Below are 72,089 nucleotides of genomic sequence, written 5' to 3'. Positions count from 1 at the left end.
GTTAAGCATAAGGAAAAACAAATAAAGAAGCTAATCTCCTTATGCCTCTAGATACCACCATACCAAATGAAAAACGTGACATATAGGATTTGGGAAACAGATTGAATGTGTGGTATAATAGGCATGCCGTATATATTTCACAACATACAAATCAGCAACTAAATACATCAGGAGTTATATCTCTGGGTCAAACTTTGTGTAAGAGATAACCCATCACTGATCAACAATTATCAAGGTGAAGAACCTTACACATTATGGCAGGTGAGAAAAGTTCCTGTTGTGACAATCACATCCCAAACCACAGACAACTGTACTGTAGCCGTTGACCTTGCCAATTTCAGGATCCTGAAAATTTTACAAAGTCTGGTTCTAATAGTGCCTCATAAATGGGCCTTAAAAACTGACTCATTCCACTTGTAGGACTTTTAATTATACATTCACTTCATTTATTATATTAAAAGACAGCTGGGCTTTGCTGCACATAATGTTCAGGATGTTTCTCACTGTGATCTCTCATTCTTGCTCTCTTCTGTTCCATTGCATTTTAGAGGTCAGGCTCAGATATTTGAATGGAATCTCTTGAGCCAGTCAAAGTATTTCTAACCTAATGAAGGATATTATGACCTTTTCTGTTCAATGATCGTACAGTAAAACAATTTTTAACATGTCAACATCTGTCATCTGGAAGTAGATCATGATGCAATGGGCTGCTAGCAATGTACATATTACTTATTCAGAACTGGACACTGCCCTATATCAAGAACCTAACATGAATAACAGTGTGATGCAAATAAACATGTTGCCAATCTAAAATAAACAAGGACACAATGAGACAATGAAAGGTGAGCATGAGCAAATAAATTAAAAAAACATTCCTATTCAAATAACGAAACCAAAATGAGCTGCATTAGATAACTGTAAAATTGATGTGCTTAACAGACTTCAAAGAAATAACCACTGGATATTCATGAAATAGGTCAGGAGGTGCACTGTTCACTTTCTGTCTAGACACTCCCATTTCTTGGCAAGATCAAGGAGAAACATTGATCTCCAGGGCCTGTTGCTCAAGACAGTTGTAAGCAATAGCAATGCTGATTGGCTAGCACCCATTACATCAGGACCTGACTTTGCCAAGTCTTCAGAGCACTTTTACAGCTTTTTAAAATATGTAGTGTAATAAACAAACAAACAAGATGCCGGATGAGCATTACATTAAATAATAGTACATTTACAGTACTTTTAAAAAGCAAAGGCAAAACAACTTCCTTGAGATAAGGAGAGTGAAAATCTGCCATTCACAGTGTCATTATGTTTCTTAGAATCCCATTGCCACTCCTATCCTGTTACCATTCCATATTAGGCTTCAAAAGCTCTCTTCCCTGCCCCCACTTCCCTGCTAGTCTGAACGTTCATGTGTTTTTTTCTATGTATTTTTTCCAAATGTATCCATTAGTATTTGTTTTTATCAATGTCTTTGGGCATATTTCAAAATGTTATTCATATACATTTCTGTGCATGTGTATAATTTATTTTGTCTGCTATTGAAAACAAAGGACTACACCATAGTATAGAAGTTGGCAACGATCATCTCTACAGACAACTGGGCCATGTTACCTGGTAGTTGGAGGGCATTTTGCCACTAACTTTTTACATGATTTCCAGAAGTTATTTCCTCTTTACTTTCCACTGATATTTGACCGTACAGCATTTTTACCATATTCTCTTAAAGTTCCTTATGGGACACTTAAGGTTAACTGAGTTGATCTCTTCCCCCATCTCCCCTAAGTGACATTATAATTTTAAACTACCAAGGGCACATGGAGTATATGAAGGCCCTCTCCGCAGTGGAAAACAGCACATGCCCAGTTGGTGTTCATGATATGAGACCATAACTGAAGTGCTGCTACGTATGGTTTCAGTGTCGTAACAGGGAAATGTCAAGCTCCAGTCTTCTGCCATTGAATTGGAAGAAGCCAGAGGTCTTTTAGAGAAAGAAAACATCCAAGATGGCCTTACCCTCTGTCTTCACACTTGGGACAAAAAAATACAGAAATGCTTAATAATTCATTGCTTACTTGCACATGACATCAAATATCATGACAGTTTGTTACCTACCACATAGATGGTGTGCAAATCAGCCAGCCAGCAATTCTCATCTGATATTTGAAGAATCCCAACCATTTGAAAGTGGGAAATGTGCTTTGTGATGATGTCAGGAGGACTATTACTCATGAAGAGAGAATAACAGTATGGTCAGTCTTCTGAGTTCTGTTTATTCATATCTTTGGATCATTTGCCAGAATTCTGTTGTGTGTAAAGAACAGCATTTTAGCTTGGTTGCCTGACTGTTAAAGGAAAGGGAAATGTTTTGAATAAACATTACATCAGTAACAGCAGTTTTAGTGATGTTTTTGCCAGTGTCTGCCTAGTGGTGGCATCTACTTTATCCTAAATTTCTTGCACAGTGATATCAGGAGGAAGTACAGAGAGCTACTAGCTCAGTGAGAACAGCATTCTGGCTATTAGATTCTGGGAAGTGTGCTCCAAAACCCAAATCTTTTGCAATCTCTATGATTTCCCATTAATGCGCTGTATACAGCTGGCTATGGAACCTCTTCACAGACCATCTATGCAAAACAACAGTGGTTGAAATGCACTGTCTCTCTCTGTAGATGTTATGCAAAAAGTACTAAAAGCTGTGGAACTAGTTGCATATAAATATTTATCTGTCTGATTCTTACTATCCAAGATAGTCAAGGCAAAGTTAGCCAAGAATGCAAATTCCTGCCCCATATCTGAGTTTTACACAGCTAAGAAATATCTTGCCCTGCTGAATTCCTCTAATTCTCCGCCTGTTCTGGCAGAGTGAAAGTGGGCTGCTATACTGGGATGTCGTGAAATTGCAGCTAATTCCATAATTATTTACCTTCTTCAAGTCATGTTTGTATACTTTCTTCTCCCTGCCATAGTTGCAGAAAGACACATATGGGATTTTTCTGCCTCATATCCTCAAATAATCAGACTGGCTCTGGGGACTATACCTATGTCCGTAGGTTAAGCCTCTGCCAAAAGCAACAAGCTTATTGGTTGCTGTTATCACAGGGTTAGGTCACAAAGCAGACCAAAGTTCTGCAGGAAACATTACAGCTGAAATACGTATTATCAGGAAGTTCTCAAACAAGCCAAGCATGAATCCAAATATTTGCTGGGAATTAAAGAAAGCAGCCTTTGTTTCAGCTTTAGCTAACAGAAAATAAATGGCATCTGTTAATAACCACCAATATTTATTGTTTCAATATGCCTCCAAACTTTCCAAAACATTGCTTAACTTGGACAATGAACCCAGCAGTGGCTGCACTAATCTCTGTTGTTTCTGTTTTCTCTTTTTGTCAGGGCAGTTCCATGTTCTGTATAATTCTATGCTTATTTTTTGAATCTCAGGTTTGAATGGGTGAAAGTTAGAATTCCATGAGTAGGGTGGTTGTTTGTCTTACTTTGCAGAGGACAATCCTCTACTAGAAATGGCTCAGGTCTCTGCAGGATGGTTTCTCCTTTTCAAGGCACTTCCAGCCCAAGTAAGATAAGGAGCCTTAAAAAGAGATGAGAGGATCTTGAAGCTGACCATCAAGCGGGAGAGCCATAGCAGGCACACAGCAAATCTGCCTAAAGTCTTCCTTGCTATGGTGAGATGTACTGTATTTTAATTTGCATTGTTTCTATATTTGCATTTCTGCATAGAGTTTTAAAGCAAACTATATCATCCTTGTCATCTTCCTCCTCCTTTTTTTCCCATTCTCCTCCTGTGATGCCCCCCTGTCTAGGAATGGCTGGAACCAGAGAGCAGGGCACAAGAACAAAGAGATCACCTCAGAGGAGTCTGGACCATCACAGCAGATTCTGATGCTTACTCACGCACGATGCTCAGCACGTTAGAGCAGATGTGTCTTGCCCCTGACCCAGCAAGGCCCATTGCCACAAATGAGAAACAAAATGGAGGCAGGGGTCTTTCGAAGTGGGATCCTTAAGTAATCTGTGCTCGGGAAGGTACCTAATTTAAGTGACATCTGCCAGTGGCCATGCACTAATATAGGAATATAGCAATATAGGAAACTGCCTTATTAAATCAGTACCCTGGTCTCTTTAATCCTAGGTCAGTATTGTTTTAAATGACCTCCATAGCTCTCGTGGATTTAAATAAGGGTTTTTCTCAGTGTCACCTAAAGCAGAGCACACCTTTTAAAGCCTTGCTTTCTGAGTAATTCTGGGAGTTATAATCCAAAAAAGTAAGTTTTCCAGATTTGAAATACTAGGATTGGATTTAATGACTTTCTGTAGAAAGATTGTGTGTTTTGCCATTGGGCTATGGGTCTTCTGTAAACGCTGCCTGTGATATCCAAACATTCTATCTAAACACAAAGGCTGCATTTTGATTTTTAATGTCTGAGACTAGCAGGAAGTCAGCTTGTGTGTTGTGTTTGTGCAACAACCCCACATCTGAAAAGAACAATATCCCATGGACATGCAGTGAGGAATCTGGGGTCCTTCCACTGTTGTTGGACTCTCAAGGTTGCTGGACCCATTTCTGATCACTGGCCATTTCAGATAGGACATGGAGTCTAAGAGCTGTGGAGGTGCTTTGGTTCCCCACCCCTGACATAGAGGATTCTAACTAATATCAAGGAATGGAGACTTTCAAGCTTATTAATCTGTATTCAAGTTCTCTTGTGCTGCTGATAGGGGCATGCAGTATCATTGTCAATCTCCATTATGCTGTCAGATGCAAAAACAGAACCGGTCTTAAGGCAACCTGTTATTTTCTTTTTTCATAGCATTTCCAGCTTTCTTATACCTTAGGGCTACATACTGTGCTACCATTCATCACAATGAGTAATAACTTGTTTCATAAATGGTGCCACTGAAATCAATAAGCATAGTAAGACTGGAAATTAATGGTAGGAGACTCTGACCAGTAGTACTCTGGCCTTCAATTTATTGTTGACTATACCACCTTGCAAAACATTCATGAAAGAGCAAGGCTAACTTTCACAGAGAATAGATAAGCGACAAAAGAATAAAAAAAGTCAATTCCAAAAGAATGTATTGTGAACAAAGTTTGGCTGTACTCACTCTGTATTTCAAAGTAGTGCAAAATCATAGGGCGCATATTTGAATTTCTTGTGGAAGGAGGTAATCTGGGGTTTACTGGCTTTTTGTAACACCTGCATTTACAAATCTCCTGACTGGGTGCAAGTTGAGGCACAGCTTCAAGACAATCACAGTGCCAAAGTCCACTGCTTTGACATCACATTTCTTTGTAGAAAGGAGATATACCAAAACATGCTTCACTTATGGTCAAACTAGTTTATAATCTTGGCACATGTTTAGAAATGGTGCTCCTTCAAGTGACAAAGAGGTCTACCATAGCACTTGATTTCCCTCACTTGTATATCCTGCATTTAGCTGTACATTGTTTCCTGATTTGTAACTGGAAGATGAGCATGAGTAACCTTTGCAAGAGGAATAGCCTGGCTCACAGAAATTTCATAGCATTCATGCAACAATATTGCTCCCAGGTCTATTTCTTATCAGTAAGGAGAGTGAAGTAATGCCTCAGGCAACAAATGCTGAGGGAAGCAGCAGTACCTGTTGAGTCCCCTGCCCATTCCCTTCTATAAAAGGGCTGAGCTGTGTGTGGCTCACAACTTATCCAATTCCTCTAAACTGGTCTGCTGGGCTTAGGGCTGGCCAAGGATGCTATTCTCCTGTTTGGTTCCGAAGACACATACCAGCAGGCTTCTTCTGTATTAGGAATGGAGGAAGGGCCACCGACTTGTTTTTCATATCAGGCAGTAAACTGGCTTTGGTTTATCTTAACTGTTCCTGGGTCAAAACATCCTGAACCAACATCATCCAGCAATTAGCTGATTCTGAACAATTTCTTCCAAGAGAGCAGAACATGAAAAGTTTTTATATTTTAATATTTGATCCCCCATAAGAACACTGAAGTATACAGAACATTTATTCATCCAAGACTCAGTGCTGCAGTACTCCAGGGCAAATCTTTGAGAATTTATTTACAGCACATGTGAGATAGGAATCTTTGAAATTCTGACTCATGTACTTCTGTACAGATTTTTATTATGATCTGCAATGTCATATTATTCATCCTCTTCTCATCAGTTTACCAGAGTATTTAAATGAAAGACTGGTAATACACTTTTTACTAGCCAGGTTTCCTTATGTTATTCGGCAGGTGGCTAATTATTTCTTTGTGTTTTAAAATGCATTAAAGCTCAACTGCTTCTCAATATGTTATGCCCACCCAATGTCAGAAATGTGTGGTTTGATTTTTTTTTTTTTAATGGAAAATTCACAGAGTGATGGGCAGCTCTTTGTCCATATAGATGGGCAACAAAAACTGGTTATCTATTCTGAAGTGAAAACTTAAAGCAGAGAAAGGGACTTGCAGCCAACTATTACCCAATGCAGATCATTTTCTGTTTGTGTTTGTGCTCTACTTCAACGGTAATCATTTGAAAGCATCATACCTTTTTTTTTCTAAGCAGACCTGAATTTGGAAGGTGTTCCTGGACACAGTTCTTCTTATTCTTCTGACAACAGCGTGACTGAGCAACCCCTCAACAGTTTGGCCATCCATTGTAGATATTGTTATTCTGTGAGCACACAGGTCCCAAAGGAGCAGGACATTTTTATACATTTGCATATAACTGTGGCAAATACATGTAGCCACCAGCTCCAAGTTTGTAGCTGCTGATCTAAATGTATTCCAGTGAGAAACTGATTTTTCAAAGTCGATGGCAATTTCGAAGTCGTGTGTGTTTTGCATCTCTTCTTGTACAATGATTCATTTCCTGGTCCATTTAACAGCAATGAGAAAACAGTATTCTCAGGTTTTTAGATACACTGTGCAGATTGAGGTGGGGGAGGTTGGTTGGGTGTTGGGTGATTGATTTTATTAGTATAATAAATAACAGAAAAAGCATGGTCATTTTCATTCGCTAATATTTCTTCCTAAGATGACAACCTAGTTGATTACAGACCTCTGCTATAGCAAAACAGAAGCAATGTCATTTCATATGATAAATTCCTAAACCTAATCAGCCAGATAGTGCACTGGGAGGATTTTACTGTTACAGAATTTAGTGGTCAACTGAATTGTCACTTTCTTAAAATATCCTTTAAAACCCCATATGTTAAGTCAGTGATGGTATGCTAAATGTTTAGCACTACTCAGCATCAAAACTAAGTTCTATACTTCAGCCCTGAATTGTTCAAGGACAACACTAGCAACTGTCCTTCAGTAAGCTCAAATGCCCTGCAATAGAAAAATCTTGATTGAACAGCATTGCTATCTTCCTTGGGTGTTGAATTCCGTATAAAGCATGTTTTCCAAAAATGTAATATCTGTGGTGTACAGTTCATATTCCATATTTAAGAAATGCTCTATAGTCACAGGGATAAGTAGATTGATGGGTTCTAAATATCTGTTTCTTTGTTAGGAGGATATTCTGCTTAACCAATTCACAACCATTTAGCTTGATGAAGGCATGTTGTTGTCCTCTGGATGTTTTGGACTACAACCAGGGCCATAACCATGGAGGAGCAAATGGGGCTTTTCCCCAAGACATCACAATTTAGAGGGGACTGCAATTTAGAAGTGAGTCTGCTAGTGAGCAGAATATAAGTGGCAACACCTTCCAGCCCTACTCATTTCCCTTTTTTGAAAACATAAGCTTTCTTTTTCTTCTACAGGGACATTACATTCTCTTCCTCCTCCCTTTTCTGCCTCAAAGCAGAATGGATAGAAGACAGTGCCTCTTGCCCCACATAGCTAAATGGCTAGTTGTAGGTCTGTTTACAACTCTCATAATCCCTGACAATTGGCCATGTTTCTAGTGGTAGTGGCTCAAACCATCTGCAAAACACCAAATTGTTAATGGTCTCTTCTCTTCCCCTCCTTTGTGTTTACCTCATCCTTATTTTAACAGATTAGATATATAACAGACTTCAGAGGTAGTCTGTGGTCCAAGCAGAGGATATACTTTACCCAGAATTTTGGGTTGAGCATCCGGTTAGCTCAGAACCTGGACCACCTGTTTGGAACCTGAGAGAGGAAGGTGTAGTATATATATAAATAAGGCAGATTTTTTAGGCCAATCAGAATGTCAGAATACACTGCAGCAAGTTCATGAACCGCACTTACATTTAGAAGATATCCAGCTACGTGTGGGAGCTGCAAAAAAACAACAACAATCTGTTTCTGAATAGGTGGACCAATGATAACAGAAGTTCTTTCACAGAATTTGGAATTAAAAAAAATAATACAGCATCCAAAATCCTAAACCAGCATAGCTGTACTCTGAAAAAGGTAACTGGTTTCTCTCTGCTAGTTATTCATTAGCAATGCAACATGGGATAGAATCTCAGCACATACTTCCGATCAGTAACGAGGCCAATTTGACAACTGTGATTGGTGAAGATACATGTAAACAATACATGAAAAGGAACAACTAACACTGAATTATAACAACAGCCCAGGGTTTGGTGCCTGCCTCTCTTGATCTTCTAGCTTGTTATTTCTTTCTGCTTCAATGCAGACCTTCTTTGCCCTAGAATCTTTTCCAGTCTCCTTCTGCTTGGCAATCTGCCTCAAAGCTTAATAAATGCATTTGTCTTATTCAATGGATCTATGAATACTTGGCGGCTGTAAAAAAAAAAGGCCAGTCTTAACCCTTCTCACATTCCCAGTTGTCCAAGACAAACATTCCAAAAAAGGAGGAGTGCAATAGCTAAGTTAACATAAATGTATTCTGAGCTTCATTCAACTAGGTTCCTCCTCCTCCTCCTCTTTCTGCATTTTTTCCACAAGCGTGATAAATCAGTTGCAATCTCCTTTGTAGAAAAAGAGCAATGATTACTAGCACTAGGAGCGACCCAATAAGAGGCAATCCTAGTATGGAGCTGCAATGTAGAGCATGTGGCCATGTAATCATCTTCCCATAGTGTGAAAAGGTAAAGCAACACGCAGTTTTATTATATTAATTTGTTTTTTGTGTGTTTGATTGGATGGCCACTTGATCATTCCAAATAAACCAGAAATGCAGCACTGGAACAGAGGTTGAAAGAGGGTAGAGATCTGCATAAAATGTGTATATGTTAATTTATGTACATAGAAAAGTTTATACATAATTAACACCAATTTGGTAAGGTGCAGGATGTTAGAAGGGAGCACAGCAGAACATCACAGGGGAATAGAGGAGAAAGCCTATTGCCACAAACCCTTTCCCAAGGAGAAGAGTCCACTAAATCTCCTCTGATGGAAGAAACTCTTGAAGAGAATGTGCTGGAGAAGGAATGGGAATCCCTTGGGGTTATATGTTGTGCTCTTTCAGCGCTAAGTAATAAAGGGCTGGGGGTAGCAGGGCTGAAAAAGGGCATACGATGCTCTGTTCAGAAGAGCTCTCAGTTTACTGTCCAGCTACTCCTGTTTAATACACAACTTCAAGTTTACTGTTTTCCCTTTTTGGACTTTTTTATTTTTAATGCAAACTTAGACTTGAAAACCTTCAAAAAAAAAAAAACAGAAAACATTTTCAGGCAGAGGACCATCCTCTGTAACATAGGACATGTGGCTACCCTAGGAGAGCAGGCCTTCATGTATCACATCAGATGAGTGACAAAAGTGATGTCTCACTTCACACCAAGTTAAAAGTAGTACAAAATTCTGTTTACTTTAGAATTCCCCTGAAGTTGTTTTTTTAAAAAAAAAAATACAATGCCATCTGCTTGCTTTACGAAGTAAACTGTGCTGTATGTTGTATAACACTTTAAATGCTGGTGAAAAAGTTAATGTGTTGAGATATTGTTCTCATCATCCTGAGAGACAGAAACGAATGTGCTGTAAGTTTGGAGATCAGTGCTTCTTCTATGAAAAGCTTTTGTTTTGGGTCAGTGGCATGGCTATGTATGAACAACAAAGATACTCACAAGAAGCCAATGGCTACCATAGCTAGGTCTGGCAGGACTATGATCTTAACCCACCTTTGAAACTGGAGCAGGCAAATCTGGGTACTATTTTCCTTCAGCTCAGAAAAGTATGCTGGAAAAATGACAAAGAGTGTTTACGATTACTAACAACTGCATGCTATAATCCCTCATTAAGTTAAAGCTACAATATAAAGTAGTTATGCATACTATTACTTGAAAGAAAATCAATTATAAGCAACTAGCTATCTGGAACTACTGTAGTTACTTCCGGAATGTGGGAGCAATATGGTAAATCTCTTGTTACACTCAAACTTCCCCATTCACTACAATATCTTTCTGCATCTCAGTTCCTCATAGAAAATATAGATGTGGTAGTTAGCTAGTTAGTTTATATAACTATATGCTCCCTTTGCACAACAGAGAGTGCCAGCTCAGAGAAAATTAGTACAGTCCTAGTTTATTGGGTTGTTAAATAGACAAAGAAGATTACTGAAGAGTGTTATCCTTTTGAACATATTGTATATAGTACTATGTTTAAATAATGACAGAATTAAAAACAGGCAATTGCTGAATCTTTTCCAGTTCTTTCACACAATTATCTCTAGATCTGATTTTGCTGCAGTGTAATAAGAACCCACCTGGATTCTTCTGTCTATCTACAAATGTATTTTCCCCTCAAAATGCAAGACAAAACAAGAACATAACCTGGCAGATTCAGATGAATTTATTTTGCTTGGGCTAGACAAACAACTCTATTCTTTTATTATAATTGCAAACACAGTTTTGTATGGTTCAAGGGGTGAAATCAATGTTCAAGTCTTTTATCATTTCCTTATTCTTTATTGAACATTGACAGTGCATTGTAACCACTTGCCAAAATAAAATGAAATAAAATTATAGTTAATTATAATTAAATTGATCTTCACTCCCTCTACTTCTTTGAATTGAACATGGCATACAATTTGGGAGACTAGGTAAGATTTCAGTTCATTTATAAAGCTTATGTGTGACTTTGAACGCATCATATATGTTAAGCCTAGCCCACCTCCTAGGGTTGTTGTGAAAATAAAGTAGAGCATAGGGACTGATCCTTGTATACTGTTTTGAATTCTTTAAAAGGAAGGCATACATATTCTATAATAATAGGAGACAATGTGTGCCCCAGGACATCTGTCTCCTCCATCAACCTGGAAATATGAAACTTGAGCACCTGAAACTAGACATTGATATTAAGGCAATACTAGGGTGAATATCTCCATCTTATTTTATCTTCTCAATGGATTACTTAATTTTAGTTAATGAATAATCTAATGAAAATTTAGTTAATAAAAATATGCAGAAGAGTTGGTCTCTGGACCAATTTGAGTGAGCAGCTCCACCAGGTAAACCCAAGCACCTTGGAATTTGGTTGAATAAGCAATAGAATCATAGCTACCCAAAAAACAGATATGGCCCAGAGCAGCTTTCTGAAGATTATGGAACAAAATCTTTAAACTGTTTTTTTTTTAATTTATTATTTTTAAACTACTAGAAATGGGGTAGGGAATACAAAAGGTAAAAGGGAGTGCAGGGGATGGGAAGAGGGTTTTGAGGATAGGAGAACACAGAGTATACAATCATCCACTCTATTCATATTAAGTATGCATGCCTCTGATCCATTCATTTTCCAGTACAAAAAATCTTTGTATTCTTTATATATATATCTGTATACTATTTGATTATCCTCTAAATATCAGCTTATATTCATATTTTAATTTAAGTCTAAGTTATTCCAACTCTATCAAGAAGTCGAGACCAATTATAAAATACATCCCCTCTTTCATTTTCCTTTTGTCTTGGACATATCAGCCTGTCTGGAAAGCTGTCCATTTCTGGCACTTCCCATATTTTCTTAGTACCTTTCTCTTGTTTCTGTGCCTCTATTTTCTTCCCATTTTGGGGAGATAAGATTAAATCCAGGACAGTAGTATGGCTTTTGAAATCACCTTTTCTGACTAGTATAACTGGGTATCCCACGTGGTAACTTCTAATCCCATCTATGTTTCCTACCATGTTACCTGGCATCTCTCTCAATACAAACTGTTCTGGAGTTTCAATTTCATTCAGTTGCTGTTTAGCCTCTGATGGTTTCCCCTTCATCAGGCCTTCTATCTGTCTAAGTTTCTGATTTATCTGCTGAAATCCTATTATTGTCATTCGCATGGTAACCAGCCATTCTTTGTCTGGCAACATTCCCACTAGGTATGTCCTCCCCCTCCTTGCCCAGAAATTATAACAGTATTCTCAGAATCCACACAGTCCAGCCAAAGTAGGGTCCAAAGTAAGCATCAAACAGGGGGCCAGTCTCTTCTAAAAAGAAAAGCCGTCGTAGACCTGTAATAACTCCAGATCGAATTTTCTTTGGTCCTCTGTCTGTTCTGTTGAGTTCCTCTCGCTGATGAGCTGATAATTTACTGTCCGTTTCGCAGGGCTTATTCTTCCTTCCAAAACCAAAGACGCTTCTGTTATCAAAGTCCCATTAGACTGGCTTCTCCCACTCAAAAGCCCGTGCCTCCTGCTCCTTTATTTTCAAAGTCCACTCAGCTAGTAAGGAAAGTCCAGATTGCACAGCATTGACAAGATTTCAGTCCCTGTTGAGTGATATTTCCTCTGGGATTCTTTTCCAGAAACACAAAATTTTTCTCACAGTGAAATGACCTTGGGCCAGCTTGCTAATTATACACTTGCTATTTATCGGACAGTTCGCTTTGAGAAAAAAAAAACAAGCTGGCATGCCGGTTCGCCGCTTCCTCTCTCCTTTTGGTCAAATATTTGACATTAGTTTCTTCAATATATTAATGAGGTTATTCATAAATCAAAGGCTTACTTTGCTGTTGTTCTGTTCTCCTTCCTTGGGAAGTTGGGGATGGAGTTTTCTCACAGCTTTCTGTCATAAGATATGGCCTCCCGTCTCCGGTCTGTGCATGGGTGAATTTTCAGAGGGAAGAAAGACCCGGTTGCTGCCAAATCTTCTATCTTCTGGGGTCACCATCTGCTTGGGGGTACCTCTCCTGGCCCCCCTTCTGTTCCCCCCTTTCTAGAGGGATGGCAGGCTGGGTGGTTCCAGTTTTTCCCCAGAGCTGTTCACCGGGTACTGCTGGCTTCACTGCAGTCAAGCTCCGCCTCCCCTCTTTAAACTGGTTTTTGACTGCTCACTATATAGTGCTATGTATTCTTGGCTCTACTGTACAGTGTAGAATTGTGGACTTTCAAAACAGGCAACTTTTTTTAAAAGACAGAAGCATTTAAAGTGTGGATTTGTCACAAAATGAATGAGAAAAGAAGTGCAAAAAAAAGAGAGAACAAATCATAGGTTAAATGTGGCACATCACTATTTACCTATGATTTGTTCTACTGTATTCAGGGTCAAAATTGTCATTATGGTGTTTAGCTTCCGGAGGGACAGGAACAATAAGAATAAGAAGGAAAATCTGTTTGTGGCTTACAACACAATTTCTGCCACTACATAGGAAACATCCCCAGTCGTCATCAAAAAAGAATGGCACAGTCATCTCTTTAAAAAGCCTATAGGCAGCTCCAATGGAACTTCCTTCTGCAGGGCACTCCTCAACTTTTCAGTTAAGAGGGAAAGGGAAAGGCGGAAAAAAAGATCTTATAGTGGGCAGAAGGAAAGGCTGAGCACTGGGAAGGAGAAATAAAAAGAGAAACTTCCAGGCATCTAATACCAATAAAACCAAGTATTTCTGATAATAAAAGTAATAAACAAATAATAATTACATGCCATCAAGTTAATTCCAGCTTACAGTGACCATTTCCAGGGTTTTCTAGGTATAGTATCTGGAAGTGGTTTGCCATTGCCGTTTTTTGCAGGCACAGTAAGGAATCAAACTCCTATGTCACCTCACTGAGTTAGTCAGCCTGCTCAGAAATAAAAACAGAGAAATCAAGTGGGATTCACCATTTTTAACATATTCCAAACTCAGCAAGTTTGAGCTGCTTCTCTCAGTGGGCACTCTCTAAGGAACCTGTCCAGGTCAGACCTTTACAAAGCTTCGTGTTGTTTGGACAAAATCAGTTTCTGGGAGTCTAGATTGCTAAACTATAGGATAATGAGGATGCTCATCAATACAGATCTTTTTGATAGTGTAATCATTCATAGATTTTGTTGTTAATATCAGTAGGCTTGGCTCTTTTCCCGGAGTGTAATAATTGTTGTGAAAACAACACTTGTAAATAAGATCAAACAGTTGAATGATGTGGATAAAATTAGATATTCTTGAGTATTTTTATGCATGTCATATGTGTCTGCATTTAGTAGATGAAAGTGTACCTGATATCCTGCTGTTTCTATGTTCTACTGATAAGAAGCATACAAGTCTGGAATGGATTTCCTGCTCAAAGGAGGCACTCACAGCTGCTTGAAACAAATCTCAGTTTGCTGTTGTGACAGACTGTATGCTGTCATCATATCTGTATCACCACAATTCCACATCCAGCCTGCATTACGTGTTTATATGGTAGATATTACTTTTTTACCCTGGATTTCCCAAATATTCAAGCTATTTTGTTTTGTACTTTACTATAGTAAATCTTTATTCCAATTTTCTTCTATGAAGTAGGTCTTGGAAAAAAAAAATTTTTTTTTAAACTGTCTCCCAGCCAGCATGGGAGCTGTAGTAAAAAGAAATAGTTTTCCATGCTCTGGGCTTGTCTAAATATATACCGTGGGCTTTGGGAAATGAGCAAGGTCTGTTGGATTTACAGGATTTATCACTGACAAGAACTGCCTTCTAAACTTTATGACTGTGCAGCTCTGCTTCTCTATGATGCAGAAATGACTGGTTTATGACAAAAATTGGTGCCATCCAGTATAAATAAGATGCTTCAGTGACTGTGCATATAACAAGAGATCTGGAAATAATAAGTAGCAGGTGCTGAGTAAAGATTTAATTTATATCCAAGATCCACACCCAGTGATTTAGTCACTCTACCACACTATCTGGTTACCAACTAAACTCTGCATAAGCTGTTGCAGATGGGTGTGATCACCACTACCTTGGCACATGGTAAACCTGGTGCTTTTATTAGTATGTCAACTTGCATCTGTTAACTTTGGTGGACCGGGCAAACTGTATTACATACAAACAAAAATACCTATTAATCTGAAAGGCTTTATCAGGACATAGTCTGCCCCTCATTTTATGTAACCAGAGGGGGGGGGGGGAGAGAGAGAGATTTTTAAAATATGGCTAATTCCATGTATGCAGCTGTGTTAGCAGTCATAATGGAGGCCCATATACAGTATAGCTGTTCCTTCCTAGGAAAAGACAACAAACTTAACCAAAGTTTGGAAAGGAAGGAAAGAAGGAAAGCCTGATAATAGAAATCTACATAACATCAAGTAGTATTTAGAAAAGAGACAGAAAATCTGGGTCTGCTCACTGATCTTTTTCTGTATCACCACAGCGTACCAACAAGATACTCTCCCCCCCCCCATTCGGTAGTATTGGTAAAGACTGCCCTTCAAAATAGATGGTCAATCATGCCTAAAGTGTTTGAAAATTCCAGGGGGGTACAAAATGCAGCAGCCAGATTGCTGACTGGGGCTGGTTACAGTGATCATGTGACACCCACCTACCCACCACAATCTGCCAATCTATTTCCAGACATTTGAAGTGCTGGTTTTAACCTATAAAGCCCTGAATGGCTTTGGTTCCAAGCCATCTAAAGCAGTGGTCCCCAACCTTTTCCAAACCATGGACTGGTGGGGGGGCAGGGTCTGTGGGGAGGAACACGGTCCGTGCGCAGGGGTGTGCTCACACCCATGCACAGATAGGTGGGGCATGCTCATGGGTTGGCAGGGTGTTCTCGCACACATGTGCAGATGGGTGGGGGCATGCACAGATGGGTGGGCCACCTGTGTGTACATGTGCGGGTAGGCGGGCATCTGTGCAGGGGGGCAGGCTGTGTGTGCATGTGTGCAGGAGTGCATGGGGGCGGGAGATGCGTCTCCATCACCTGGTCCTGATAACTGGATTTGTGGTTCTAAATACATTTTAGTTGGGAGTAAGTACCATCATTTTATTGTCAAAAATTGTGGTATACTTCCAAGTTTTGTAACTTTTTACAAAGCCCTGGTAAAAATTATACAGCAGGCATCTGCTATCGTGTACAGGAGCAGGCTGCTGCCCCTCACTATACAGTGTTGCCCTCCCCCCAAAATAAATTAAGAAGAACGCAAGAATTGTGTAGCAAACATTCCCATGCTATGCTTGGAGATTTTGTGAGGTCTGCTTGCCCTCATCAGATATTATTTTTCAGGTTGTCATTTGGTGTCCCTTTGATCTGAGAGGTTCAAACTCATCAGCTCAGACTTTAGCCCTACCGACTCATTCTATGGCAGCCCCTGAATGACATATCCTGGCAGTCCTCCGTGACATGTGGCAATTTCCACATCAATCCGTGTCAGGTGGTTGCCACTGTAACTTTCCTACAGTATTGGGCACGTCTGAGACGTAAAACATTTGCAATGTAAAATAGCCTTATAAGACATTTGAAACGGGACAAGATAGTTAGAACCAGTGGAATGTTGAACATGAATGTGGGCTCTGGGACAGGAGAGGTTCTTGAAGTCATCAATAATGTAATTCTGTTATTACTACTAATTTGTTGTGATTCTCCTTGAATTGAGTGCAGGGTAGATAGATGATGTTCTGTCATTAATTCGTCTACCATTATTCTTACCTTGAAATTAAGATATATTTTTTTCCAGATATTAGATGCCAAGTGTTGAAACACAGTACGTAACACCACAATCCTGTTTGACTAGGGAACTGAGCGCAACTAAAATGAAGCATACCCTTCAAAAAAGACAGAGAAAGAAGATAAAACATTTTTCTTTCTTTCAACCTGTACCTAAAAGTTAGGGTCACTGAATAGGTTCAGGCAAAATTATTCCTTTGTGTAATGCGTAATTATCTAATGGAATTCACACCATATCATGTGATGTTCCCATTATAACTTGCATAAGTTCAGTGATCTACACTATCAAATTGTGCCTTTACTAAATTACCTATCCATTATTACTTTTAATTGTATTTAAATAATTACTGTGATTTCTTTTACTTTGCAAAATGAATAGGAACAATACTGTTATGATTAATTGCTTGTTGAAGGTGGCAAAAGTTTAATATGCTTGCTTCATTTATCAACAAACTAGTTATTATGTTCACATTAGGTGTATATTGCCAGACAATAGAAAGAATTATTAATCTTCCAGAACAGTGCAGTACTTTTCTTTCACAAGATAGGTTTGGAAAATTATACTGTTTCCTATTGTAATAGCATACACTATTTATTGGTTGCGGGGGAGGGGGTTACTGAGGACCACAGTTTTGACAAACAATTATATTCCTTAAAGTAGCCATTTGTGCATTACCCCCCCCCAAAAAAAACATTGCTCTTCACCAAGAAAGAAAGAAAGAAAGAAAGAAAGAAAGAAAGAAAGAAAGAAAGAAAGAAAGAAAGAAAGAAAGAAAGAAAGAAAGAAAGAAAGAAAGAAAGAAAGAAAGAAAGAAAGAAAAGAAAAATGAGGACTCAGTTTTCTATAAAGGTGCATATAAAACTTTAGAAATAAATACTATAATTTACAGAGAAGAATAGTACATTATATTACACTAGGGAAAACAATGACCTGCCAATCTGGGCACCTGTTCAGTCTGTTATTATTGCTGGATAACTTCAGATTCCCTATTCTCCCTTTTCATGGCCACAGCCTAAATCAAATAATTACCAGTCCCGGGTAGAGTAGTAGTAGTTGTTGTTATTTAGTTGTTAAATCATGTCCGACTCTTCGTGGCCCCATGGACCAGAGCACGCCAGGCCCTCCTGTCTTCCACTGCCTCCCGGAGTTGGGTCAAATTCATGTTGGTAGCTTTGATGACACTCTCCAACCATCTTGTCCTCTGTCGTCCCCTTCTCCTCTTGCCTTCACATTTTCCCAACATCAAGGTCTTTTCCAGGGAGTTGTCTCTTCTCATGAGATGGCCAAAGTATTGGAGCCTCAGCTTCAGGATCTGTCCTTCCAGTGAACACTCAGTGTTGATTTCCTTCAGAATGGACAGGTTTGTTCTCCTTGCAGTCCAGGGGACTCTCAAGAGTCTCCTCCAGCACCACAATTCAAAAGCATCAATTCTTCGGCGGTCAGCCTTCTATATGGTCCAGCTGTCACTTTCATACATCGCTGCTGGTAAAACTGTAGCTTTGACTATGCGGACCTTTATCAGCAAGGTGATGTCTCTGCTTTTTAAGATGCTATCTAGGTTTGTCATCAGTTTCCTCCCAAGAAGCAGGCGTCTTTTAATTTTGTGGCTGATGTCACCATCTGCTGTGATCATGGAGCCCAAGAAGATAAAATCTGTCACTGCCTCCATATCTTCCCCTTCTATTTGCCAGGAGGTGATGGGACCAGTGGCCATGATCTTAGTTTTTTTGATGTTGAGCTTCAGACAGTTTTTTGCACTCTCCTCTTTCACCCTCATTAAAAGGTTCCTTAATTCCTCCCCACTTTCTGCTATCAGAGTGGTATCATCTGCATATCTGAGTTTGTTGATATTTCTTCCAGCAATCTTAATTCTGGCTTGGGATTCATGCAGTCCAGCCTTTCGCATCAGGTATTCTGCATATAAGTTAAATAAGCAGGGGGACAATATACAGCCTTGTCGTACTCCTTTCCCAATTTTGAACCAATCAGTTCCATATCAAGTTCTAACTGTTGCTTCCTGTCTCACATATAGATCTCTCAGGAGGTAGATAAGGTGGTCAGGCACTCTCATATCTTTAAGAATTTGCCATAGTTTGTCATGGTCCACACATTCAAAAGCTTTTGCGTAGTCAATGAAGCAGAAGTAGATGTTTTTTTGGAACTCTCTGGCTTTCTCCATAATCCAGCACATTGGTCTATATAATTTCCTGTTTGTAACAAATATTCCCAAAAGAACAAACAAAACAAAACAAAGTGATACAAACAAAAGTTTTTAGTTTAAAGAAGGTTAAGTATGAAGTCATTGCCTTAGCTTTCACAGTTCTATAATCAGAACTGTGGAGCACAATTCAATTTATTATCAAATTCTTTCTTTTAAAACCCTCCCATTTAAAAATGTGAAATACTGTGCTTCTTTATCCATGATTCAAAATTACAAGAAGTGGCCCAGTACTGCTACATAATATTGTGCCTGCATTGCCAGCAGGAAGCTACATACCAAAAGGCAACCTGAATGTTGGCAATACCAATGGTAGCAGTCAAAATGGTCTACAGGAAACGCTCTTGTGCTGACTACCATTCACAAAATGAAACCAAGAAAAAGAAAATCTCATGAGCTGATTACTTTTTCCATCAGTTTACTACTTCTCACCCAAACACAAAGCGATTGTCAGTCCTGTTTTTGACAAGTGTGAATGGTAGTGAATGTCAGGGCAGACGGCCACAGGACAAAGCCTCAAATACAATGAGTTTCTAGCACCCACCCACCCACCATTCACTGCTGCCACCAGTGCTGTTTTTAATACTTGTTTTTTTTTAATTATTTCAAGCTGGGATAGCACTACTTCAATAGGGCAAATAGGGGGAAAATAACAGATTGAACTGCAAGGTTTCGCTGCAGCCCAAAACCCATGAAGCTGGCATCAATCACTTGATAAACCTCATAGAAACAATTTACTCCAACACAGGGGAACACACATGCCAAAATGATTCAAAATAAATTCCATCCACAACTGAGTTAAAATGAATAACTCCCTCAAGGCTCTTCAGAATACATTGGTTTCAGAACAAAAATACCCCATACTTCCCGACTAAAAAGTGTGCTCTCAGCTGTATATTGTGTAAGGAGATATTTTAAAATATATTTCAAGTGTGCTAAACCCAACCCGAACACAGAAGTATTTTGACGTGTAACTGCACCCTTAGCTAAGACTCAGCAGTTGGTAAGCTATGTAGGAAGAGTGCAGTCAATAGCTTGCAAGGACCCATGGTTTGTTTGAATTATTGTGCTCTTCCTTCTCAACCTTTTAGATTTTAGCTGTAACATTATGTTAAAACTCTTTTGGCAGAAGCAGATACAAGAAAAAAAAGGTTGATTACGTCAGAGTTCTTTTTTTTTAACATTTGTAATATGCTCAGTTATGTACACAGTAGAAAAGAAGGCATTAGCTACATAATCCCCTGCTTCTCTTTGTCTTCAGTAAAATCTAGATTTTGCATGAAGCTCTCTGATAGGAAAGCCATGACTAAGCATGGAGTAATTTGTATTTCTTTGTTAGCTTTTCAATGGCCTATTGCTCTTTAATGCTTTCCTCCACCTCTGTGCTCTCCAATATGATGTCATTCTAAATGACATAATGAAATCCATCACTGTGGATATTTTCCATGGTCAAAGGAACATTATCCTTTTTTTAAAAATTGTGTTAATTTTAAAACTGTAATACCAAAGCAGAGACATCACCTTGTCAACAAAGGACTCCATAGTCAAAGCTATGGTTTTTCCTGTAGTGATGTACGGAAGTGAGAGCTGGACCATAAAGAAAGCTGACCGCCGAAGAATTGATGCTTTTGAATTGTGGTGCTGGAGGAGGATCTTGAGAGTCCCCTGGACTGCAAGGAGAACAAACCTGTCCATTCTAAAGGAAATCAACCCTGAGTGCTCACTGGAAGGACAGATCCTAAAGCTGAGGCTCCAATACTTTGGCCATCTCATGAGAAAAGAAGACTCCCTGGAAAAACCCTGATGTTGGGAAAGTGTGAAGGCAAGAGGAGAAGGGGACGACAGAGGATGAGATGGTTGGACAGTGTCATTGAAGCTACCAACATGAATTTTATCCATCTCTGGGAGGCAGTGGAAGACAGGAGGGCCTGGTGTGCTCTGGTCCATGGGATCATGAAGAGATGGACACGACTTAACAACAACAACAAATACCAGCAGAGAAATAGTATGTGTCTCTTTAAGAAAAAAAAATCATACGATGAAACTTATTCAATTTTTACTGGATTTTGTGCTCTTTTGAGAATAAACTAACAAGTGGGTTTTAAAATACTATGACAGAAAGTGTGCAATCCTATTCAGAAAATGTTTCTCCTTTGCAGTGGGGTTTAGGGGCTGTTTCCAAGGAACAGGAGCAGCTGAAACATAGGAAACGACTGGTCTGATTGTCTTGTGAAAGCAGTTTCAATTAAGAGCAACAGTCACAATGCTCATCTGCAATATTATCCATATTCTGGCCCACAATAGTGATGTCTGTCTATTTTATTCTCTGCAGTTTCTTCAGTAATCCAATTTCATACTCTTTGTTAACTGCAGCTTTGGATGCATGATTGAAATTAGCTGCCAGCTTGTAGGCCCACAGGAGTTCTTGCTAAAGACATTTTCAAATGTTAAATGTAGGCTAATTGGAGATGCCATTCTTTAATTTAGCAGACTGAAGCAACTAACACATCCAATGAGATAAAAAGTGGCACTGGGCCACTTTTTATCTCATGAATACTGAGCCCCTATGTGATATCATAAAAAACTATAATTATTCAAGTTCTCCTAATAGTGAATCAACCCTGAGTACACACTGGAAGGACAGATCCTGAAGCTGAGGCTCCAGCACTTTGGCTATCTCATGAAAAGAGAAGACTCCCTGGAAAAGACCCTGATGTTGGGAAAATGTGAAGGCAAGAGGAGAAGGGACGACAGAGGACGAGATGGATGGACAGTGTCATTGAAACTACCAACATGAATTTGACCAAACTCCAGGAGGCAGTGGAAGACAGGAGGGCCTGGTGTGCTCTGGTCCATGGGGCCACGAAGAGTCAGACATGACTTAATGACTAAACAACAACAAATAGTGAATAATTCAAATCTTAAGAGATCCTGGTAGTTTGGGGGGCTATAGCTGTTTCCAGTTTGCATCCCCATTGTTAGGTTTCATTATCTTCCTAGTTTTGCAGCAGAAAATAAATGCGCTAAGTTAAAAGAAAGTATTCAAATTATAGAATTTAGATTAAATGCTGGACAAGCAAAATTAATCAGTGGAAGCACCTCCTCCTTAATTGGAAATATATACCAGTTGTTCTTAATCATTGTTACTCGGATGCTTTTGTATTGCAACTCCCAGAAACCCCAGTCAGCACAGCTGGTGGTGAAGGCTTCTGGGAGTTGCAGTCCAAAACTCCTGAGTAACTCAAGGTTAAGAACCAGTGATATATACCATCTGCTTTATAAAACCTGGGTAGTTTCTCCATGCTGTGTAAAGGCAAGCCTATCAATAAGCTCCTTTTAAATGAACAAGCAAGTGCTTACGACAAAATCCAATAGAAGAGCATTCAGGGCAGCTCTTGCCCATGGTAGCTGGTGAGGCAAAATATACAGCAACTAACAGTGGGCAGAGCTAGGGGCTGTCCTCCCCCATGCTGTGCACACAGAGAAATAGTCACATAAACACACTTAGGCAAACAAACTGCTATGCATACAATCATACAGAGGCCTTCTGTCTCTGTCAAACAGGCAGACGGGTGTTTGATGGCTGGCATAACCTAAGTCTGATGTTAGGCAGTGCCCAAATCAGTCTAGGGGCTAAATCAGCATTGGAACACTGCTTTCAGCTTCACCTAGAAATACACAACAAACCATATATTTTTCTTTTTGTCGCTCCCACTGATTCCAGATTGACACAGATCCTTTTCTCATGTGTCTGGAGCAATCTGAAAATTGGTTCTCCGTGTTTTCAGGGTTCTACCAAAGGGTAGTCTATGTAAATATGGCCCTGATGTAATATACAGTGGTGCCTCGCTTAACGAGTGCACCGTATAGCGATGTTTCCGTATAGCGATCCCTTTTTCGGGATCGCTATACGGAAACATCCCCGATCGTCGCAATGGGGAAAACCCGCATTGCGAAGATCGGGTATTGCAGCGGCCATTTTGGAGCCGCCGAACAGCTGATCAGCGGTTCCAAAATGGCCGCCGGAAGCCCGGAAATGGCTGCCGGCAGCCGTTTTCGCGCCCTGCCCTCGCTTAGCGAAGGCGCGAAAATGGCTGCGGGCACCTGGAATCCTCGCTGAACGGGTAAGTAACAAAGGTATTGGAACGCATTAAACGAAGTTTAATGCGTTCCAATACATTTCCCCTACCCGTTTAGCGACGATTTCGCATAGCGAGGGTTAATCCGGAACGGATTAACCTCGCTATGCGGGGCACCACTGTACTTTCTAAAATATACTTCAGCGAGCTTTTAAAAATCCCAAGAAAGTACACCGATTATCACTAAGAACTATAGCATTCCATACATGGAATCAACCGTTTTCACTGAGACTTCAAACACAAGTGAGTTCTACACATTCCCACCCAAACCACGCCCCCAAGCTGGGAATGTGGCATGTTCCCATTCAGGATTCCAATCATCCACTCAAGTACTCTTCCAAGATACCCCATTCTATTTTCTCCTTTCCCTTGCTTTTCTGTTTTTTTGTTGTCCCTCTCTCCTACTAACTGTTATTGTTGTATTCCAGAATCCAGAACCAAGTGTTTCAAGAAGTTGGGATATCTGATATCCAAAGAATTGTGCAGGAAGATTAAAAAAAACTTGACTCAACATACACTGTCCTGGAATTCTTCCCCTAGGAGATCCTGTTTGGAAGTCGTAGTACATCATAGAGAATGACCACAAATAGGTGATAAGTACTTAGGACATTGGTGACATTTTTGTTAGCCCTCACATAAGATCATGTATACATAGGAGAATGAGCAGTGTCTGCCACAGGTTCCTGATGAGGTCACTGGAATGAGTGCGGTTCTGTTGATGGCTGAGCACCAACTAGACCTTGATGACTTCGTGTTTATCGAGTATATTCAGTGATCCAAGCAAAAGTGACACCCCTGAAGGCACTGTTTTAAACAAGGGCAATGATACTTATTTTAACTGCTGTTTCTAGCAGAGGTGCCAGCCTCACCTCCCAGTTTAAAACAATAGCTCCTTCCAGATGAATTTTTTCTAGAATTGGAGGGAGCTTCCTCTCTTAATCTATCAAATAATATCATAGAATCATCATCAAACTGTGTATTTAAAAGGGATCCCAAGGGATCATCTAGTCCAACTCCATGTAAATGAAGGAAATCACAACTAAAGCATCATTGACAAATAACAATACAGTCTCTGTTCAGAAGAGAGTCCACCATCTTATGAGGTAGCCCATTCTACTGTTGAATAGCTCTTATTATTATGAAACAGAAATACTTCCTAGTGTCTAGCTGGAATATATTTTTTAGAAGATGATTTGAGATAGTATGATAAATTGAAATACACTTACAAGCCACTAGTAGATACTTTGTGCTTTTAACTGGTTTTAGAATTCACATGTTTTTGTTTCATAATGGCTTAATGCCTATAGATTTTATTGTATATTATTTTGCATATTCCACATTAAGTTTTGTTTAGAGGCTCTTCAATGGCTTTTGACTGAACAGTAGGATTTAAAAAAAGGATGAATGAAGAGACTAGTGCGACTGTGTTTGAAGATGCTATGGAGACAACTTCATGTTTATCAGTCACAAACTGGGGAAGTTCTACCATGTCTCTTTGCCTTTTCACAAGCCTTGGGGAAATTATAGCTGCTTCTTATAAGCGTGCAAAGAGATATACTTCACAACTAGCAACTCTCCACCTTTGCTCATTTCTCATTCTATACCAAACAGGATGCTTGAGAATTTTGTGAAGAGCCATTACAGTCACAAAACTATCAGCGTAACGCTCTGGGCATACTAGTGCAATCACACTGTGTTAGCATTCAGTGGAAGGTGGAGGAGGAAGGTGTGCCTGATCTTCTAGTTGCTTTTTCCCCTGTAAAGAATATGCAGGGAGTTTATCTAGAAAAGAGGGATTGTCCTTGGTAAATAAAGACTGTAATGTACTCATTTCATTCGTCTTGACTAGAGGGGGGGAGTGTTAGCTGGTTGATGGACTTGCCTCAGAAGGAGTGATTATACTGCTTCTCATTTGTTGCCCTTTATAGTCCACAATGATATCAATTCAAAAAGGAAATATCTATGGTAATATAAAATGTACACTAGCATAGCTGTGTACACGTTTTTTTTTCAGCAGGAGAGACTGTAAAGTTATGACTTGATTATTCCAATATGTCAACAGATCTGTGCAACATTTTTTGTCAAACTCTGACAGGGTTTGTCCAGACTCTGGCATGAATGATGGAAGCTACACTTTTTGATGGGGGTGGGGAAGAAGAAGGGGAAGCAAAGTTTGTCATCTTATTTTTTAAAAAGAACTAATCGTCTCATTCACTACTAAGTGGTGTGACAGTCCATTGGTTGTTGTCATTGCTTGATTCATAAAATCTATCTGTTGTACTGTCCAATATCATTGCCATAAAATACAGGAAAAGTGCTCACTTCCATAACATGGCCAATTCTGATTTTGCACCCTGAGAATGCTTAGAAAAATACAAAAGGTAATTCAAAACAGTATCAGCTTTGCCACTCAGGACACATAAGAGAATGGTGTAAAACATACATAATTATTGGAAACAGTACTATAATCTTTGAAAATAACTAGAAAGCATTAGTCATCACATCCAAGATAACTTTTAAAGTATTTGTCATATTACTAATAATGTTATTTGTACCCAGTTATTTTCATATGCTGGAAATCAGACTTTGAAAAGTTAATTTTTTTCATTACAGATCAGAATTTTGGCCATAAAGTTCTCAGAGTTCAAAAGAGTAACTTTTATAAGCTCTGGGGAAATGCAAAAACAAAAGGGATTCAGTTCTTTTAGAGAGTTGACAAGTAATAAAAGGACAGTATTTTTTTCCATTTGCAAATATAAACTCTAGAGACAAATACTCGATCGCCCATTTTGTTTTGAAGTACGTATATCGGACATTTCCTCATTTTTTATTACAGCAGTTTCAGATACCAGGTCCCATAGCAATCTCACAAGTTTATATGCTCAAAAGCCGCTGTAATGTTCCACACTCCCATCTGTGCCTCTTGTATGCCAACGGGCAGGTGGGTAGAGATCCATAAAGAACAGACTTTGGAAAAGCCATCTGTATTCTGTCAGGTGTTATCTGTCTTGTCTCCTATTCCTAGAACCACTCTGGGTTGTTATTTTTTTAAATTAAGGGACCTTGAACTCTGCAATTTTCTATGCTGTAAATGCCGTCTTGCATGAGGAACTATAAGAAGTGATAGCAATGCATAATCAAATCTCTTATTACCAGAATATATTAGTATTCACTCACATCTCTGCAAGAGTCAAGTTATTCGATTAATTTGTTTCGTTCATGTTGGGCTTTCAAAATGATTTTTTTTCAAAGTTTACCTTACATTTTAAACTTCACTGAGGCATACTTTTGTCAGAATCAGAAACCTAAAAATATTTATCTTCCATATAAAAATATTATGTATAGTATCACTTATTGTAATGATTAATCCTCTTTATCCACATTTACCCATTCCATTACCCCTCTTTTTGTATGTTTCACTTCTATTGTTGAATCTTAATGAACTGTTTAATTTGGTCTATAAAAGAATAAAAACACTCTGATCTTCTACTTCCAAAGCTTGAGGAATTGTCATCCGCATACTAATCAATGTCCCCATTTGTTTTCAGACTTATTATTCAGTCTTTTGTGAATATGCATGCATTTTGCTCTCTTTTAGTTTATGTTTTCAGCACTGATTGTAGATTTGTCAGTTGTTACATCATTTTCACTCAGATGTGCTTAGGATAAACAGTCAAAAATGTGGCACTTAATGCTCTAATGGAAACACTCTTACATACAGACAAACAAATTAAATATTACCAGTTGGCTATTGGGCTTCTTCTATAAATTGCATAGTAGGTATGAATAAAAATGCATTCAGTAGGAACTACATGACAATTCAATGTATTTTTCAGCCGGAGAGACTGTAAAGTTATGACTTGATTATTCCAATATGTCAACAGATCTCCACTCATTAATGTGTTAAAAGGAAGCATGTCAGTAAAAACATCCTAAACCCCTGGAAGACAAACTAAGGAGACTTGAACTTTGGTATAAAACAATTACATTATTGGAGCTTAATGCAAAGAGTGCTGCTTAATTATTAAAATAACAAAATTTTGAATTTTATTGGAAAGAGAATTATCTGGAAGAATTACGGGTAAAACAAATTAATTTGTAATGAACTCTTTGCAAGCTCTGTAGTTATTAACATACAGTCACCAAGATAAGTTCCACTTAAATCAATTCTAAACATCAAGATAATGTAGAAATCAGAAATCACAGATGTTTCAAGTGATGTAGCAAGGTTCTGACAGGATCCTCTTCTAAATTTGCTGACACAAGCCCAAACAGTACACAGTCCTTAAATGTATGTTAACTAAATTGGAAATAATTCCTTAGAAATTGTTTTGCTACTCTTAATTCACTAGGGGTTCACTATTCCACTGTTTAATGTCTCATAGAATTCTTTACGTTTAGCCTAAAATCCCTTTTGTTGTAATTTAAACCCACTGATTCAGGTCCTATGCACTGGAGAGACAGTACAAATTTATTCCACCATCTACATGATTGTTCTTCAGATATTTGAAAATTGCTGTCTTATTGTCTTTTGATTATCTAATTATCCTTCAGATATCACCTCTTGGCTTTCTGTTCTCCAAGCTAAACACAGAGTGTGTTCAATGTTTTCTAATAGGAACTTTTCTCCAGGTTCCCTCAACATTTTGGTACCCTTTTCTGGAGATGCTCCAGTCTGATCTGCTAACTGTGATTTATGATTTGTCAGAAGTCCTGTAATTCATTACTTTGGGGGTATGATAGAAGATTGAGGGTTTTATCAGAGGAAAATGGTCCTCTCTCAAAAGTCATACAGTAATATTTTCCCTTAGGCCTACATTTTTTTTGTATGTTTGCTTCTGGCATTGGGGTTTAAGGATTGTTGATTTATGGTATATGTCTTAGCTATTGATGTGCAATTTTGTTATGAGGTGGATGGGGTTTATGATTTATTATTTATTGTTTACTACATTTGTTAACTGCTTGGAGTAGTGCTTATTTGTTTACATGATAAAATAATAAGACTTAGTTAATTTCACAATCAGAGGCCAGAATCTTGCTAGTATTAACAAAATGTTTGCATAATTTGCTATGGCTAATTGAAGCTAATTAACAAGTTGCTGGGCACATCTCAGTTGTGCAATCAGGCATGCATCTCGGCACACAGCCAAGACACACCATTACATCTCATCAGTTAGCCACAACAAATTATGTAATTCTTACATGGACACAAATACGACTCTTGCTAGAGACACACTAGAATTTTATGGTTCACCTAAGATGACTGTCTTTGCAGCAGAGATTACATCATCATGGTTAGTTGTGATTTCCCAACAGCAAAAAGACACAGTAACCATGGAAAAAGCAGCAGACATAGCTACAATGGCTACTTGCACACATAACTACACAGGAGAATGATGAATTAATGCACTTCCAGTTCCTTGCCATTAGGAGATCTGTTCCCATTTTCAACTAGTGTTAGTTTGTTATTGTGCCTGATCTCAAGGGGTCCACAAGAATTTTTCCTGTAGGAGGAGCAACAACACACTGCAGCTGTCTTCATAGATTAAAATACAGCAATGAAGAAATTTACCATTTGAAAGGAGAGCCCCTTTTCATCCACCTGCAAACACCTACATCTGAATTAGAACAAACTATGGAAAGTTTTAGTGTGATTTGTCTACTACATTTACATCTTGGCTTCTCTGGATAAAAGATCTAAACCTGGCTGCAAGTAAATGGAAAAAATGTGTCTGACTTTCTCCTCACAACAGTGAAGAAGAAAGGCAAGCATGTGGATGTAATGCTAAATTACATTAAATTACAAAAAGCATTACACTTTTCCCTTTAGCACTGGTGGGGTTAGGAGCACCAGACCCCATGTAGTTTAAAATCCATGTATAACTCTTAGGCCTCCAAACATGTTAACTACTAAGCATAAACAGTTGAGTCACATGCACACAAACATATAAGGGCAGCTAAAGGACCAAAAAAGCCTCTCTCAAAAGGAGGAAAATGGAGGTACAATTGCTAAGCTTTATTGCTTAGTAGGGATTTGAAGTGAGAGCTCCCCATTCTTGTCAAATACTAACTGCAAAACCACATGGGCTCCTTTGAAGTGTATCCTCCTTTTCTTAGGAAATAAGTCAGAAGCAAATTTTCTCTTTTAAAAATCTTATTTGTTGGAAAATAAATTGGAAAAAGAACTATGAGTTTATCACACTCTGATTTTTTTTTAAAAAAAACACATTCACTATCTTTTAAACAGCTTGCTCATTGACCAATGGCATACCTCTCTGGTTCACAACAGCATTCTCCTGTGCAGTCGTGTAGCTATATACCAGAGCACATGTGGAAAACAAGTGGGACTTGCAGATCTTCACCATAGGAAGAGAAAGGTAAGGTGCAGTACCTTTAATATTTGCATAAAAGACTAAATTTCAGCCGGTATGGCTTGTCGTTCAAGTCACAGCCGCTAAAATTCCTTTTAAAGGATATTTTTACATGGTAAAAGCACAAGATCCCTGTTCTCTTTTTCATGTGACTAAGCTAGGCTCACACATGCGAACTAACCTTTCAGCACTCATTTTGAACAAGTGAACTATTTCAAATCTGAATCTTCACAATTCAGATGCTTTCCAGGTCAAAACAGGGTACAAAAGTTTCACAGTAATTTGAGTATGGGCCAAGAGATGACTCTTTAATGAAAAAGCATACTCCTATATTTATATTTACAGGAGTAACAAGAGGCACAATCACTATGGGTGCTGAAACTTGGTGTCACCATTACAAAAATACAGAAGAACATCATTGATGGAACAATTATCTTGCTAAATTATAGCATAATTTTGATGAAATTCTTCTTCTCTACTACAATATGTAATACTACAAGAAACAAAAGCCAGTATAGCAACTCCAGCAGTTAAGCCTAGATCATCCCTGGTGATCTTCTGTCATCCTAACTGCAGAGGAATAGTAAGAAGGCAGATTCATAATGGATTCGTTGTAGCCTCTTGGTCTCAGCCCATCACATGTGATAATCAGAACAGTACACATAAGCAACTCCTGCCTGTATTGCAGCTTCTCTTTATTTGCTCCATGTGCTCCAGCTTTGATCCTGCTAAGAATGAGCCAATGTTTGGCTCGTTGTGACAAGCAGCAGAGTGGACTATTCTGCATTTACCATTACAAACTTTTGTGGTTCCTATTGCCTTTACTGATTATAGTGGGAATTTATTACAGATTTACTGCAGGTCGTACAGTCCCATTATGCACTCTCTATTCTTGCCCAGTACCGTACTCCCTCTGTGAAAGGCACCTCTACAGCCTGTGGAATGATGGACAATTTTAAAGCCATTACATGATTTCCCCTAAGCTACATGGAACAGATAGATACAGTTGGGGTGTTTCAAAAGGTCTGCTTACCACAAGGAGTGAGAAAGAGGCAGCTGACAGATGTGGGCGTTCCATCTCCTTGATATACATATGTGGAGTTGTCTTGTTACAGCCCTTGTAAGAGATTATGTTAGGATTCCAAACAGATGTTCATGTCAGGAGTCCTAAGGGACAGGTGCCAGACTCTTCTGAAATGACAAGTATTAACTGTATTTTCTTTCTATTTTGTTGTGAGACTTAGCCAGTTGTACAAAGTAACTTTTTAGCAGTGTTAATTATAGTCATGTTCTTACTTCCATACAATAAGTTTCTACAGGCAGAAACAGAGAATAACAACTGTTATACACACCAGCTGTAGTTCACGGTGATTGCTCAGTTTCACTCCTATCCACTAAGCATAATGCAAGCAGCACTATGCTTAGTGAAATTATTAATTTTTTTTTTGTGGTACAAAAACATTTTCCATCAGTGTAACTTTGTCCCCTACTAGCATAGGGAGGGGCAGGGACAAACTTGTGTAATAAAACAAAATGCCAAGTGACTACACTGATCAAAGGAAAAGTAAGTTGGAAGTTTTAGCTTGAACTAAATTATGAACATGATAATTGTGGTGCTTTCCCTCACAGTGGAAATAGCTTGAGATGCAGGAAGTAGGAAAATGAGGAACACACTGCATAAAAAACCCTTCACCTGCACTGAAGCCCACATACTCTGCATTTTCCTCTTTACAGTATAAGAAGGAAAAAGGGTGGAGATCTAATCTAATCACACAACTCATACTGTTTCACCTAGCTACAGCTTGCATTCTTGGGAAAAATCTAGCCTTGTTCAACAGGCTTAACCTGAGGACAGGCTTACTTTGTGAAGCCTTAGGAGAATATAATAACATTGTTGCAGGAGAAATGTAGGGAACAACGACAGTCATTCTTTGTGGCCTTCATAGATCTTATGAAGGACTTTGATTTGGTTAGCAGGGAAGGCCTTTTTAAAATACTTCCCAAGACTGGATGTCCACCTCGACTCCTTAACATCATCAGGTCCTTTCACGAGGAAATGAAGGGTACTGTAGTTCTTGATGGCTCAACATCAAATCCCTTTGACATCTGAAGCGTAGTGTAACAGGGCTATGTCCTTGCACCGACCCTGTTTGGGATCTTTTTTGCTGTTATGCTGAAGCATGCCTTTTGAACTGCAACACAAGGCATCTATCTCTGGACTAGATCAGATGGAAAGCTCTTTAATCTCTCTAGATTGAGAGCAAACACCAAAGTCCAGTTGAAATACATGTGGGACTTCCTCTTCGCTGATGATGCAGCTGTTGTTGCCCATTCTGCTGAAGACCTCCAATAACTCATGAATTGCTTTAGCAAGGCCTGCCAAGACTTTGGATTAACAATCAGCCTGGAGAAAACATAATTCATGGGCCAGGGCGTGGACTCACCTCTCTCTCTATTGCCATATCCATGCAAGAATTGGAGGTTCTTCATGACTTTGTGTGCCTTGGCTCAACAATCTCTGACACCCTCTCCCTAGATGTCAAGCTGGATAAACACACTGGCAAAGCAGCTACCATGTTCTCTAGACTCACAAAGAGAGTATGGCTCAATAAGAAGCTGATGGCATATACCAAGATCCAGGTCTATAGAGCCTGTGTCCTGAGGACACTCCTGTATTGTAGTGAGTCCTGGACCCTTTGTGCACAGCAGGAGAGGAAGCCGAAACACATTCCATATGCATTGTCTCCAACACATTTTTGGTATCACCTGGCAGGATAAAGTTCCAAATAGAGTAGTCCTAGAATGAGCTGGAATTTTAGCATGTATGTATACATTACTGAAACAGCAGCATCTACGTTGGCTTGGGCATGTCGTGAGAATGGCTGATGGTCGGATTCCAAAAGATCTCCTGTATGGAGAATTAGTGCAGGGAATGTGCCCCAGAGGGAGACCACAGCTGTGATACAAGGATATCTGCAGGCAAGATCTGAAGGCCTTAGAAATGGACCTCAATAGATGGGAAACCTTGACATCTTAGCGTTAAGCATGGAGGCAAGCGGTGCATCATTTTGAAAAGACCCTTGTCCAGCAGGCCAAGGCAAAGAGGCAGTCCCGAAACCAGCAAAATCAGGGAGCTGGCTAGGGGACAGATTGTATTTGTCTTCAGTGTGGAAGGGACTGTCACTCTCAAAATGGCCTTCTCAGCCACACTAGATGCTGTTTCAAGTCCTCTATTCAGAGCACGTTACCATAGTCTCTCGAGACTGAAGGATGCCTAACCTAATCTAAGAGAATATTTATTTATTATATTATTTATTTATTTGATTTATACCCTGCCTATCTGGACTACTCGTCCAATGCAGAGAGGAATTCATTTCTGCATTGGACATATATGTTCTCCTAAAAGTAAGCCAAGCTGATCTGCAGTGTCAACAAACTACTCAAATAACAAACCTATTAGCAAAATCCAGATGTTCTGAATCCCTTATCACCTGTTCTAATCATTCAGCACTTCTTTTATTTCATACTCTGAGTGTAATTAGGAATTGGTTATCAAAATTGCAAGATTCCTTCATTCTACTGTCCCACTCTACAGTTCCTACAAAGTGTGCTTTTTAACCACACCAAGCTTCTAAGAATTATAATCTATTTTGAAAGGATTGCTGCCATCCCTTTTTTAAAAAACTGAAAAGAGATGTCTTATAATCCTTGCCTTTCCACATTAGAGAAAAATGTAACTAGTCAGTTGGCTTGACCTATGACCAACAATCCAAATAGGGACTTGTTAATTATCACCAATTAGCCTCTGTGATTTATGCCATTTCCCTCCCAATGACATTGCTACAGAACAAGCTTTTGGCTTATGTGTAAGATATTATTCCCCCAGTGAACAACAGTCACAGCAACCAGTTCTTGAGAATAGGAGGAAAGGCTTTAGAGGGATAGAATGGCTTCTAGGGAATCTTGAATTTTAAAAAAAAGAGTATGATGACCCATAGGGTCCCTTCCAGGTCTGTAGTTCTAAGATGATGATGATATGCTATCAAGACAGTTCGGACTTATGGTGACCATTTTCAGGGCTTTCCTAGGTAAAGTGTGCTCAGAAATGGCTTACCATTCCCTTCTTCAGGGGGCAACCTGGGATTGTGCAGCTTGCCCGAGGCCACACAGACTGGCTCTTCTGGAATGCACAGTGAACTGAACTTGCAACCTTTGGCTCTACAGCCAGATACACAAATCCCAAGCTATCCAAAAGCTATTATTAACCTGACCATTAAATTTACAAATTAGCTACTTACTATTGAGTTCCAAACTGCTGAAATTTTGAGTTAAGCATCTGTATGCCTCTACAGAGATTTTACACTACCATTATATTTTCTTTCACGGTATCTGTAATGAAAGCATCTCAAGACATGTACAGAGTATATCTTTCCTTTGTAATTGGAAACTATTTTTTAAAAAAATAAAAAAGCTTCTATTTCATTTGAAAGGACATAGGATTTTAAAGAACAGGAGTTCCTCTGAAAAAAGCAGTCTTCTAAATATTTGTACTTAACAGAAACCAGAAGAAAAAAAGACATATTTTATCCTCAGTGATTTTTCTCCATCTTGTAATAACAGCTTGGATGATTAGTAAGAAATGAGAGGTAAAACTAAGCAGACACCAGAAGTGATCAAAAGAGGAGAGAAAAAAACTAAAACATGTATTTGGGAATATCTGTGAATATTCTCAGTATTGCGGTAATATCTTTTAGGCCAGGGGTATCCAAACTTTTCAGTATGAGGGCCACATCATATATTTTACTCATTTTCAAGGGCTGAAGTTTTATAATGGATGAGTAAGTTTTATTTGGATCAACAAACTTGTACTTGTATACTACAATATTAATGGGAATGATAGAACTTCTTGTTTAATTTCAAAATATTGCTGAACTGAGGTTTCAAGTTTGAGAAGCCAATTATTAGAATGGACTGAAGATGTTCATCAGATAAACTTACTCAATAGTTGGACTTCACATAATTCAATAGATTCATGCAGACCAAAATATCCCTGGTGGAAGTAATGGCAGAGGTAGTGGTAGTCTGTTTCAGCAAAAACAATTTAGGTTCTTGTGGTACCTAGCTTTGAGCCTAGCCATTTTTATCTGACATAAACTTTCCTCAGCTGTGGCCCATGCACAGAACACAATCTCAGGAGCAGGACATTTATACTCAGGTGGACATGGGAAAAGAGTGTGAAAGGGGATTGGACAGATTTCTGGAGGAAAAGATGGCAGGCTGCCCGCAAGATGGAACAGAAAGGAAAAAATGTCCCGCACAATCTGAAGGGTGGTCGTTACAGAGTCACCGACTTCCCAGTGACTTGACCTCCTCCTCACCCAGTGCTCCAGCCCTCCGATTTTCCTACTTGCCTTCTGATTGGAAGCCATCCTCCAGGTGATGTTGCCCATTGGCTTGCGGCCCAGTGACAATCAGAAGGTGCCGTGGGGGTGGCTGGTGCGAGGAGCCACTTCCACTGCCTGAAGTCACCTGTTCCCCCTCTTTACCCAGCATGTTGTTAGTCTGTGGAACTCCTTGACACAAGATGTGCTGATGGCATCTGGCCTAGATTCCTTTGAAAGGGGATTGGACAGATTTCTGGAGGAAAAGTTCATTGCAAGTTACAAGCCATGTTTGGGATATATAATCTCCAGGCTTAAAAGGAAGGTACCTCAAAATGCCAGATGCAGGGGAGGGATATCAGGAAACAGGTACCCTGTTTTCCTGAAAATAAAACCTAACCTGAAAATAAGCCCTAGTATGATTTTTCAGGATGCTCGTAATATAAGCCCTACCCCCCCCCAAAAAAAACCCAGTTAAGTGAAGGCTCCACCTTCCACTATTATGCTGCAACCAGTAGAAGATGACTGTATTTGAATAAATGTAAATTGTTGTACATGAAAAAATAAATAAAACTTCCCCTGAAAATAAGCCCTAATGCACTTTTTGGAGCAAAAATTAATATAAGACCCTGTCTTATTTTGGGGAAAACATGGTATCTAGTTGTCTTGTATGCTCCCAGAGACATTGGGTGGGGCCACGGGGAGATATAGGAAGCTGAACTAGATGGGCCCTTGGCCTGATCCAGCAGGGCTCTTATGTTATCCTCCTGCCCATCGCCTGCTTGCTGGCAGAGCAGCCAAGTCATGCTCCCAAGCAGTCGGGGAAAAGATGGCAGGCTGCCCACAAGATGGTCAGTACAGGGCCTTTCTCCGAGGCATGAGGGGAGCTGGGTTCACCCCCTTCTGCCCAGAAGGAGACGCATAAAGGCTGTGGCATGGGGCAGATGGATGCGAAGAGAGCGCAAAGGGACAAGATGTGCACTGATTCTGGGAGTGAGGGCAAGTGGAGTGGGAACGCCCATTGCCCTGGAGGAAGGGAAAGAAGGGGAAGCAGAGGAATCAGGAGGGGCTTCGAAGCCTGTCGGGCCCCTGGGGCAAATCACAGGGAAGGGTCAACGGTGGCAGCCTTTCCTTCTCCATCTACTCCCACCTGCCTTGGTACACATCTGAGTGGCAGCCCCACCAAGGCACAACACTCCCCCTCTCCCGCTGCAGATTTGATGGTTTTGCCTGGGAAAGGGCAGGAGCTTCTATGTTTCCCGGGTAGAACGCATTAGGGCAGGGGAGGAGCATGAGACCAATCCTGTTGCCAGGTGCTGTTAGGGAAGGTGAGGAGGGGGGGAGGGGGTAAGATCCTAGTCTGGACCAGGTGGATAAAAAGGCAAGGCAGGCTGGCTGTGGCCCGCCCGGCTATAGTTTGGAGACCTCTGCTTTAGACCAACAGAAAGAACACAAAAATATAAGCCATCTTTAGAAAACTTGGCATTTTTATCAGACAAGACGTTATACAGTAAAAGGCTTCTAGTTGGCGTGCAAGACAGGTATTTTTGTTTGGTAAGATGCGACAAGAGTCTGTGGAAATGCAAAGAAGGCTCTTGTAGTTTAGAGGGATTATTTCCTTTCCTCTACAATAAATGTGCGTTTGACAGCAAATGCTCGAAAGCGGAAGCAGGGAAAACCGTAGGATGGGCTCAATAAGCCCAACCGGGCTCTGCACATTAACAACACCAGGCCCCAAACCTCCCGTTACCAAGATACACACACACTGGAAATGAGAACAAAAGCACGCGAACTCCAGCGCGTGCGCAATCACGTGAAACTCTGAGAGCGCACTGAGTCTTAAGCTCCGCCGCGCTTGCGCAATCCCTGCACAAGCGACAGCTGCTCCACCTTCTTCAAGCCGAACTCGATACTCCCGCGCAGTTGTTGAAGTAAAAGCAACAGCGGCGAAGAAGGGCAGGGGGAAGGAGTGTGGAAACGAAGTTAGAGCGCATGCGCGGCAAGGCCTAAGGCACGAAGGCAGGCAGGCAAGCGGGAGGGGGGAATAGAAGGCGGGTTGACGGTTTCTTTTCTTTTTCTGGGTTGCGGAGCCGGGAAAGGAAGAGAGGGAGACCCCCCCCCCTGGGCTGGGCGCTTTCGGGTGCCGCGCTCGAGGGACTCGACGCCGCTGGCAGGAGGGTTTTTCAAGGGGGGGCTGTTGCTCTTCGTGCCGTCGTCGCCGCCTCCTTCTCCTCTTCCTCGGTGAAGCGCCCTCTCCCTGTCCCCGCCCGGGACTGAGTGCATTGGCTACAAAATGGCGGACGGGGAACTGAACGTGGATAGTCTTATCACCAGGCTGCTGGAAGGTGAGTGCGTACCGGGCACCTCAGAAGCCGGGACGGAGGCAGAGCACGGGTGCCTGAGTCGGGAAGGCCAGGGGTCGTTTATTTGCCGCGCTTTACGCAAGTTCTTCCTTCCGTTCCCTTCCCCACCGCCCGATAGTTTTCCCTTCACAGGTCCCGCCAGACGGTCCCTGCCCAGTTTATTGAGGAGGGAGCTTCTGGTAAACGATGGGCGGCGGGGAACGTTGGGCGAGCCGTGCAGAGAAGGGGATGTGCCTTCAGGGTGCGGTCTAAGAGGGAGACCCGTTTTGGGGGGGTTTATTTTTATATATTTTTGGTTTGGTTTTGGTTTTGCTTTGCATATTTTGTGCCATAAAGACAGTTTCCTCCCTCCGGGATGGCTAGTATACTGGACTGAAATGCAAGCTCACGTGAGCATTTGTTATCCTTGTTCTGATGTGGGTGTAGATGGAGTGGTACTAATAATCTTGGCTTCCAAACTTGGTCAGGCTTCATCTCTCTTAACCCGCTGTTGTACTGCTTGGAAACATATAAAGAAAAAAAAAGCCCTCGCGAGAAATACAGTTAGCTCTCCTTTGAGCGCTCCGTACTCTCTTCCACTACCCCTTCTCTCCCCCTTTACTACAACGACGGGTGAGGTAGAAAAGCGTAGGTAGGAGTAGGAGGTTCCTTTTCTCTCTCCTCGGCTCTCTCACTCTCCATCTCACCTTGGGCCCGGATCAGGGTTAGTCGCTGTCATTCTCTAGCATACACTGTTATTCCCATCGGATTTCTCTACTGTAACAACATTTGATTTGCAAACTACAGGTTTTGCTGGAGTAATGCTCAGAATTGGTTGCTTTCACATACATCATTATTTTAACCATAATGATGTGTAGTTTAACCTCTCTCTTCCCCCCTCCCCTTTGCCTGCTTTGGCGGCTAAAGAAAATGTGTCTCCATCCAGTGGAGTATGAGGATTTCTCATTTTGGTATGGAGTAGATTTTTTTTTCTTTATGCTTTAACCTCTTACTTTACTATAATAATGATATGTACTTTTTTTTATTTACAACTGTTGAAGAGTATTTAGATGTGAAATCCATGGGTTTTCCTCATCTGCTTTAAACATGAGTTATTACTGCTAACTGAAGGTATAAATCCCACACTAATTGCTTTGTTCTATTTTTCTGGATTTTTTTAAATAGTTATGAAATGTCAATATTTATAAAAATTGTTCAATTTTTTTCATTTCAACATTTAGTGAAAAACAAAACATAGAAGACTATTCAACTGAATAAAAGCTTCCAGCTTAGTTTTGATAAATAAGTTCAGAGTCTGTGTTAAATGCTAACATTAGAAGCATGATAGCATTAGAGAGAACATAATATGGCCATTAATATTACTTCTAATCAATCACCTTTGTCTTTCATGGCAGTCTGTACATGAGAACATTATACACATAGCTGACATAATAGTGTCCTGTGCAGAGGCAGCATTTTTGTATTCTGCACATGATCTGTTCAGCATTGGGGTGGGGCCAGCACTGTATCACCCACACATTGTGTTAACATTTTAAGAGGCTCTACTTAAAAACCTATCATAGGTGTTCATTGCTCCTATTAAGATGAGACACTTTCATAACACTTTTTAAAACAAAAGCTCATAACATTTTGGTGCAAAAGGCAAAATGGAAGAGTGGTGATAAACTTAAAATCGTACACAGTGTAGGGGGAAACTACAGAAGTTCCTGTAGAATTCCTTCTTCTCATCAAATTGCATGGCAGTAGATTCTGGCAAGATAAACTGAGGTAATTCACACAATCTATAACTAATTGATAGAGGTTATGGGCATAATATGTCATAATGACCCTAGCTGCAATGTCTGTAGAAGAGAACAGGATAAATACCTGAAGAATCAGTTCATCATTAGTTGATGTAACCTACTTATTTAGAGGCAACATGCCACTGACTAACAGAGCTTGGGGTTAAACAGCAAGAGAGGACCATGCGTCCCACACTTAGTTGAACATCTGAGACATGTAGGGTAGAAAACAAAGTATAACACTCTGCTAGATAGCTCTGCCCAGTTTCCATTGTGTAAGCTGAGATTGTCATGCTGAAACCCAGAGGCGTTTCCATTTGTATTTTAGGTACAGTATTTCCTTGTGCAGGCTCTGTAAATCTTGTTACTCTGTAGCATGAGTAGAACAAGATTCTTCCTCAGGATGCTGCAATATGGCTAGACTGCTTAAGTTTGGAACTGGCTACCATACTTGAAACTGAATATCTTATTGCTATACAGTGGAGGTGTGGTTTGGTTTATTTCTGGAAAGGAAAGAAGGGGATGCCAGCTCAATAGTTCATGCACAAACTCCTTGAGCGGGATTCTTTCTTTGACATTTAGTGTGATCAGTCACACTGTTTAAGAATATATACAAAAAGTGCATGTTTATATATATCATATAATATATATAGGTTAAAAGTGTCTTGTGTATACCATATCAATCTTTAAAACGTATCTGATTTTCTGAGATCCATTTCAAGATTTTGAATCAGCAGATGGGTGGGAACATTGTGATGCAAATTAATAATAGTGCTGGATTTGGAAAACTGTAACAGTGATTAATTTGTTGAAATATGAGGCGGATATATTTGCTGTTAAAGCAATTTCCTTATTACTAAAATGTTGCAGTTAATACACTAGTTGAAGTGACTGAAAACAGACACATTTGACAAGTTTGCTATAACTGTTTTCAGTCAGTTTTCATGAGTGTTTCTTCTTGCTGTTGTGTGAGACTTCTTAACTTAAAAAGTTATATTCAATTGATTCAATTAAAAAGATATATACTTAGCAGTATGCAGTTCATAAATTGTAATATCTGCAACCAGGATTATTATAAATATCTGAATTGAATATAAAAACAAGCATCATCTTTTGTGAATTAACTGATTGCAACAAGTGAAAACAGGTGATGGATTCTAAGCTATAAAAACTTGCGTAGAAAATTTTCAGAGTAGTTCTGGTTTGAATTTTAAGAATTCTTAGTTGGCTTCAGCATAATATCAATTTTTTTTAAAAAAAAATCCAACCTAATTTAGAATAGAATTTGTGGAGTAGCAGTTCACACCAAACTGTGAACTATATAGTCCCCAATTGTAACTTCTTCATCATTATCTTAAAACTGCAGAACTGGAAAGGACCCTATGGATGATGATGATGATGATGATTAGACATGGCATATTCATATTCGTGTCCCTGGGGGAGGTGCCTGGGAAGTGCAGTCCTTCTCCCCCAAACTGGCAGGTCACTGCATAGTGCACACAGCCAGTATCCATCTCATCACACCAATCATGGAAGTAGCCCCGCTGGCACTTCCCCACCTCCCTGGTGACTACTGAACAGATGAATGGGAAGATTAGTCATCCTATCTCCTTGACAGAGTGGTTGGCTGTACGGGGAAGCATTGGCTAGGCTACTTTGGCGATTAGCATGATGGGAACGATGCTGGCTGTGTGTGCCACACTGCAACCAGTAATTGGATCTGCTGGTTTAAGGGGAAGAACTGGACTTCCCAGACACCTGTGTTACAGGTATTCGTATCCCTGGGGATACAAATACAAATACCCCATGTTTAATAGTAAAAACAACCAACTCTTGTCAAGGAGGCACAGTCGGGAATTGAGCTCCCAACCTCTGGCTCCGCAGCCAAATGTCTAAACCACTGAGTTACCCAGCAACTCTTAACTCCTAAACTCACATTGTAGCACTTGGACAAACCACTACTTCTTTGTTTCAGACCCTCTATGTTATTGGTCCAGCATTGACTGATTCTGTTGCTTAAACTTCTAAGTTTGCAACTAGAGTAAGCCCATTGAATCAGTGGGGATGTGATGAATCCATGCCTGTACAGTAGTGCCTTGCAAGACGAATGTAATTCGTTTCACGAGAAGTGCTGTCTTGCGAAAAAATCATCTTGAGAGGTTCCCTATGGGAACCTCGCAAGACGAATGAAATTTATTCGTCTTGTGAGGGATCAGTCATTAAAAAAAGTCTTGCAAAGCATGGTAATAGAAGAAACCGTCTTGCAAGGCACTATAGTGATCGCAAAAAACAATCTTGCAGGTTTTTCGTCCCACAAGGCATTCGTCTTGTGAGGCACCACTGTATATGTTTCTTTGAGTAAATGGGCCTACTTTAGTTGTAAATTAGCTACACTAAGCAACAAGATGTCAGTCATTAGATTATAGTCCAAAATTCTATTGCTTAGTGTAGTAAACTGCAGTAGAGTAGACCCAGTGAATTAATAGGTAGTCTATTGATTATTATTTATTTGATTTATTTGATTTATATCCCGCCCATCTAGTATAGTTATACCACTCTGAGCGGCTAACAACAGAAAAAAAAATACAAAACAATATGAATCCATTAACATCCATTAATGTATTGAATTGATTCAAATGGGCTTACTCTTGGTTTACAATGCAAAACTAAGTCACAATTAGAGTAGACCCATTTGAGTCAGTGGAACATATGGAGGAGTTGATTTGCCAACTCCCCATTAATTGAGTCAGCTTCCACTAGTATGATGTCCTATGCTAAGCAGCAAGATTTTGGCCATAATTCTTGTAAGGTTTCTTGTGATTATAATGTATATGAAGTATACAGAACCTTTGTAATGTAAATATTACAATGCAATGCTTACAGAGGCATAGGACCTATTTTTATGTATTTAATTCATCATTACCTCTGGCATGCTACTCCTGCTTTACATTTTTGAGGGATATTTTTCATGTCTTTTCATGCAAAAAGCTTGTGTCCAGATCTGGACAGAGATTTCTGTGGAAGCATGTTAGGAAGTGTTTGTATTTGGCATTCTTTATGTTCCTGGCACATATGAAATTGATGTTTGTCTTGCTTTTATTATACACCGGGACTTGCTTTTTTATTTATGTTGCCATTTTTGAAGACTAGCCATGTCAAGGTGCAAAATAAAATCTCAGTATTGAGTTGAAGTATTTTGTTATCTCCCCATAAGGCTTCTAGGAATCTGTGCAAGATCAGTGATTGCATGGATACATTTGGGTTACCAAATGTATTTTGTTGAACACTACATACCCGTGCACCAAACACAGTAAGGCAGAGACGTGTCTACCCAAAAGACCAGACACGAAAACACAACAGGAGCAATATAGTATATGCGGTCCAATACAAAGAGGAGTGTTCAGAGCTCTACATTGGAGAAACCAAGCATCCACTAAGCAGGAGAATGGCCCAGCACGGGAGGGACAATGGCTCAGAACTACAATCAGCAGTGTTCCTTTATTTGAAGGACAAAGGACACTCAGTTGATGACCCAGATGTACTCATTTTGGACCGAGACGATAGGTGGTTTGAGAGAGGGATCAGGGAGGCCATACATGTGTATATAGAAAATCCCTCACCCAACGGGGTGGAAGTCTTAGATACAGTCTGTCTCCTGTTTATTATGCTGCCCTTTAATCCATCCCCAGAAAGATTAGGGCCACACCCACCAGAAAAATCACTGTTAATTACTCATGGCGGTGGGTGGAAAGGACTGCAGAAGTGGGATTTTCACTCACCCCCAGTCCTTTGTCCATCTAACAAGCGTACAGTATTTAGACCGGGGGAAGTGAATAATGTATCGGGAATCTCCTACCAATTCTCCTCAGACTGAAGAAGCTACTTGGATGAGTAGCGAAATGTTTCAACCTAATAAGTCCAGTTGCCATGACACTACTTCCAGATAACCTCACCTGGATGACTGAGAATCTTTATAGATATATTGGGATACCAGAGTTCTCTCTGATAGCAGAATGATACCCTGGCTGTATTAATTCAGGTTAGGCACTCTTGTGTCAATTTAAGGCTGTGGCTGGCATCTTGGAAATTTATACTGATAAGTACAGTGGTGCCTCGCAGAACGAGCGCCCCGTAGAGCGATGAATTCACTCTACGGTGACGCTTTTGCGATCGCTAATGCGATCGCAGAGCGATGCCCCCAATGGGCGAAAATCGCAGAGCGAAGGTCGGTAAGCGGTTCGCTTACCGACCTTCGCTTTGCGACCCGCCGATGAACTGTTCCGCGGCCTCAAAATGACCGCCGGAACAGCCGAAAGGGCTGGGCGCAGCATTTTCGCTCCTTTGGTAAGCAAGGCGAGGGCGCGAAAACGCTGCCGGAACAGCCGAAATGGCTGCACGCAGCGTTTTTGAGCCCTCCCCTCGCTTACCAAGGGCGCGAAAACGCTGCGGCCGGCCATTTTGGCTGTTCTGGTGGCCATTTTGGACCTGCTGGACAGCTGATCGCAGCCATTTTTGCACCCTCGTTCAGCGAGGGTAGGGCGCGAAAATGGCTGCCGGCCATAGAGGGACATCGCTGTACGGTGAGTAAGTCAGCCGATTGGAACGCATTAAACTAAGTTTAATGCATTCCAATGGCTTTTTTCTTTCTGTACAGCGATGTTTCACACAGCGAGGGTTAATCCGGAACGGATTAACCTCGCTGTGCGAGGCACCACTGTATAATTATTCCAAGCTGCAGGCATTAAATCTGGCAAAATCTTAACAAGAGTATGACAACAAATATGGAAAACAAAACAATAGCTTACAGACTGGAAACATTCAGTGTGCATTCTAGTTGCTAAGAAATGAGAAGTCAAATAGTGCAGTAATTATATACTGTTGCATTGATTTTTTTATGCATGCAAATAATGTTCAAGATGTTGGAACTTTTATGGGCACAGGTGATACAAAAATGGCAGAAGTTCAAGATGGATTTGGAAAAGGAAGAAACACTAGAAATCATATTGCAAAGATACATTGAGTACTGGAATGTACCAAAGAATTTCAAGTGATCAGTCTGTGTTTTATAGACTTTAGCAAAAAAAATTGTGTGGATCATAGGAGGGTATGAATTCATGGAATCATAGAATAATATAGTTGGAAGGAGCCTATAAAGCTATTTGAGTCCAAACCCCTGCGCAATGCAGGAATACAGATCACAGTATATCTGACAGCTGATTGCCTAATTTTCTCTTGAATGTCTCCAGTGTTATTCACCACCTCCTGAGATAATTGGTTCCATTGTTGTATTGCTCTAACAGTTAAATGGTTTTTCCTGATATTCAGCTGAAATCTGGCTTCCTATTATTGTGTGTCCACTCCTGAATGATTGAGAACAGATCCTGCCTCTACTCTGTATGATGATCTTTCAAGATTCGAAAAGTCCTATATTATCTCCCTTAAATCTTCTTTTTTCAAGGCTAAACATGCCCAGTGATTAAAAGAAATGGGTGTGCCTCAGCAGTTGATCATCCTGATGTATAACCTGTGTTGTGAGTAAGAAGCTACTGTTAGGACAGAATATGAAAAACTACGCTGGTTTTCATTAGCAAAGACATTAGACAAAAGTGTGTTTTATTCCCTAACTGTTCAGTCTCTGCACAGAACATATCTGGAAAGCTGGTTTAGATGAATGACAAGTAAAAATTGGTGGAAGAAACATCAATAATCTGAGGTGCAGATAACACCACCTTACTGGCAGACAGCAGCAATGACTTGGAATGGTTTCGGATGAAAATGAAAGAAGTGCCAAAGCAGCATTGTTATTGAACACTAAGAAGACAAAAACATGATTAAAGAACTAAATTAATGTTGACAATGAGGAAATCAAAATTTTAAATATTTTGTATACCTTATTTCAACCATCAGCCTAAATGGAGTCTGTAACAAAAAATCAGAAGGGGACTGAAATTCAGTAGGAGAGCAGTGCATGAGCTAGAAATGATCCTGAAGTGTAAGGATATACCCCTGGATATTGAGCACACCATTGTGTTACTGATTAGTGTAGAGATGTGAAAACTGCAGTGTTAAGAAAACAAGCAGGAATGAACTGCTGGATAGCTCAGTGGTGTAAGGTATCTAGCTGTGGAGCCAGTAGTTGTAAATTTGATTCCCCACTATGTCCCCTTGGCATGGGCTGGACTTGATGATCCATAGGGTTCCTTCCAGCTCTGCAGTTCCAAGATGATAAAGTGAAAAACTTCATTTGAAATATGGTGGAGGAGAAGAGTTGAATGAAATGACAGGCTTGAGTTTGGAAGAAGTGAGCAGAGCTGTTTATAATAGGACATTTTTGGAGGTCTGCCATTCATAGGATTACCAGAAGTCAGAGGCAACATGACAGCACATAACAACAGGAAGAAAGTGTAATTGCATACATTATGAGTGGTGAATTAACAATTAACAAGTTACTGCTCACATTCCTTGTTGCATATGCAATGTGGCATTTTGTTAGTGGCAATTTGCCACTCTGGTTTATGCAGTTATACTTTAATAGTCATAAACCCACAATAGTGTTATGGACCATTTGTTTTATTTTGTTAAGATAGTTACATCAGCTTTCTGCTGAAAACAGATAATATGCAACATGAAATCGTCAAAACAATAATATTGGAAATAAGACAGTGTCTTATTAAACCCATCAAAATCAATTCAAAGTAGTTTCTGTGGCCTTGCTAAAGCAAGGAAAAATATGGCCAATGGAATTTCTTGCCCTTTAACTAGATTAACTGTGTACCTGAAAACGATAAAGAGAATACTACTTTTCGTAAACACATTGAGAAATATGAGCAGTGGTGATTGTAACTAAGTGTCATATGTATGCCCAAAACAAGTTTATGTTTTTTATATGGCCAGAATGAGGTTATATTGCTTTGGTAGTAATTTGGTAATAGTAATAAATTAACAGCGAACAAAATATGCAAACAGGATATAACTGTTTTATTAAATATGTAAAGTTCAGTTCATTTTAGAACCATCCTGAAAAAGCTGTCTATGCTAGATTCGAAAAAGAGAGCTGCAGAAAATGAAGCTTGGTGAATCAGCAGCCACACCTTGTTCATTATTTATGTACATTTTTGTAAGGCTGCGATTGTTGCAAGACTTGAGTCTAAACTGTTTTATCTGGCTCAACTGTGCTAAAATCAGAATACCAATGGTAAATTAATTGTTCAAAGTTTGCCACAAGTAACCTATAAATATTTAAAATGAAATAGATCCTGACTTTTTTCTTTACAGTTCATATGTATGACTTGCTCAATAGTCCTTTGTTTAACATAGTAACTGTCTTTGAGCTTAGAAGTGTTAAAAAAACTGGATTTGGCAGGTGAACAGATTTGTGCCAAGGTACTTCTGTAGCACACAAATTTTCTCAAAAATGAGGAAGTGTTGACAACCAGTAGGATACAGTTCCCCCTGCTCCTGCTATATCAGAGCCTGACTGTCTTCTCTTTGCTTGTTACTATAGACACAATACAACTCAGAGACAAGCTCCTCCTCCTGATTTAGCATAGCTTGTTATCAACAATATAGGAAATGTGCCTTTGGCTCTCAGATATGCATTGTACATTATCAGGGTTTCTGAGAGGCAGGCTAAGGATCTAAAGTTTCTAGAATATTATAATTCCCACTTACTTGAGCTACTAGAGTTAAGTGAAAGTAGCATTGTTTGATTGTTTTTTGCTTAAACTTCTCTCAGGGTTTCTAGACCTACCTAGGGATGATGTGCAAGAAAATTATTAGGCATGTTGTCTTTGGAAACAAATAACCTAGAGAATGCTGCCCCCCAGTTCCTTAGCTTCTCTGATTCCTTGGAAAAGAGGATTTGCTGTGATATGCATGTGCAAAGGGCACCCCAAAATGTGACCCTCTCAACTGCCCTTTGTTGTGTGACTTCTCTAAGGATGCAATTCAGTGTTGTGAATTCCAAATAGCAAAATGCCTTGGCCAAGAGAAAGTGGGATATTATTTTAAATGTGATATGCTCCCAAGGGAAAGCTGTTTTGCAGTAATGAAGGTTTTTGATGACTTTACTCTTCTTTCCTAAAAAAGGAAATAATACCTTAGTTCATGGATATTTTGTAAAACTAGGGAGATTACATTACTTTTCCCTTGAAATGAGGAGGAAGACTCTGCTCTCTTTGACACCATATCACAGATGACTGTCTTTGTCCTGTTGGTTTCCCCAGGCATGCATCAATCTTTTTTCCTCTGGTGCAGTGCCTTGATGCTAAATAGGGAGTGTACCTTTCTTTTTTACTGAATCATGGAGAAGGTTTCATGTTTCAGCCAGAGGAAAACTTCTCATGAAAGACAAGGGTTGGGTTCAGAGACTACTGTATTATTACCTCATGTTATTGACTTCTGTGTCCATGTTCATACCATATCAGTGGTATGAAAAAGTGAGGTGAAATATACAGATGTATAGTTTGTTATTAGAGCTGTGTTTGAAACCTGCTGCTTTATAACTGTACCTATGACTTGCCTTCATTCCCCTGCTTCTCAGTTTGTATGTGTTGTATGCATGGTAATATAATTGTTCATGATCTAGTGAGGGAGGGACAAGAGGATATATAATGCTTTTTAATTGTACCCACTTAAAACCAGTAAACTATAAGTTTTTTAATGAATTTTTTTATTCATGAGTTTTTAATGAATTTGTAGAAGTATATAGTACTGTATTATATTCTATCCTGTGTACACAATGAAGTTGGAGGTATGGTAATTTTTGTTCTATTTTTGTCAGTTCTTTCATTGCATGTCACAAGTATGCATGCATACTTGGTATGGGACTTGAACAACTAAGTGCAACACATAAAACTGTGTAGTACATAATAAACTACTGTTGAACATGTCCTGCAGATTTCTTAAGCTAAAAATAAACCACATCATTATTCATAGATAGGATTGTGCTGGTTATCTGTGTGATTGTGATTCAAGAGTGGTGCAAAGAATTAGTGTTGTTCTGCAGATACAAAATCTCATTCATCACCACTAATATATTCTCTTTTGAAGAGGTGGGGATAAAAAATTGCTTTCCTAGTGATTCAATGGTTCTTAATTTAACTTCAGTACCCTCCTTCTGTTTGTTTAGTTAATGGATATTACAAGTCAGAGGAGCTGCAGTCTCATACCTTTTTCTAATTTGGTTCTTGTTTAACTGTGACTTTGCCCCAAAATATTGCCCTTCTTCGTATCTTTTAAAATGTTTGATACATAAGAATCCTAGGCCAGTATCATCTTGCAGAATTCTGCTGGCATAATAGGATTGAAATCACCACTAGCAGCTGATTGCTGCTAATTAAAGAGCTCCTTTTTAAATATTGTGAGGTGTGTGACTTTGTATCATTGCATGTGAGTTATGGCCCCCCAAAATTGAAAAAGAAACTGTAATTAGCAGTAATCTACTGCTGCTGATGACCTCATTTCCTTTCTTTCATTAGATTTAGAAGATATTCTTGCTATAACCTTCAAGATTTAAATCCTAAAGACAAAAATAGGTAGTCCAGGTAATTACTTCCTGTCCTAAAATAAGCTATGCCTCAGTGTTCATTTAATACTATAATTTTAATTTATTAGAGCATACAGAGATTTGTTCTTACTGTTTCTCTAGCAGTTTTGTATTCCATTTGACTTTTAGACTTGCGGCCCTCATTTAGTATTGTTAGACATTTATTTATTTATTTATTTATTTATTTATTTATTTATTTATTTATTTATTTATTTATTTATTTATTTATTTATTTATTTATTTAATATCCCACCTATCTAGCCAACTCAGGACCACTCTAGGCGGCTAACATCAGGTAATAAAAGTATACATACATACAACAACGTAAATAATAAAAACTTTACAAAAATAGAAACCAAGTGCATGGAGTCTTGAAGCAGCATGTAAGGTTAGGTCTGACTGTTCTGAGTTTACAGGTGAATATTGTATTTTCAAAATTTGTGACTTAAAATGTTCTGCCTTTTCTTGCTCCTAGCAATTCTAGGGGTTACTGAAATATAAAAACATCACATCACCTGCTGGAATCTCAATTGCATGTTTGCACACTTCATCTGCCCTATTCTGTTTCAAGATACTCATCTTGCATGACTGTAATGTCAAAGCAAACCCACCTTCCCATGAAGCCTATTTTTTGTGACATCTTGACTGACAAATCAGGAGATCTTCAAAACATTTCTTCCAGTTTTGGTTGACCTGCTAAAGATATTTACTGATAGACATTTTTGATACTGTTTTTACATCAAGCCCTACTACCTCTACTTTTTATTGGACTTTGTTTTTTTATTTGATTATGTTATAGACAAAACCTATTATTGCTTGTTTTCACATAATTTTTCAGATTTGAAATTTGGTTTTTCAATACACGTGTGGAGGATGTTGCAAAGTAATCACATAATTAAAATTTCATATTTCTGTTGGTATAAATTTATTTAAAGCAGATATTTAATTTTGACATTCTTGTGTTCTTAAGCTAGCATACATACTGCTTAGTTGTAATAGCATGTGGTACTGTTAACTAGGCTAAATAATGTTTCAGTGAGGTGGAGGTTAAATACCCACACTACCTGTTTAGGAGTTATAAACGTTTATGATTTAAGAGACAGGTACAGTATTGCAAAAATCAGTTTGTGGGTTATTTGGATTTCCTAGATGAGCCTTGTTAGATATAGGATGACATCCCAGCAATTTGTAATCTTATTCATATCCCATAGTAATAAATGCAAGTAGCGTTCTGCACCAGACTCAGAAGTCAATTTTTTATCTCGGTTATTAAAAATACAGAATAAAATGGCATTTGAAATGTTTGATAGATTGCTGTGATTTATTTTCAGGTAAATACTTTGAAAACACATCCTAAAAGTGAAGTTGGTTTTAAGAAACCTTTTATATAATTGATTTTTTTCTTCTTAGCTTGAATTTGTTGTCAAGAAAGAATAGATTTGGTTAGCAGTTTTGTTCTTATGTTGGTCCTTTTTCTTTTCAGTAAATGTTGGCTTTCCAAATAATATTATTAAAGAATCTTTAGTATCATTTACTGTAGCTGTGACTATTACATGACTGGGTAAAGCATTATTGACCAATAGATGACATATACATGTATTTCAGAGTACTGTACATGGTACCTATTTCTGTAAGTATTTATTTATTTATTTGATTTATATCCCGCCCATCTGATAAATCTATACCACTCTGAGCGGCTACAGTGTACATGTGTTCCTTGCTAGAACTATCAAATATATTCAGCATTTATCAGTTGTCTGTCACTTATTGCATTTCACACTAGAGCTACTGGATGTGTTTCAAATTACAGTATAAGGACTCTGTGTGTACCAATGTAAGTGCGTACAATACACAGAGAAATAGGAGCTCAACAATGTCTGGATGTTACCACTAAACAATTGCTTTGCGCTGTGTATACTGATAGCATTTGTATTTTTTATCATTTAAAATGGTTTTCTAAACAAGTAGGAAACAGATCTAGGAGTGGAATCTGATACTTTCCATTGAAGGTGTTCATTTTGACTGGCTTCTCAGTAGTCAGTGTTGAAAGTGTTGCAATAGGATCCCATAGGTGGGGTGTCTTAAAACGTCTGTTTAAAAGAGCTTTGAAATAGTTCTGATAATATGGCAAACCTGATTTTTTTCTGTACAGTTTCCTTCCTTCCTTTCCAGTTTTTTCTTTGCTATATATTCAATTATAGATTTTATTATTTGTAGACTAGATTTCATTATTATAGACTATGTTGAGGATAGGTAGAAGTCTTGCCTATTTTGACAGACTTCGGTACCTATAAAAAACTTGGTAGCCAGGACCTGCCTTCTCTCTTTCAGTGTGATCTAGTGCAGTGGTTCTTAACCTTTTTGAAAGAAACGCCCCCTTGAGCCATTGAGGAAGTTATCATCGCCCCCCTCCCCACAGTGATGATATCTTTTATTTATTTATTTATTTATTTAAGACACTTAAATCCAATGACCCCTGAAAACAAAATTAAATTCCAAGAAAATGAAATGCCCCCCAAAAAGTAACATTTAATGATTTAGTTGCAAGTGAATTTTAAGACGCAAGAGGAAATATAAAAAGGGCATAAAAAGAAATGCAGGAACTAAAAATTGCAAGACAAAAAGTCTGAAACTAAATTAAAATTGTAGGAAAATATATATTCATGCACATCTTCACAGGTTTGGCTTGCTCCAGTGCCCCCCTACCGCCCCCTTCTGCTCCAGCGCCCCCACGCTGCCCCTTTTTGTTCTACCGCCCCCCTGAAAAATGAAATCGCCCCCTGGGGGGCATTATCGCCCACGTTAAGAACCACTGATCTAGTGCATGTCTATTCAGGAGCAAGTCCTACATTCATTGGGACTTATTTTCATGTAACAGTGAATAGGATTTTAATCTGTGTACAGATGGAACATGCTGAAACTTACTTTCTCTGCATGTAAATTAAGCATATAATTACATGCCCAAGAACCTTGTCTCATGGATATGCCTGCAGAACAGGGGTAGAGCTGTCCATTGCCCAAATACAGTTTCTTGCTCCATCTTCTACCAGACTAATACTTAAATACAGACTTTTTTAAAGGGTTAGGACAAGTGTTGCCTGAATAATACTGCTTTGTTCTTGCCATGCAGTAAATTCTGGGGAACTTGTATAACCCTACTGCTGCAAAGGAACAATGAGGAAAAAGGGTGTGGGTCATTATGCACATTGCACAATAAAATAGATAGTGCATGGATATTCTTTTGATTACTATTTCTTTTAAAGACTCTTTTCTGGTATGTGTGTGGAGGTAAATCTCATCCCCTCCTACCATCGTATTTGATCTGTGTGGGGCAGTTTTAAACCCGGTTAGGGAGTTACATCTTTCTGCTGCTTAAGACTTTGGGATGACCTTTGTTCATTCATAGATACAACTCAATACTTCAGTACGGTATCTTAACTTAGAGAAAGATACAGTATTTTCTCGAAGGATTTTATGACTGCCATCTGATCATTGTTGTAGGGTTTTTGGCCTGTTTGGCCATGTTCTGGAGGTTTTTCTTCCTAATGTTTTGCCAGTCTCTGTGGCTGGCATCTTCAGAGGACAGGAATTGGAAGTCAGTTACACAGACAGAGTTCTAACTCCTGTCCTCTGAAGATGCCGGCCACAGAGACTGGCGAAACATTAGGAAGAAAAACCTCCAGAACAGGACCAAACAGCCCCCCAAAACTACAAGAACCATACAGTGTTTTTCTTAGGGTAGATGTCTTGCCAACAGTGGATCGGCAGTTAGGTTTACTCCATGCAGGTTCAGTGTGTTAATTATATTATGGCATACGTCTGCACATGAAATGAACTTCTACCTATATAAGCAAATATATCCTGTTTTTGATAGGGATTAGTTCTTCAGCAGTGTCTTCTCCTGTTCTGGCATGCCCCTATCCAGGGCTACATAGAAATGAAAACTTGCTGTTTCTTGATTTGTTTTTACTGAAATTGGTGAATCTTAAATGTGCATCTCAGTTTGCATTCTGTGCTCTTTTTTATGTGTTAAGAATGTTTAAAGCCAAAACTTGAACTTGGCAACTGTTTCTTCCTGAATTTGTATGAACTATGTCAGTGGCACAAGTATACATTGTATTCAAGTGTTTCTAGTGCAGATTGTTACATTCAAATCCAGCATTAGAAAATGATGTTTAGCAGAGATAATTTTTTCCTTCATCACTGTCCACCCATGAATGTCTTCATTGTTGCTATTCATAAGAATGACTGAGAGTCTCTGAGACTTTCCAAATATTTTTGTTTTCTTGTAGCTACTACAAGAATTCCATCAAAGCTCACTGTACTTGTAGAGTTTAACTTCTTTTTTACTCTGTATAAATGTAGTCTAAAATACTAACATAATTTCCTATGAAGCCATTCTGAGATCTGAGATGCCTTTCTAGTGAAGAATCACAAGGCAGAGTCTGTGTAAAGTATAGAAAGGTAATTTGTTGTCCTCCAGATGTGTTTTAGTAAATTAATTCCATATCTGTGGGTATTGGCTATACTGCTTGGAATTTATGGGGAGCTAGCATTTTGAGGAGATAATTTGTAGCTGACTGCCCTATTGAATATATGAACAATACCTCTTCAGTACATTCTATTTTCTCAACAAGCATTTGATTAATGTAATTTATATGCTACCTTTCTCCTATAACTTGGAACACAGAATCATAGAATCTCATAAAATAATAGAGTTGGAACGTAACTATAAGGCCACCAAACATGCACATTATTCTTCATTCTTGAGAAGATAGATTTTTCTTTTGCGACACTCCTTAACTTCCCTGAAATAGGATTATGCAGACCAGAATCTTAGAGGAAGAGAGGATTTCTTTCATACAGGGCAAAACATCTTCATGCTCTAAGGAAAGATTGCAGCTTTGCTAGGAAGTTGGCTGCAGTACCTGGAAATTCAAGCCATTAACAAACGGCATGAGAACACTGCACTTCAAGAAGGAATTTTAGTAAACCCCATTGAATCAGTGGAGATTTGATTAATCAAGTGCCCTTTAATTTCCATTGATTGATATGTGCTTACTTTAGTGTGACTTACTACACTAAGAAACAAGATTTCATTACACACACACACACACACACACACACACACACGCACATACACACACACTTCGGTGCTTCCTATCCTTTCTTACGATGTTTTGAAGGAGTTGATGAAATTAAATTGGTACATCAATCTAAAACCAATAAAGACGTGAGACTTAGTCATACTGTATTCTCCTTTCCTCTTCTCCATGTGCAGTGTAAGTCCTGATACTGTACTTTGTACATGGATCTCATTTGCTGTTATATTCACACCCCGGCAACTAAAAGTGAGAGGAAGAACAAAAATGTTTATTAAATGTTAATATTTCATTTTAATATTGTTGTTTAGTCATGTCCGACTCTTCGTGACCCCGTGGACCAGAGCATGCCAGGCCGTCCTTTCTTCCACTGCCTCCCCGTGTTGGGTCAAATTCATGTTGGTCGCTTCGATAACACTGTCCAGCCATCTCATCCTCTGTCGTCCCCTTCTCCTCTTGCCCTCACACTTTCCTAACACCAAGGTCTTTTCCAGGGAGTCCTCTCTTCTCATGAGATGGCCAAAGTATTGGAGCCTCAGCTTCAGGATCCATCCTTCCAGTGAGCACTCAGGGTTGTTTTCCTTTAGAATGGATCGGTTTGTTCTCCTTGCAGTCCAGGGGACTCTCAAGAGTCTCCTCCAGCACCACAATTCAAAAGCATCAATTCTTTGGCGGTCAGCTTTCTTTATGGTCCAGCAGTCACTTCCGTACATCACTACAGGAAAAATCATAGCTTTGACTATTCTGACTTTTGTTGGCAAGGTGATGTCTCTGCTTTTTAAGATGCTGTCGAGGTTTGTCATCGCTTTCCTCCCAAGAAGAAGGTGTCTTTTAATTTTTGGGCTGCTGTCACCATCTGCAGTGATCATGGAGCCCAAGAAAGTAAAATCTGTCACTGCTTCCATATCTTCCCCTTCCATTTGCCAGGAGGTGATGGGACCAGTGGCCATGATCTTAGTTTTTTTGATGTTGAGCTTCAGACCATTTTTTGCGCTCTCTTCTTTCACCCTTATTACAAGGCTCCTTAATTCCTCCTCACTTTCTGCCATCAGAGTGGTATCATCTGCATATCTGAGCTTGTTGATATTTCTTCCCGCAATCTTTATTCCAGCTTGAGATTCCTCCAGTCTGGCCTTTCGCATGATGTATTCTGCATATAAGTTAAATAAGCAGGGAGACAATATACAGCCTTGTCGTACTCCTTTCCCAATTTTGAACCAATCAGTGTTTCCGTATCCAGTTCTAACTGTTGCTTCCTGTCCCACGTATAGATTTTTCAGGAGATAGATAAGGTGGTCAGGCACTCCCATTTCTTTAAGGATCATTTTAATATAGTTCTACCTATAAATGTATTTGTAAAATTCAACGCCTTAACTAAGGCTTTGAAAATTATAGCTGGGCTTCCTAGCAAAGATGTTTTTTACTAGATGACTGCGAAGCCCAGGCCTACCACACATTATAAAATTTCATATTTGTTTATGAAGACAGATATTGGCTAATGAAATTGGTGAACGTATGGCCTGATTGTAATCTTACTCAAACATATGTGAGAATAAACATCATTTAATTCAATGCCTGTGTATGTCACACCAAGCTGTGGTGTGGTCTGTTAAAATGTAATATATTGTTCTGCCTCTGTAAGAAACTGTGGTATGTTAACCAACCAAAGTGAATTTACAGTTTGTTGCTGCCTTATGCATTCTAGCTTGTTTAAAATTTCAGCCATGACTTGTGATGTCCATACCACATTTGTGGCTTATTCCTCTTTTGTTTCACTGCTCAAGATAAAAGAGGAACTTATAGATCAGAGAGAAAGACACAAACCAGAAATGGGAAAGGGCGTTTGTCTGAATTCCTTCTACCAAATTTGGAAATTAGGATTCCTCTTATGATTTTGTGGACAAATTCATGATCTGTGAATGTATCCAATGGGACTTCTTATAGAGGTATAGAATTATGCTATCACACTTCTGTGTAAATTAACACATACAAGAAATTTCATTTATTCTAAATATTTGATACAGTTTTTGCAGTAGGTTCCCCCCCCTTTGGTTGAGCTGATGAGGGTGTTGCTCATCTGTGGAATTTGGATTCCACAGTTTGTGGCTCTTCCCCTCTCACAGTTTTTGAGCTGTCCATTTATTTCCACATGAAGGCCAGAATTCTCTTGTGCCATTACGTGAGCATAACACTAACAGAATAATTTTTGGAGATACATTACCTTAGGTTAAGAAATCACTGTAGACATTATTCCTTGCACTCTTGAGTCATGTGAGTCAGTATGCAATAGCTAATGTCTGTGGTAATTTCTTAGCATGAGGGAATTTTCTTTCTGTTCTGCATTAGTGTTCTGCTGGCGGAACTGCACAAGAGGATGTTGGTCAAATTATTTGACTCAAATGCTCAACAAATTCTTTTCTAGTAATCTCCAAAATATTGGAAATCTTGGTAGTAAGATGACAAATACTAGGATCATCATTCTGTCATAGATTTTTAAGTGACCAGTTCAAACTGAAAATTAGGACTGATCAGTTTTTCAACCCTGCTTTATGGTTAGTAGTTAGGAAACTAGGGGTTAATTAGTTTCCTTCCCTTATTTTCCTTGATATATTTTCAGAGACTTGAAATGTAGAAGCTTTTATTTGTCTATCTTTCAGTTCGAGGATGTCGTCCAGGCAAGATTGTACAGATGACAGAAGCAGAAGTTCGTGGCTTGTGTATAAAATCTCGAGAAATCTTTCTTAGCCAGCCTATTCTTCTGGAGCTAGAGGCACCACTGAAGATCTGTGGTATGTACTAATGTTATGTGTATGATGTCTGGTAGAAACAAAAAAAAGTATAAGAAATTTAGCCAATTGTGGTATATATTGTAAATATGTAATTAAAAGGAAGCCAAGAAAGAAAGAAAAAGAAAATATAATGCACTTGCCCAATGTGCTAGTTTTGTACATTTCTGCCACATGAAATGATTAATTTCCATACAGTATCACACAATCTTGGGTTAATCCAAAAAAGTGATTATGTCAATTCTTTGTTGTAAAATTACAGTGGGGTCTCGACTTACGAACTTAATCCGTATTGGAAGGCAGTTCTCAGGTTGAAAAGTTCTTAAGTCGAATCTGCATTTCCCATAGGAATGCATTGAAAACCATTTAATCCGTATCTGCCCTTTTCGTCCATAGAAACTAATGGGAAGCTGCTATTCCACCTTCTGCCACTAGAGGGGGATATTTTTTCTTTTTTTCTTTTAACCTAAGATGACTTAGCTTTTAAAAAAGGGAAAAAAAGAGTTCGTAACTCGAATCTAAGTTCGTAAGTCGAGTCCATATATTCCTATGAGAGCAGTTCGTAAGTCGAAACGTTCGTATGTCGAGCCGTTCGTAAGTCGAGACCTCACTGTAGTTCCTTAGTTCAACTTTAAAGGTCAAATAATATATAAATACTGTGATCTGAAATGCCTCTAATGGGGTTGTACCTACCGTCATCATACTTGTGCAGTCACCTTTGGATGAGACCCAAGAAAGACATTCCCTATATTTTTATCTAAAGCCCCAGAGTACTTACCAGGTGGTTTCAGTGGTTTGGGGGTAGAGCAGAATGCCACTGTAGACACTGTTTGCATCATGTCGTGGATAAGCAGCTCTTCAAAATGATCAGAAGGTAGACATTGCAGAATAGGCAGTAGAAACCCAAGATGCTGTAAACATCCATGTTTTTGTCAACCATTTATGACATGATTTGTGTTGTTGTATGCTCTGTTGGTATGAAATGCATCAGATATATTTCTTATAAAGAAATGTAGAGAATTGCTTTAAAAAATCATAATTTGTTTTAAATCGCCAGGATTTCCGGATTAGCAGTCTAAGAAATTATTCCTTGTTGTGAATGCAGCATGATAAAAACTGATGCATAGCCTGCAGTGATGTATGTATACATGGAAAGTGAAAGATACTAGAAAGACAATATTGCTCCATCACTGTTTGTGTGTTAGGAGAGCTGTCATGCTAACATATCAGTTGTAACTCTTTAGTTGACCCTGACCATATCATTACAAAACAAAAAACAGGCATATGAAGAATAAAATATCCCTTGAGGCCAAGACAAGTGGGTTTTGAATATGAGCCTCCAGATCCAAAGGAAATCCATGGCTCCCTACAGCTTTTAAATAGTTTATTAAAATCTAATATGGTTTTTGTGTTGAATGCATGCCAGTTGTACACAAAAGTACAAGTACCATACTGTAATACTTGCCCTATATGCAGTGGAGTGTGATTGTTGAAGACACTAGGTCTAAGAAGCAGGTAAAAGAGATGTTGACCTCTTTGGTACTCTTCAGATTCTGAAAAACATTTAGTGCCTCGAATAGAAACTGTGTGGAGGGAATAGAACCCTGTTTCCGAAAGCTTGTTTCCTTGCTGTATAGCAGAAGGCAAATTATGGCTCTGTGGCCACATGCAGATTTCTGAAGACCCTGTCTGCCTCATCAGATTCTTCCCAGTGCTATTTTGTAGCAAAAAAACCCCATCCCCCAAATACCCATTTTCAAAACCAGAAATGGACTTCAGCTGCTTCAGTTTTTTCTTTCCTTTTAATGTTTGAGTTTAATTTTGCCAAGGCATGGAACTGACACCTGGATCTGCCCAGTCCTGTTGTAGGGAGAATTAATTTTTTGGGGGGTGGGGTAATTGCATTTATTAGAATGTCAGCTGTTACTGATAATGTAGGACGAAAACTCTTAATCTGGTGTGATTAATCATTTTAAAAAGCTGTAAGCAGTTCTCTTCATGGTTAATGCAGTGCCATCAACAGTCAAAATGCAAGTTTTCCTTAATTTATTTCTCTATCACCGCTTCAGACACCTACAGGAGATATATCTATTACCTTCCTGCAGAAGAACATATAATATTTTTCTTCCTCTAATCACTTCCTTTGCATTTAGTTCTTTCTGAGTTGAGTGGGTCAAGAACTCTCTAGCAAATGGGTTCCCAACCTGTGGGTCACAATTCCCAGAGGGGTTACATAGTGTTTTCTGGAGGGTTAGCAGGCTTAAACAAACTAGGGGTTTCTGTCTCTATGCTTATGATTATGCTAACAGGTTACTAGTTGCTTTGTTTTCTTAGCAAGGGTTAATTGCCCTGGGTTGAGTTCCTAGAGAGCAAGGGAGCCAGGTGAGGGGTCAGGAGGGTGTATGCAGTTAAAAAAAAAAATCCCTTCCTGTCTTTTTCTTCCTTCCTCTGGAGGACAGTGGGTTTTTCCTTCTCTAAGGGCTGCCTCTTCCTTCCAAGATCTGTGGATTCCCTCCCTGGTTGTACGTGAGGGTGATGTTGGTCCATCTCAGCTGGGTTGGAAGGGAGGCTAGAAAAAACTGGTAGAGAGAGGAGGAACAGGTGGAACACAAATTGCAAGCCCACCCCAGCAGAGGGGAGACGACCAAGTAATAGATACTTGGTGGTGGTGTTATGTGCCATCAAATTGCTTCTGCTTTGGGGGGTCTTATGCATTAATGCTCCCCCATCCTCCCAAAAAAACCTTACACCTATAGTCAAAAACCCTGCTGCAGTCTTGCAAAATAAAAGCTGTTGAGTCAATCCATTTCAAGTTCTGCCTTCCTCTTTTCCTGTCATTTTTGTCTTTTCCAGTGAAGTTTGTCTTCTCATGCTAGTTTAACCCATTAAAATGCCTTTTTGTGCAAATTTGGTGGGGTTGCAGGTTACTTGGCTGTTATAAAAGGGGTTGAAAAGGGTTGGGAAACACCAGCAATATAGTTTTCAAGCTGTACTGTTGAATTACGCTGGGAGTGAATTTTGTTTTGACTAATCTTATAAATTGTCACAGAGAAAAGTATGTAGATTCACCCAGTACATTGGTGCTTTAATTTATGAACTTAATCCGTCCCGTCCCAGAAGATGTTCACAAGTCGAAATGTTCTTAAATTGAATCAGCATTTCCCATTGAAATGCATTGAAACCCGATTAATCCGTTCTGGCTGTTTTTTGTTTGTATGTAGAGGCACTGGTTGTAAGTTGAAGCATTTATTCCCATAGGAATGAATGCAAAACCAGTTAACCCATCCTCTACCACTTGGGGGAGATTTTTTAAACCTAAAATGACTTAGGTTAAAAAAAAGGCAGGAAAGGAGGGAGGGAGAGAACAATGGGGAAAAGAGGAATGAAAGAAGGTCATCACTGGGACACATGGACCCCTCAGACAAAGGTTTGTGCTTTTAACCACAAAAAGGGAGAAGGCAGAGAGAAGACAATGGGAGGGAGAGAGTTTGGAATCTAAAACACATTTTAAACCCGCACATGCTAAACCCACACATTTTACACCAAGTCATTTTAAACCAAACCAAGCACGTGGTGAGCAGAGAGAGAGAGAGAGAGAGAAGATAATTAGGGGTGGGGGAGAGAGACTTGAGTCTAAACTCTATTTTAGAGCACAACAGCCAGCACAGACCATTGCAAAAAAATAAATAAATCTGAATTTAAAACCAAAAGACTAAAATCCATTTTAAAGCACACCAGCAAGCACAGACCCTTGCAGAAAGGGTGTGCAAGACCCATCAGAGCACAGAAAGATAATCCCCTACCTAGCCCAAACCCAAGCTGCAAAACCCCTGTACAGTAAATACTGTACAGTGTACTCACCCATAACAGGTATTCTTTCTGTTTTAAAAAAGAAAGTCAAAAATCCAAAAATCAAAAATTAAAAAAAAAAACTGTACGTACAGTACAGTATCAGGCAGAACAGTATCAGGCCGTCTGAAGTCTCTCTTCGTATCCACTCTCCCTAACTGCTGGGGCAAGTGAGGTAGCAGACAAGCAGATTCTTTTCTGGCCAATGGTTAACAGAAAATTCAAATTTCCCGCTTTCCCTGCATTTTGTTTCTGTTCATAAGCTCCGTTCACAAGTCAAAGCAAAATTTTGCAACTGAAGCTGTTCGTAAGTCAAAATGTTCAGATGTAGGGGCGTTCGTAAGTCGAGGCACCACTGTAATTTCGCAAATGATTAGGAAATCTGTTAAGAATTATTTAGCACATAGCATACCCAGGGCTTGGAAAAGTTAAATTTAGGACTACAGTTTCTCGAACTTCTCAGCCAGCATGACCAGTGGCTGGTTGGTGGATACCGGAAATTGCAGTCCAGAAAATAACTTTTCTAAGTTCTTGGTATCCTATCATTGCTGTGAGTGCTTGGCAGTATACAGCCTGGAACTGAAAGTATCCGTGTGATTAACTTGGCTTGGTGATCGTTGCATTACTGTTATAGTGATTTCTCCCAAACAGTACTTTTTTAAAAAACTATTTAATGCTACCAAATGATTGCTACCAGTTGGGATATTTTACTGGCTGTGGTAACGTAACAGGGCTGTTTAACTGTTGCATGCCATATTCTGCTTCCACAAAGCACAAATAAGTTACTTTAGTGTGAGGTCAGAAAACCGTGTATTACACACATGGATGGCTCTTGGGAGTTGGGATAAACAACAATGGCTCACCTTTTTAAACTTCTTGCAGAACTCCCTGAAACATTATCAGGAAAAAAGGGGAGAGGGAAATCTGATTTTTTAACATTGGTGAACATTTTTGTGAAACACTTTCTGCTGTACATAAACTTTGCCTCAGTCGTACTAAGCTTAAATACCGTGGTAATCAGGGTTTTATTCTTGAATCTAGGTCTCAACTTTAGAAGTTATTCTTCTACTAGGAAAGTGCTTCAGATAAATAATCTTTTATCTCCTCCTTTACTATTCCATCTTTAGAATGAGTCATATGTAATAATAATGGCTTCATAATATGACATCCATCTCTCTCTCTCTCTCCCTCTCTCTTTCTCTCTCTCTCTTTTTTTAAAGGTGACATTCATGGCCAGTATACAGATTTACTTCGATTGTTTGAGTATGGGGGATTTCCACCAGAGGCAAACTACCTTTTTCTGGGAGATTATGTTGACAGAGGAAAACAATCCTTGGAAACCATCTGCTTGTTACTTGCATATAAAATCAAATATCCCGAGAACTTTTTCCTCCTGAGAGGAAATCATGAATGTGCTAGTATTAATCGCATATATGGATTCTATGATGAATGTAAGTAAAAATTGCTGTGAATTATTCCTACATTCACCCATATGATAAAAATGTCTGTACTGCTTTAAAACTTGGTTGAAAACTTTGTCCTAGTGCTTATGAAATATCTTTTTAGAGAAGTAATGGCTAGGGTCAGCTATGTAACATTAATTTTTAGGGTCATATCTTATACTGAATAATCTGGAAATGATAATGTAAAATGCTATTTTTCCAATAGGTAAACGGCGATTCAATATAAAGCTTTGGAAGACATTTACAGACTGCTTTAATTGCCTACCTATTGCAGCCATTGTAGATGAGAAGATTTTTTGCTGTCACGGAGGTAAGCAAATTGCTCTTTTTGAACTGGTTAAATTAAACCTTTTCAGAGTTTTGTCAAATGTATGCAAACATTATCTTTGTTTTGTGCCTCATACCAAACTCAGACAGCATTTGAAATACATCATAAACATGCCTTAGAATAGCACCGTTTTCCAGGAATCCATCCAAGCAGATCAGTGGCCAGTTCAGCTCCTTCAAGGGAGCCATAAAGCTTTCCAACAGGGCATGGGAGTTTAATTCATTTTCTGAGTCCTGAAGAAGACCAGAGCTATAAATTGGAAGAGGTCAAGCAAATATGTCAACCTGTAGGCCTTTTGATCTCGGATCCTGCTCCACGGTTTACAATATAGTGGTGCCTCGCATTACGAGCCCTCTGTTTTACGATGAAATCGCTTTATTATTTATTTTTTTATTATTTACAATATTTTTAGCCGCACCATTACCAGTGGCTTCTGGGCGGCGTACAACATTAAAACTTAAAAACATTAAAAACATTTTAAAAGACAATATAAAATGTCATATATTAAAACAATTTTTAAAATATTGAAAATTAATATGTCCTGCTGCTCATGTGGCCAGCTAGGGAATACTGTTTAATTAAAATGCTGGTTGAACAGAAAGGTCTTTGCCAGGCGCCGAAAAGCCAAAAGTGTCGGAGCCAGGCAGATCTCTACAGGGAGGGCATTCCAAAGTTGGGGGGCAACAGCCGAGAAGGCCCTATTTCGACATGCCAACCCCCTCACCTCTTTCAGGCTTTACATTGAAGGTTTTGTGATCGCAAAAGTGATTGCAAAACAATGTTTCCTATGTGGGAATTTCACTTTGCGATGATCAGTTCTCTGCTTCGGGAACCGATTCTCGCAAAACGATGATTTTCAGCCAGCTGATCAGCGGTTTCAAAATGGCCGCCGGGTAAAAAAACATGGTTCCCCGCTCTTTTCTGGGACGGATTCCTCGCTGCACAGGTAGTGAAAATGGCTACGCTATGGAGGATCTTCGCTAGACGGTGAGTTTCAAGCCCCTAGGAATGCATTAATCGGGTTTTAATGCATTTCTATAGGCTTTTTAATTTCACATTACGACGTTTTTGTTCTACAGCGATTTCGCTGGAATGAATTAACTCATAATGCGAGACACCACTGTATCAGTCATTTACCATTTGTGACACCTTAAAAACTAGCTGATATATTTTAATGTGAGCTTTCATGAACAAGTCCACTTCCTCAGACTAAGTTAATGTTGACTCAATGATTGCAACATCTAGGTGCTGCCAGTTTTCCTTAATGCTCCTGTCTTTAAAGACAGAGGTGTACAGTGGTGCCTCACTTAATGAGCGGCCCGTTTAACGATGAATCCACATAGCAATTGAGTTTTTGCGATCTCAAAAGCGATCGCATTGCGATGTTTTAAATGGGGGGAAATCACTTTGCGATGATCGTGGGGAAGCACCATCCAATCAACTTTGCTGAATTTGGCTGAATCTGAGCAGAAAATATATCCCTATACACTTCAGATTCATCCAGTTGCTTCACTCTTCTGTCATCACGAAACACTAGTGAACCAGTGCCATTGGAAGCAATGCATGTCTATGCCATCACACTGCCTCCAATGTGTTTTACAGATGATGTGGTATGCTTTGCATCTTGAGCCATTCCAAGACTTCTCCATACTTTTTTTCTTCCAATTATTCTGGTACAGGTTGATCTTAGTTTTATCTGTCCAAAGGATGTTGTTCCAGAACTGGGCTTTTAAAAATATATTTTGGAAAACTGTAATCTGCCCTTTCTGTTCTTGAGACTTATGAATAGTTTGCGCCTTGTGGTGAACCCTCTGTATTTGCTCTTGTGAAGTCTTCTCTTTATGGTAGATTTGGATAGTGATATGCTACATGCTGGAGAATGTTCTTCATTTAGCTGGATGTTGCGATGGGGTTTTTCTTTACCATGGAAAGGATCCTATGATTGTCTCTCATGGATGTCCACGCTTTTTTGTGTTGCAGAGCTCACCAGTGCGTTCTTTTTATCTCATAATGTACCAAATTGTTGATTCAGTTGATTTGGCCATTCCTAATGTTCTTCTCTCTCTCTCTGCCTAAGGATGGCCTGTTTCACTTACATTGAGAGCTCCTCCTTTAAATTCATTTTGTGGGTTCACAGCAACACTTTCCAAATGTGAATAACACACCTGGAATCAACTCCAGAGCTTTTACCTGCTTAATTGTTATGAAATAATGAATGAATAGCCCATATCTGTCCATGAAAGAGCTTTTGAGAATTAAAGAGGGGGATACATATTAAAGAGCGTAATTACTAAACCTTTCCTCCAATTTGGATGGGAATACCTGAAATTAAAATTGAGAGACTGCACTTTAAACCCATATTCATTGTTTAAGTGTAATTTGAATATATTTTGGTAAACACCCAAAATAACAAAACTTCTCAGTGTACAATTATTTCCAGACCTAAGTGCATTCTAAAACAGATGGTTCTCTAGTTTAAACAGTGAAGGGGAAAATAAAGCCTCTGATCGATACAACTAACATACAAAAGACAAGGAAGAAGTAAAACACACATTAACACAGTCTGTCAGTATTTAACCTCTGATGTTTCAGTATGCAACAAATATGTTCCACAAATGTATGGGGAAGCAAATTCGCAATATATGTGTTCACACCAAAACTAACACTTGTGTGGTACTTCATTAATAAACTCTATACATTGGTCTATTCCTGTAGTTTAACAGTGTCCATTAGAATCATGTTCAGAATCTGCAAAAAGGTATGTAGCACCAAAGGATTATACAAACTACCCCAGGACATGCACCAAAAGAAGCTATGTTCAAAAAAATTGATACATTTTTCAATACAATATGTCTAGACTAAAGAAAACACAAAAATAATACTGAGCAAAAACAGAATTCTGTATCACTCTTTGTATAAATTTATTTACACTAGCAAATAACCACACACAAACCTGCCTCCCACTGCACTCTCTCAGCAGAATGGATTCTATCAGCAAAACAAATTTCTACCCAACCCAGACCACCTACACGCACACCCAACATATCACCAATGAAATCTGGCAAGAGTTGGCCTGATTAAACATCAAGCATTACCAGAAAATAGGGTTTAATTATAACAAGCAACACCAAATGCATGCATACTTAAGTTAGAACTTTAGAATGAATAGGATGTAAAGTGCTGTAATAACCAGATCTTGATTTTGGTTTAAAGAGCTTAAAACAAAATAACTAGCTAAAAATAGTTTTAAAAATACCAATGATAACATGTTTTTCTGTGTAGAGACTGGAGTTACTATATATTTCAAGAGAAGTAAAACATTCAAGAACTGTTACTGTTAGAAAACAGCGTTATGTGAGCATACATTTCTGACTCAAAACAGGTATGAAATGTGATACTAGTAAGCTAGCACATTAAAAAAGAATTTCTACTTGACAATACCAAAAAGAGAATCCCATAGCACAGAAACGTGAAGTATACTTAGAGTGGGGGGATGCATATTTTACAACTAACATTTTCTAATCAGAAAAGTCTTTGCATTATACTAAAATGTTTTAACCAAATTTTGAATCATTAAGGAGAACAAGTAACAATGGGCTAAACCAGCTGTATGCCTAAGACCGTAAAGAACTTTCCTTCCCCCTCCTCCATGAAGCCTTGTGAAGGGGATTTTACAGGTGTCCACTATTCTGCTCAACTACTGGATCCTACACCATGTTTTCACCAACATTTGCAAAAAATCATTACGGAGTTGTTTTCAAGCTTGACTCCCATTAAATACAACAGAATGTCATGTAGTAACTGGAACAAGGGAGCTAAATGGTCCCAATGCAAGCAAAGAACATGTACAGTGGTGCCCTGCATGACATCGATAATCTGTTCCGGGAAAATCGCTGTTAAGCGAAATCGTCATCATGCAAAAAGCCTTTTCCCATTGGAATGCATTGAACCTCGGTTTAATGTGCTCCAATGGGGAAATTACCTCATCATCCAGCGAAGATCGCCCACAGGGAAGCAATTTTGCGAGTGCTGATCAGCTGTTAAAATGGCTGCCCTGCGAAGCATGGGTCTGGACTTAAAGCTTTCGAAGTAAGTGAGATATATATTCGGAGTGGTTTTAGCGGTTAGACACCTCCAGTGAGTTTCCATGGCTGACTGGAGATTCAAACCCAGGCCTCCAGAGCCCTCGGGGAGAGAGAGCCAGCGCCGAAGCACAGCTCATTGGTGGTGCCTCGGCTCTCTCTCTCTCTCTCTCTCTGGAGTATTCTGCAATGGCTGAGTCAATACCTGATCTGAACCCTATTGAGCATGCATTTAACTTTCTGAAAAAAAAACTTATGGCAGAAAGACCCACGAGCAAACAATCAAAGACAGCTGCAGTAAAGGCCTGGTAAAGCATCTCAAAGGAGGAAACCCAACGTTTGGTGATGTCCATGTGTTCCAAACTTCAAACGGTCGTTTCCCAAAAAGGATTCTCTACGGAATATTAAAAATGGACATTTTATTTATAGTTGTGTTAATGTTTCCAATTACGTTTGAGCCCCTGAAATAAGGGGACTGTGTATGAAAATGATTGTCATTACTAAATGTTTTATATGATACTTTTGTTCAACCCCTTGAATTAAAAATGAAAGTCTGCATCTTGGTTACATTTCAAATCCATTGTGGTGGTGTACAGAGCCAAATTGTGTCATTGTCCAATGTTGAAGCTAGTCCTGTCTCTCAAAACTTGTTGCATTATTTTCAGAAACATGGTGGTTCTGGTTACCAAGCAGTTGTTTTAGAAGTGATTGGACCATATAGTGGGGTGTAATTATAAACAGAAAGTGGCTGCCTGACTAACTGCAGTAGAAACTGGCAGCGAAGGCTGTCTAAATTCTTTTTGTTTACCATCTTCTACAAACAAAATTAATATTATGTCCCTTAATGTTGACAGGACTGTCACCAGATCTGCAGTCTATGGAACAGATCAGAAGAATTATGAGACCCACAGATGTCCCTGATACAGGTGAGACCTGCAAAAATGGCTGCTCATTTTAAAGAATTTTGAAACATTTGTGTGGTATGTAGTAGTATGTGTGAGAGTTTTTCTGCAATTCCACTTTAAATAGCATGTTCTGAGATCATTTACCTTTCCGGTTCTGAGACAGTGCATGGAATAACATAAATCTTTAGGATCTAAACTACATCTCATTTTTTCTGTTAATGGAAAATGAATATAGAGAAATAATGCATTGTCAGCTGAAATCTGTGTATATCAGATTGTGTATGCGTTTTTAGATGGAAGCTGTTAAAATTAACATAGGGTCCAGTTGTGCTTCCTTAAATTGAAACAGGAGTGCATTCAGAATCTCTAATAAAACATGCCTAGCAAAAAGAAATAATATGCCAGTTATACATTTGGACAGTTTCTAAGGTGCTCATGCTCATTCTCTTTTTGTAAGGCTTGCTGTGTGATCTGCTGTGGTCTGATCCAGACAAAGATGTGCAGGGTTGGGGTGAAAACGATCGTGGAGTCTCTTTCACTTTTGGAGCTGATGTAGTCAGCAAATTCTTAAATCGGCATGATTTGGATTTAATTTGTCGAGCTCACCAGGTATGAATATACTACTTTTCAGTTTTGACTGGTTTTGCGTATCTTTAAATTGTGGAAGTCTACTTGCTGCATGGAAGCCAGTGCAGAATGTGATTATATGCTGGCAAATGGGTGAGGAGGTGCCAAGGAGGCTGCAAACAGCTCCTCTGCTACTGATGCAACCTGTCTGATTCGACCTAAGATGTGATTTAGTTATTATATTGGGACCAACTATGTTTCCAGGTTTCTCTGTATGTAGATATTTCTCAGTCTTAGGACTGTGGTTTTGAAAAAAGGGTTACAAAAAGTTGAAGACTTGCAGTACATCTAATAATTCATTTCAGTCTCTAGTTAATACAGCACCTTCTCTTTGTTAGGTTTTAATTTAAATATTAAAATGTTATGTTGTGTATCATAGCTTCCAGGCATAGGATTTACTACAACTGGCAAGTTTTAGTAGGAATTTCCCCCAGCTACAATTCTGGTTGATTTAGCCAAAAACACAAAACAAAACAAAACAAAACAAACAAAAACAAAAAACCCATCTCCTATTAAAGGAGTTTCAGGACTACAGACAGACATTAAATCATGGAAACATGTGGAGTTTTCCAGGTTCCATGGGAATAGCAAAGCATTATGAGTGATAGGTTTTTTGAGAGATACCCTCTGTAGGGCAGGCCTAATGGACAGAGACTGCTGTACCCTAACGTTTTGCTGTTCACAAAGGGAACCTTGATGAGGAACAGTTGAGGATCCTGTAGGGTGGATTTGATAAAATTGATTTAAATCACCATTTAAATTTTTTTTATTGTATTTTTTGATGATTGAAATTTTAAAAATTGAGTTTTTAAATTTAAATGGTGATTTAAATCATTTTCTTTAAATTGATTTTTTAAAATCTACCCTGATTCTGAAACTGCTCAAACAATTGGACTTCTACTTGAGGGAATTCCTGCTGTTGTAAAAAATAATAATTAAAAATCCCATGCCTAATTGTTGCTATTTTCTTAGCCAAAATGCTTATTCTATAATATATGCAGATGTATTTTAGCTACATTATCTTGACTGTGCATACCTTTCTTGACAGGTGGTTGAAGATGGCTATGAATTCTTTGCTAAACGACAACTAGTTACCCTATTTTCTGCTCCTAATTACTGCGGAGAATTTGACAATGCTGGTGGCATGATGAGTGTGGATGAAACTTTGATGTGTTCTTTTCAGGTATGATAATCAAGAATGTCATCTATCTCTTGACATTTTTCTTGTAAAGAATATAGGACAAGAGCGGTTTGAAAGAATATTCTTGGTAAATGTGATATTTTGTCTAATAAAGTGCTAAGTCTAATGACTAGTTGCTAGGCTACTGCTGGTAAGCATAGAATACTAAGGTAAATATTTGCTTGAAGAACTGGGGTGGAAGAGGGTATGGTTCTTGCTGGAGTATCTCAATTTGGGGGAAACTGATATGTATGAAGTAACTCTGGCCTGCTTTGCATGTAATGTGTTCTGTTCACAAGTAGGAATGTGTCCATGTAAAGCATTGGGCTCAAGTTACTCTTCTCTCCTCTATTGGAGCCAGGAGGAAGGGAAAAAACTAGAATTCAGTTTCATTTTTATATCACCATTAGATGTAATGATGCTGTTCTGTTCAGTTGTTAAAGAGACCAACATCAGCCCTTGGATTATTTTTCTACTTTGTTTAGCCAGTCAGTTTCTTTTAAGCTAAAACGTTTGATGCACATATAGGAAAGAACCAGCAGTCTGTTGCAAAACAAGTAAATTATTGTTTATTTCTCCTCCGGAATATTTCTTATTTGTGAATGGTGCATGCAAGTCTTGCTCTTTGCATAGACCCATTTCTTGCTTGAAATATAGTGTGAACTGTTAAATGAAGATCACCCCACTGAGGTGTTCTGAATGAGTTGGGTTTGAAGTGACTGGTTCTCTGAGAGTGTTTTACATAGAATATGTTGGTTTATGTAGCCCAGTATTGTCTATTGTAATTGGTAATAGTTCTCCAGGGGTTTTGGCAGAAGTCTTTTTCAGATTATTTAATCAGAAATGTTGGATATTAAACATGGAATTTCTGTTTACCACACATGTGCTCACCTTGACTTGTGGTATTTCACTGATTTAGTTAGTTGGCAAAGTCTGTTATTACAAACTGTGTGTCCTGCATAAGAGTAGTTTAATGAAATTGCTCAAACAATCAGCAGAGAAGTCAATCTTTGGAGTTTTTCATAATTTAATGGAAAAATTCTGGAGTCCTTTTTATAACACATAATTCTTCTTCCTCTTAAGATCTTGAAGCCATCTGAAAAGAAAGCAAAGTACCAGTATGGTGGACTGAATTCTGGACGCCCGGTCACTCCACCTCGCACAGCTAATCCACCGAAGAAGAGGTGAAGAAAGGAACATTGTGGGGAAAAAAACACCCAACATCAGATCTATTAAGGACACAACTCCATATATACAGTATATAATAAGTGTGCACTGTAAAATCATCCAGCCATTTGACACCCTCTATGATGTCACATCTTTAACTTAAAGAGACGGGTAAAGGATCTTTAATATTTTCTAGTTGACAGATGTGCAACACTATATTGTAACAAGTATACTCCAAGTTCTATTAACCAACATAGAGTAAAGTCAGATCTAAACAAATTCTTTTGGTTTCATAATCACATCACTTTTAAAGTTGACCAACATCCCAATTTAAGCTTGATGTAATAGGTAAATCAGATGAGAGCATGATGTTTCATTTGTGTAATGTGGTCTTACTGTTGCTTGATTGCTTTTATTTCTATTATTTTGTAGTTGAATGATGGCAAAGTATCTCTAGTCATGTTCCCTGGCTGAAAATGAATTATGGAAAAGATTTTTGAGCAGCTTCTGTTCTTCTTTTCCTGATAATCTTGCTTACTAAACATCTGCCCCTCTTCTGGAGTATAGTGGCTAAAAACAAACGCAGCTCAACCTCGTGACTTCAGTATCTCTCCTTACCCAGACAGCTGTCATTATTTCTCATGAAACAAAACTCCCTGCTTTTTATTGTTGACTGCCACAGAATGAATTTGTGCACGGCACCATTTTAAACTAACATTAAACACACAATTGCACCCCATTTAACTAACATAGGGCAAGATTGGGTATTATTAGTTGATAACTTGATTATGTGGTACCTTGCATTAGTTTTTATTAGCATGAAACACCTTTTGGCATGCTTAGCTTCCTGATAATGCCATACTTACATTAAAGTGCATTTTGCATAGCTCACCAAACGTGAAGGTCCCTCTCTGACAAGCCGTAAAAATCTAGCCCTGTTCCCCCCTGCACTCTGCCCTGGGCTCCAGGAGGGTGTATTTAAATGGATGTTGATAAATGAGCATTAGATTAACTATGGCTAGTGGTGGTTGGACTGTCTAATATTGCCATGTGAATGTTCTACATGATTGTAAGGCTTATGTCACTAAAGATTATATCCTCTGGATTTCCTTGATCAAAGTTCATATACTATTGTAGAAACTTCTGCTTTGTAGTGTATTATAGTAGCAATAATTTCTGTACATGATCCAGATTTGCAGTATTTCTTTTCCCATTTTCCTTTCTTAAAAGGTTCATATTGAAAAATGACAATGTGTAAAAATATGTGCAAAATTTGTAAGAGGATAAAAATTGAAATGCAGAGACTTCATTGGAGAAGAATACAAATTTTTATTGAGCATTGTCAAATTTGTAAGGTTCTTTAGGAGGGAAGCTTCTAATTTATACCATAATAATTGTGCAACAGTAAATGTAAAATTCTTTAATACTGTCTTTACAAATGTTAAATTGAAGATTCTAATAACTTGCATTATATGAAATGGCACATATTTTGCAAGTATCCTGGCAAAGTGAAAAGTTCTTTAAAATGACTTTACGTCTCTTTTCTAACTCCATTTTGTTTTAAACACATGTTAAATGTAGTTTTTTTCATTTAGTAAAGTTGTTTAATTGATTTGAAGTCTGACTGGTTATTCTAATCTAATTATTCATGAAAGAGAAGGGCATGCATTAGAAGCTCTGTGGACAAAAGTTTAATATTGACTAACATGAATGTTCTTTAATTGGTACTTTCAAATACATCAGCCCTGTGATCCTTTTCTGAAGTGGTAGAACCCAATTATGTAATTACAAAAATGTGTGGTGCCAAAGCAGCTTAAAAAAGGTCCTCGGCCGATGAATGGTTGACTAGCATTGTGTTTCTCCAGTGCAGTGGCACTGTGTTCTCCTCTTATTACAAAGGAAAGTATTACTTATTCCATCACTATATGAATGTAATGCAAGTGGTGATTAGAAGTGTCAGTGGAAAATTTTGTTAGCCATGTTTTTCTGAAAGGTGGGTGATAGGTTTTGGATTTGTTCTTTTTCGTTT

At 39.0% G+C, this 72,089-nt stretch overlaps 1 protein-coding gene across 1 annotated transcript; it reads left to right on the top strand.

Moving 5' to 3' along the window:
* Window positions 1–36,816: 36,816 nt before the first annotated feature.
* On the top strand, window positions 36,817–71,678 carry PPP1CB (protein phosphatase 1 catalytic subunit beta). Its single transcript, XM_020793104.3, has 8 exons — window positions 36,817–37,225; window positions 56,331–56,462; window positions 61,529–61,759; window positions 61,977–62,081; window positions 67,036–67,107; window positions 67,544–67,695; window positions 68,762–68,896; window positions 69,977–71,678. The coding sequence occupies exons 1-8, from the start codon at window positions 37,174–37,176 to the stop codon at window positions 70,079–70,081; spliced, it is 984 nt and encodes a 327-aa protein (XP_020648763.1). The 5' UTR covers window positions 36,817–37,173; the 3' UTR covers window positions 70,082–71,678.
* Window positions 71,679–72,089: the final 411 nt, after the last annotated feature.

The sequence above is a fragment of the Pogona vitticeps genome, chromosome 1 (genome assembly GCF_051106095.1).
Source record: "Pogona vitticeps strain Pit_001003342236 chromosome 1, PviZW2.1, whole genome shotgun sequence".
Taxonomy (NCBI): domain Eukaryota; kingdom Metazoa; phylum Chordata; class Lepidosauria; order Squamata; family Agamidae; genus Pogona; species Pogona vitticeps.
This window is presented reverse-complemented; position numbering and strand designations above follow the sequence as displayed.

Coding starts and splice junctions, on each gene's coding strand:
- PPP1CB (XM_020793104.3), top strand. CDS start 37,174: ATGGCGGACGGGGAACTGAACGTGGATAGTCTTATCACCAGGCTGCTG. Junction 62,082..67,035: donor GATTTTTTGCTGTCACGGAG/GTAAGCAAATTG, acceptor TAATGTTGACAG/GACTGTCACCAGATCTGCAG. Junction 68,897..69,976: donor CTTTGATGTGTTCTTTTCAG/GTATGATAATCA, acceptor CTTCCTCTTAAG/ATCTTGAAGCCATCTGAAAA.